The sequence below is a fragment of the Solanum dulcamara genome, chromosome 9 (genome assembly GCF_947179165.1).
Source record: "Solanum dulcamara chromosome 9, daSolDulc1.2, whole genome shotgun sequence".
NCBI classification, from domain to species: domain Eukaryota; kingdom Viridiplantae; phylum Streptophyta; class Magnoliopsida; order Solanales; family Solanaceae; genus Solanum; species Solanum dulcamara.
The window spans coordinates 68,523,233-68,595,321 of NC_077245.1; the positions used below are offsets into that span (position 1 = coordinate 68,523,233).

Genomic DNA, 72,089 nt, shown 5'->3' on the forward strand with positions numbered 1-72,089 from the left:
TTGTATTAGCTTTCAATTGATTTATGGTTGATATATAATATCTCGTATTAATATAAGTTGTAAATGTGTTAGAAGCAGTAAAGTTTGATACATGAGAATCTGATACATAAACTTTCATCTTATATTTAAGTTTGACACATTGATAACTGATACATGATCATTTGACAGAGTTAGGATTGATAAATAAGCATTGTTACAATGTACCACATATTAGAAAGGTTATGTATCATGAACAAAAATTGATATTCATTTACATTTAATATGTACAATACACCACAGTTTCAAATTTCTGCAGAGATATGTAACTGATACAAAGAATTATGTTACGAACAACAAAATTTATATTTAATAACATCTGCTAAATTATTGAATAGCCAAAAAAATATTTACTAATGGTGCAAAAATAAAATTGTACATTCTACTACTATAAAATTCAAAAAAAACTAACTCGGCGTCCATCGATTCTCCTTCACCAGGATGACGTACTTCAGTCCCTGCATTGACAGAAAAAATGATTAAATACAATTTGAACTTGATACATTGTACATCTGATATGATACATTAGAATAAATGATACAAAAGTGACCTTATGAATCAAATGCATGGCTAATCATTATACATATAGAACTTATGTATATTGATATGAGACACTTTGTTTTGCCTTCAGGTTTCAAAAACAATAGAAAAAGCAGAAATTAATGTATCGTAATCAATGCAAAAGTCGGAAACACCTTATGTATCTTGATTAGTACTTGATGTATCAGAAAAATATAAAAAAATATTAGACCTTATGTATCAGAAAAACAATAACAAAACCATATCAGAAATTTAAGTATCAAAATAGGAACATTAAGAAAGGTATATTGAAATGTATCAGAAAAATCTAGATTTTTTTAAAAAAAAAACACAGCTTGACATAATTATGTATCAAATATGTAACTATGAATATGATAAAAAGAGAGATTTTGTGAACTTCTGTATCAAACAGAAAAATAATTGACATGACACATAACAACAAGTTTATGTATCATGAAATGTGATAGATTAACCCCAATTCAAAACAAGACATTCACTCAACCATAAAAAATACAATAACATGATACATAGAAAATGGACTACTGTTTTGACTTTTTTCTTCTTTTTTGGAAGCTTTTGGAATCAGAGATTTTGAACTTGAGACTATTAGAACTAGAGATTTCAAACTTGAATAAGCATCCTTTCGCAATTTCTTCATAATTAAAGGCCTTATTGCGGTGTTTGAATCTATTTTCATCAAAACCACCACTATTAGAAGAATCAGAATCATGAGTGAGAAATTAGGAATATGCTCAGTAAAAGCTATGAAAATAGAGAGAGAATGAAGTTGAGAATCAAAAGGAAATGATAGATTATAACCTTTAACTCGTGTGAGTGATTTTAGGCAAGAAATTAGGGATATGCTCAGTAAATTTCTTAAATTTTTGGATCTTGAAAATGGAGAGAGAACGAGAGAAAAAGATTTAGAAGAGAGAGAATGTTTTTTGAGTGATGTATTCGGAAGATGAAGGGGAAAACTAAAAATAGGGGATTTTGGTAATTTTTTTAAAGGACTGAAACTTTTAGCAAATATAATAATAAAAGATGTGTAGTTTGGTAATTTTTCCTTATTTTTTAAGTAAGATTATTTTCATTAATGCTCTTCTACAAACTTAATATTTTACTTGGGCAAATTGTAAACACTTGTTCCTTTCTTTTCAACAACTTAAAATACATTTCTTTTAAACTGATAACTTTTTTTAAAAAAAAATCAATGTTATTTTGTTGGATTCATACTAATATTCTAGGGTTTATAGCATGCTTATCAAGAATTCCTCAGATATTATTATCACACATTTTGATTGATTCAATGTAAATGCAAAAAAACTTCTCATGTTTTGTTGAATTCGATAGTAACAATGTGATGAAGCCGCCAAAAAATTATTTGAAATCCTATTATCTTTACTCAATTTATCGTCAATTTTATATCAGAAAACATATTCTTTTGGTTAATAATATAGCAATTAAGCAATGAAATTTGTAGATTTGTAGCTAAGTCCGTTTTTTTTGTAGTATTTATTATAATTTAGGTACACACATATTAATTAAGCTCAATCGATTTTAAAAATACAGTTAGAAATAATTTTTTTTTAAATGATCAAATACTAATTACTTCTCAAAAGTGTGTGTTTAAAAAAGTGAGGCATTTCACTAAGTTTTTTTTTTTTTGGAGGGGGGGGGGGGGGGTAAGTGTTTTGGAGAGTTGCACAAGCTGGTTTTCAGAAGTTAAATAAGTAGATTTCTTCTAAATATTATTTTTTTTACATTTTTCAAAATAAATTAATTTTAGATGTTTGATCAAACAGTATGTTAGAAACACTTTTTAAAAAGTTTGATTAAACACTAATTGCTAGTATCATTTTAATAGACAGATATATTTATTTTAGGATCAATTACTATTATTTTTAATAATTATATATTTATTGTATATAGTTTTATTAATTGATGCGAGAAACACGCATACTAAACTAGTCGAATATAAAGCACTGAAAAATGAAGAAGTAAACAATAAATATGATGCTTCTTTGACGACTATTATAGTGGTCAAAAGGTGGTGAAAGGAGAAAGAAAAAGATGATCATCAAAGGATATGGTGTAGTGGATGATGCTACTTTTTCCTTAATCAGAGGTCTCGAGTTCGAGCCCCGAATATGAAAAAATCTTTGATAAAGAGTGATTCCTTCCGAATGCAGCCCTACACGGCGTGAATCCAAATATAATTAGATTTTAATATAGACACCGAACATTGAGTGGGAAAAAAAAGGAGAAGGAAAAAGATGAAAGAAAGATCTTTGAATGGATAATTCTTGTTTGTAACAATTCGCGGAAGAAGTAGAAGTCTTTCTTTTTTAACGATTTTTTTGCACTTGGTTATAACGATTTTGAATTAAGACTATTAAAATAGACTTGATCTTGGTAGATAAAAACCATTTCAACTCGACCCAATATATTACTTCTTATTTCTAGCTAAAATAAAAAGTTTCTCTTATATGTCATCTTCTTACTAATCCAAATAAAATCCTTCATATTTTTTGGACTTATTTCTACTTCTCCATGCGGTAGAGTTAAAATTTTGATTAAGAAGTTCAAAATTTATAGAAGTAAACACACGAAGTATTCGAAGGAGGTTTGACATCTATAATAGATATACATAAAAAATTATTTTAATTATATATAAATAATATAATTTTTTATCAAACGGGATTCGACTGACCACCAAACACAAGGTAGCTCCGCTCCTACGTCCGCATACTCTCTACAACATCGATTAATATGAGTTTTATAATAATAATTATTTTTTAATGAATGTGTAAAATTTAGGATGAACAAGTAAACATGAGGATGAAGTATTTTTGATTTTTTATTTAATAAAAATAAATATGAGATCCATTTTCCCGATATTTTTTCATTCTATTTCTTTTCTATAGTTGATTGAAACCACAAATTTCACATGACATACGTGGCAGCGCGCAAGTGGAAGTCGGGAAAAAAGAACATTCTAGAACCAATAACCCCAAGCCCATTTATACCCTCTCTTCGAACCCTTAAACCATTATTTACTTTATTCACTCTCCTCCTCCTCCTCCTCCTCCTCTTCTCCTCCTCTCTGCAGCCACCGCCGTCTACCATTTTTAAAATATTATTTTTACGTCGTCATGGCCGGAAAAGGTGAAGGTCCGGCGATTGGTATAGATCTCGGAACAACTTACTCTTGCGTCGGAGTTTGGCAGCATGATCGTGTTGAGATTATTGCTAATGATCAAGGGAACAGGACCACGCCTTCTTACGTTGGTTTCACTGATTCTGAACGTCTCATTGGTGATGCCGCTAAGAATCAAGTGGCAATGAATCCTATTAACACCGTATTTGGTAAGTTTTTACGTTTCAGATCTGTTATTTAGATCTTAATTTTAGGTATCGTATTTCTGTTGGAAGTAGTGTCAATGTATGCATATTATAGATCTCGTTTGATAGAATTGTTTTAGATCTGAGTTGTTTCAAATCAATTGTTGAATAACGATTTTGAGCTAGTGATTGATAATAGTCTTCAATGCTTCCGTTGTTCACTTTGTAATGTTGTGTTTAGTTCTTCCAGCATAAACACTTGCTAATTTTTTAATGGTAATTTTCATGTTCATGTTTGTTGGCCATAGCCATAGGTTGTTCCACCATAATATGTAGTCATTCTTATGGCTTCTTGAACTGCTACTTGTTTTATTGTATTCATGAATGTTTGTTATGTTCTTGACTTTTCCAGAATCTGATGGTCTTTTCCTGTTGCATTGTTGATTATGTTATGTTTTGCCTGCTATATAGTGCTGTATAGCTGTGTGTGTGAATGAACATTTGATTTGATAGTTCTTACTGGGTTTTTACATTGCAGATGCCAAGCGTCTTATTGGAAGGAGATTCAGTGATGCATCTGTACAGAGTGACATCAAATTGTGGCCTTTTAAGGTTGTTGCTGGACCTGGTGACAAGCCTATGATTGTTGTGAACTACAAGGGAGAAGAGAAACAGTTTTCTGCTGAAGAAATCTCTTCCATGGTCCTTATAAAGATGAAGGAAATTGCAGAAGCCTTCCTTGGATCAACAGTGAAAAATGCTGTGGTTACTGTACCTGCATACTTCAATGACTCGCAACGTCAGGCTACTAAGGATGCTGGTGTCATCTCTGGCTTGAATGTCATGCGTATTATTAATGAGCCCACAGCAGCTGCCATTGCTTATGGTCTTGACAAAAAGGCCACTAGTGTTGGTGAGAAGAATGTTCTTATCTTTGATCTTGGTGGTGGTACCTTCGATGTTTCCCTTCTCACTATTGAAGAGGGTATCTTTGAGGTGAAAGCCACAGCAGGAGACACTCACCTTGGTGGTGAAGATTTTGACAACAGAATGGTGAACCACTTTGTCCAGGAATTTAAAAGAAAGCACAAGAAGGACATCACCGGTAACCCAAGAGCCCTTAGAAGATTGAGGACAGCTTGTGAAAGGGCGAAGAGAACTCTTTCCTCCACTGCTCAGACAACAATTGAAATTGATTCCCTATATGAGGGAGTTGACTTCTATTCTACCATCACTCGTGCCAGATTTGAGGAGTTGAACATGGATCTTTTCAGGAAGTGTATGGAGCCTGTTGAGAAATGTTTGAGGGATGCCAAGATGGACAAGAGCACTGTACATGATGTTGTTCTTGTTGGTGGATCTACTAGAATTCCTAAGGTACAACAGTTGTTGCAAGACTTCTTTAATGGAAAGGAGCTTTGCAAGAGCATCAACCCAGATGAGGCTGTTGCCTACGGTGCTGCTGTTCAAGCTGCCATTCTCAGTGGAGAGGGTAATGAGAAGGTACAAGACTTGTTGCTTTTGGATGTCACACCTCTATCTCTCGGGTTGGAAACTGCTGGAGGAGTGATGACTGTCTTGATTCCCAGGAATACCACCATTCCTACCAAGAAAGAGCAGGTGTTCTCTACCTATTCTGACAACCAACCTGGAGTGTTGATTCAGGTTTATGAGGGTGAGAGAGCAAGGACTAGAGACAACAACTTGCTGGGTAAATTTGAGCTCTCTGGTATTCCTCCTGCTCCTAGGGGTGTGCCTCAGATCACAGTCTGCTTTGATATTGATGCCAATGGCATCTTGAACGTGTCAGCTGAAGACAAGACCACCGGACAGAAGAACAAGATCACAATTACCAATGACAAGGGTAGGTTATCAAAGGAAGAAATTGAGAAGATGGTCCAGGAAGCAGAGAGGTACAAGGCAGAGGATGAGGAACACAAGAAAAAGGTTGAGGCCAAGAATGCACTGGAGAACTATGCCTACAACATGAGGAACACTGTGAAGGATGAGAAGATTGGCTCTAAGCTAAGCTCAGAAGACAAGAAAAAGATTGAGGATGCTATTGATCAGGCAATTTCATGGCTCGATAGCAACCAGCTTGCTGAAGCTGATGAGTTTGAAGATAAGATGAAGGAGCTGGAGAGCTTATGCAATCCCATAATTGCAAAGATGTACCAGGGTGCTGGTGCTGAGGCAGGTGCACCTATGGATGATGATGATGCTCCTCCAGCTGGTTCTACAGGTGCAGGCCCCAAGATTGAGGAGGTCGATTAAGCATGTGAAGTGTGATCAGTGCTAGTTTTATTCTTAATATTATTATATTGGGTACTTTTATGTTATTGCGATGTTTAGTATATTGGTTTTCTCTCTTTATTAAGTTGAACGTTTGCATCCATTATCGCCCTTCAAGTAGTGCCATCGATTTTGCATTTTCAATGACTAGTTATTTACTAGCTTTATGCTGAAATTTTTGTCTTTACTGTTTTCTTATCCTGATGTGAGAAATGCTCCGCCTCTACAGTTTTGGATTTCTGTCTTGGATGTGGTAGGGAGAAAATAAGTTCCATTGAATGAATACAATAATTAATTAGTACTTGAATTTAAATGTGAAAAAAATACTCCTATAAGTTTATCTGGGAAGGTAATAATCTGTTACTGTTGGGAATAATATACAGTGGCTGACTGATGTCTTGTAATGTTTTTTTTAAATATAAACAAAACATTCTTGAGAACCTTTTTTAAAAGTTTTTACAGGCGCGATTTGACACGTTCAAATAGAATTTTGAGTCACAGCTGATAATTGTTTTTGTTCCTTGGAAGAAAAGAGTGTCCTGATACCAATCTTCTTTAAAATTTCTTTTTACGACACCAATCCAAATTTCTCACAAAAATCGACACTCAAATTCACTTCTTCAACAGCGATGAATTACATTTCTAATATGATTTTTCTCCTCCAGAAGGGCAAATGACCCATCTTGCAATTATATACGCAATATGAGCCATTTCCAATTTAAGGGCTAAAAAACGGAGACTCATTTTTTGGTAACATGGATCGGTGCCTAAAGGGGTACCAAACTTTGTATGTTAAAATTAAGTCAATATAATTTTCATTATAAGTCAAAGAAAGCAATTCCTTCTCATGCTCATTCCTGCTCACACAGGTCTTTGCAATTATAAGACGAAAAGAAATAATAGCTACCATTGGAAGGTTCCACAATGACAAAATAAGTAATGTTCCTCAACTGCCTTATGAGTCTGAATTCGTGCTATTAATCAAGTATTGCAGACCATCTCGGAAAAAGGTCGTTCATTGATAACTTGGAGAAACCATCTCTGCATCTAATTTCAAAACATGCCCATGTGCAACCACTTTCGATTCAAGTTACTTCCTTCCCCTGCTAAGCCTCTGTAAGTGATAATTGATGCTACCCCATGGCTTTCTGTTTTTGCCACTCTGCATACCAAAAGGTAAAGCAAATTAATCTTTAATGTGAAAAGAAGAGTTAATTCGATTTATGGTATACTAAATCAAGAAAACTCTCATCCTTTTTTCGTGTAAAACAATGTAGAAAACACAGGAGAAGCATTACTAATTAGCTTTTGCTAGGAACCATATTAAAGGAGATAAGGGAAATAGCAATATTCATTATTCAACTAAAGAAAGGCATCCAAATTACCTGAGCTTCCATGCAGGTACTCAAAAGTGACTTTTGCCTGCCACATTTCTCGTCCTTGTTGTGATTTAAAGTCAAACAATTAAGGAACGAGACCATTTCTTTGGCACAAGGTTTTTGGAGGCTTCCAAAGTTCCTTGGGTTAATATATAAGGTGCCAGCTTTGCGGCCCATACTTCCCCAGATCTAACTAGATATAAAGAGGATGGTTTTAGACATGGCATTAGAGGAAATCAAATCAGCAGTGACATCAGTAGCAGCAAAATCAACGGGCAGAAAACTCATAATAACATTACAATGTTCATGGTTCAAGACAAAAGCAGGATAAACAACATTCCTGATGGAACAAAGAAGAAGAAACACTTCAACACTGTTTTGCGATCTACATTATTCTCAACTATCAAAGCACTGCAAACCAGAGGGTCACAAGTTCTCAACTATCAAAGTACCCAAAGGGTGACGAGTAGATGAATAAAAGGAGGTACAGCGGTAGCAACTACGGAAATGCATACATATTAAACAGAACAAATAAAACTTACCACTAGAATATAAGGTAAAAAGTGAATATTCAAGTTGCACCACTAGATGCTCTTTAGAGTCAGACTAGCTTTTCACTCATGGTATATTCAAATAATGATTTTTTTATAGATAGCACATTCAAACTTCATAGTGGCAGTAATTTGGCTGTGAATGGTCAAATTATTACCTTGATTGTTTCTATAAAGGCTACCATGTTTTCCTACTCTGCAAAGTTGGAAGTAAAGCTTATTCAAGTATTTTCTGCAACAATTTTATCAAACAAAGAAATTTGGAAGAAAAGCAACAAATGCTTTCATTTGACAGAGGGTTTGGCAAGTTATGCTTTTTTTTTAAGGTAAGAATTTGGCAAGTTATGCTTTGAACTTTGGTAACCTGATAGCTTCTGCAAATAGCTACTTCTATAGAACTTTTAGACCACAACCAATGCAACTACTCTCCCTCTTTCCCATGGATGCTAGACTTTTTCTACCTACAACAACAAACCCAGTGTTATCCCACTTGTGGTTTGAGAGGGTGGTCTGTATGCAGTCTTACCTCTATCTTGTGGAGGTAGAGAGGCTCGACTTTTTTCTACCTATAGTTTCTATTTTTTAGTGCATTTCTGATGAGGGTAATTATGCTTTACTGGATCTATGCTTCATTGCAAGGTTTCCCACCAATGAATAGAAGGGTATCCAATATCTTCACATGTTGAGGGGAGAATGACTGTTACTTTCCAGGGAATAGAGATTTCCAAGTCAATTTAGTTTGACAAAAGTGATATAGACTGGTCAGTTGCTTCCCATGAACTGTTCACAGCAAAATTATACTTATTCTTGGAAGTAAATTTCATGCTCTGATTACAACAAAACTCTCAAGGCAATAATTGGGAGCCCATATTCTTTCTTCCGATTTAGTCATGAGAGATTTTAGTGCTTTCAGTTTCAAATCCAAAAATTGTTTCAGAAGTTCAAACTCATTGCCTTTTGATAAATAGAGATTTTGAACTCTCCAAGCATGGGAGATTTTTATACATTACTAACATTCAATGATAATTAGTTCTTTTTCTATCCATGACACCATGTACACTAAGAGTCAACAACTCACAAGTCTAACATTATGTTTAAGACAAAGAGTACGATCACAATGCAAGGTCTCTCATCTCCTCCATTTGCTTAGGGGTGAAACCAACTCTGTTTCCAGAACTTCTAACCAACTAACTAGATCCAATATAAGAAATAAAATCAATAATGTCAACCTATTAAAGTAGATTTTGGGAAATAATAGGTAATCTCTCTATCCCCATCAAGTAAGATAGAATAGATGACATTGACCAGAATAAGAAAATGAAGAACCTCCTCCTGCATTCACTAGTAAAACAAGGCAGACACAACAACAACAACAAATATGTCTCAATCTCAAACAAGTTCTGGTCCACTACATGAATCCAAATGTATCTATTTAAAATCCAATCATGTCATCATCATATCAATTAGAGATACAACAGAAAAAAAAACGATATATATAATAATATTAAAAGTACTCTAACAAGACTACATGATATTTCACACTAGTAAATATCACCTATATGAATTTTTTCCTTCTTTTATGCCCTACCTTTAACCAAGTCTGCATTGATCTCAAAAAAATTGTATGTCTTTCAAGACAACTTTCTCCCATGTGATTTTAAATCTACCTCGTTCCCTCTTAACACCTTTACTTACAATAGTATCACACATACAGACCAGCGCAGCAGTAGATCGATGCATGTAGGACATGACCAAACCATCTCAAGCAACTTTCTCTTATTGTATCCTCACTGCATGCTACTTTCACCTTCTAGCAAATAAGGTCATTTTTATCTTATCTAATTTTGTATGGCTGCATATCCATCTTAGCATCCACATCTCTACAACACTCATCTAGTGAATATGTTGGACATGATGCATGCATGCAGGACATGACCAAACCATCTCAAACGACTTTCTCTTATTGTATCCTCATTGCATGCTACTTTCACCTTCTACCAAATATGGTCATTTTTTTCTTATCTAATTTTGTATCGCCGCAAATCCATCGTAGCATCTGCATCTCTACAACACTCAACTAGTGAATATGTTGGATTTTAACATCCCAACAATCACTACCATATCACATTGCTAGTCTTATAATTGTTATGTAGAACTTCAATTTACTTCGGTAGGCATCCTTATATCGCATGACAACCCTCATTCGTCTATGGTGCGAGAACCCTTTCGTATTTTTATAAGTTAGGATACTAGGCAATCAACAATCAACCACCACAATAACTACCTAACTTGTGCTTCAACATTACATTTGTAAAAGAGTTGAATTGACAACTTAAAGGATTATTTCCTTCAAGGTTGGCAATGGTTACAACAACAACAACATACCCAGTGAAACCCCACCAAGTGGGGTCTGGGGAAGGTTGGCAGTGGTTCTATGGTGAAATTTTGGAAAGTCATGTACCCATCTCTTTTCCTATTAGCCACTAATCCCAACTCTACAGTGGAGCAAACCAGATCAAGCAACACATGGGATGTTCATTTTAGAAGGAATGTGCAAGATTGGGAGCAAAATGGTGTATTTGACCTGCTGAGAAGATCAAACAGTTGTTCAGTTGATAGCCAATGCTCTGACAAAAGGACATAGGGCAGTTCCAAGGAGGGTATATAGAGACCAGAGCCTAAAGGGCAACTTTTTTCTCCAAAAATTCAACAGGGGGAACTAAAAATGAAAACAGCTCAAAGGGGAAAAAGCGTGCACTGCCCCACGCCTTACAATAAAGGTTAACGGAGGCATTAACTTTTATTGATAAGGCGTGAAGGGCACCACACCTTGTAAGGTGAGCTGGGCCCCACGCCTTAGTTGCAATGATTTTTCCAATTTATAAGGCATGAATGCATACACACCTTATAAGTTGTTGGGTGACTGCACATATGTGATATAGTGACTATTGCGAAAATTTTGAATGCCACACTAGTTCTCCCTTCTCTTGATCATGAATCCTTTTGGACAGATCCCAGGTTACATTTGAGATTTGAGAATGACACTCCGGGTAACCTCTTTGTTTTAGTTCTAATCCGTTTTTGTTTCTTGCAGTGACTTTAAAGATATTTTTGACTGGAGAAGCTTCATTGACATGTTAAAAGATGACATTGAGATTGTTGAATCTTTGCCACCAAAATATGCAGCTGTGACCCCCATTCAGAAGGCACCTAGCTCTTGGTCAAAGGTCTGTAAATTGAACTACTAATAGCAAGCTATAAAATTTTGCATGCTGGAAATATAATTTGTTGCTTTTGTGCAGGCTAGTTACCATGCATACACGCCTTGTAATTTTTTTGGTTCTTATAAGCCGTGTATGCATTCACACCTTATAAATTGGAAAAATCATTGCAGCTAAGGCGTGAGGCCCAGCTCGCCGTACAAGGCGTGAAGACCTTCGTGCCTTATCAATAAAAGTTAACGCCTCCGTTAAAGTTTATTGTAAGATGTGGGGCAGTGCACACTTTTGCCCCTTTGGAGAACAAAATTACCCCAAAGGTAAGTTGTTTCATTTGGACAACACTGAAAGGGGCCATCCTGACTCAATAAAATCTATGTAGAAATTTTCAGCTTGTTGGATAAATGTTACATGTACCGGTCAAGCTTAGAATCTATCAACCATCTTATTTTGCATTCCCAAGTCGCTGGCACATGTTCCTATCAGTTTTTGGTTTCAGTTGGGCACGAAACCAGAGTATCAAGGAAGCAGTTGAAAGTCGGGAACTTTTGGAAAGTCAGCAAAGCCATCAAGAACATCTGGCAAATGATCCCAAGTTGTATTTTTTGGCGTGTGTGGACAGAAAGGAATAGAAGGTGTTTAGCTGGGGTTTCAACTCCTAACTCAGTATTTAAGGCTAGGTGTCTACTACAGCTTTTTAGTTAAGAGTAATTATGCTCCTGTAAATGATGTTGTTTCTTTTGTAAATCTCATTGGCTCTCTGAGCCTGGCTTAACAGCCTACTTTTGCTTTTGGTTAGCGCCTGATGCTTATAGAACTTTTTCTTTGAAGCTAAAATCACTTTTGTATTCTTTGCATCTTCTTGATGCCAGCAATACAACATTTTACTTCATTGAAAAAAATAGAGTTGGATTGAGCTGACAATTCAGAAAAGATTCAAATTAAATAAGAGAAAATTGAATTTTTTGACTCCATTCGACTTGTGCGGGTCTATAAAAATTAAGACATCAATAAAAGATGGATCATACAAACTAAATCTAAAGAATACAGAGTGCAACACCAAGGTTTTCTCATACTCATGTCTTCTTATGTTTAACTTATTGCCTATTTACAGAATTCACATCCCTCAAGGTTCCTCAAACAAGTTGGAGACCGCCCATCATAATCAAAGAACTACAGTTACCCATTTGAGGTACTAATTTAAAGCTATGCAGTGCAAACTTTTGTTAAGAACCTAAAACCATGTATCAGACATTATTTGACCTCTATGCTCTAACCCAATCAGCCCCATATTTGTCTTCCATCAATGAAATGACATTGACATTTATAGTTTTACCATTAGAATTGGCTTCAAGTATCAGGAGAAACCACCATTCTGAGAGAGCACTGTGTTGCAAGTTGTCACGTGGATAGACAAAAGAAGCAGGATATCAAATGTATAGTCGTAGCATGTTCGCCCCCAAGAATGTGACCTAACCGTCAAACAAAATAGGTAAAAACCACGGGATAGAGACCAAAAACTAGGTAGTTTTTCCTCATCCGCCTAAACATTTGCTGGCAGAGTTACACATTATTTGTGCAAGCAGGAGGTAGCAAATTTCTGCTCAAATAGTCAAAGTGCAGGCAAGTTGACCCAGACACCACCATTTTGAAAATGCTACTACTGAATAAGTAGTAGCATGTGCACTAGAACAACAAGCTAAAGCATTTCTGATAATTTACAGAACTGGCATATAAACTAATCCAAAAAAATCTTATAACCAGTTCACCACATTATCTCCTTACAGTTTTCATTTCAGAAACTAGTTGTATAATAAAACAAGATCAAATAACTCTTAGATGTAGTGTAACATTCAAGAACTAACAATTGCTACTTAAGAAACAATATCATAATCTTTCTAGTAAATAGTTTCTTTTATTAGAGAAATTAACTATAAAATTCTCAAACATAACAACCTTGAAAAAAATCCAAACAAAAACCTAGAATCTTAATAATACATAGATTGAGGAATATGAATTTCTCCTATGTTTCATTTGAAGAGCAGTTTTCACAAAAGTGATCTGAAAACACTCAAATCCAGATTACGTAACTTGAGAAGAAAATTAAAAATCATATTATTTTTTAAAAAAAAATTAAAATTGTGTATAAAACCGATGGGAGGGTTTCTGAATTTCTTACAAGTGAATTCGCCGGAGAAAGTGAGAGGAACGAGTTCGCCGCAAACGGAGATGAAGAGCCTAGAAAGTTCGCCGTGAGGGAGGGAAGAAATCGAGCTTAGATGAACAAGAAAATAACTAGTAACATATTGGGCCGGAAATCTATTCGACTTTGGGTTATCCATATATTTGTTAACAATTTTAGCCCATCACTTTGAAACCCAAACCCAATAACTTTAGAAATCTATGGTGTTGAAATTTTTTAGGAAGAATTATATAAATTTCATAGTGTTAAGAATTAATTAAATTTTATCCATAATTTTTTTCAAATTACAAAAATTTCTTAAATTTCGTGGAATCAGAATGCATCTCAAAATGTCCTAATACATCACATAAACGATACAACGCGTAAAGTGATGTATCTGATCGATGCATCGTGTAAAGTGATGTATCCGAGAATAGAAGAAAGTAGGATTTTTGTAATTTTTTCAAATGATAGAGAATTTTAGAAAATTTGGTAAAATAAGTTGTGTATTTAGGTAATTTTTTCATTTTTTTATCTCAATGTAACTGTAAATTTTCATAGTCGAAAGTCAAATTTGAAATATTATTATTAATAAATTAAGCCAGATCAAAAGTTTAAAATTACTTACCAAATGTATTATGGCCGAACTTTACATTCAATTTTTTTTAAAAAAAAATAATTCAAAATTTATAGGAAAATTACAAATTCGAATCATTTGGTTATTTAGTTGACCAATGGAATAACTAATTCATATATAACTTATATTTAGAATTGGACATAAATCATTGAAACTTGCATTGTTAAGTATTCAAACTAAAATTTTTGATAATTCAGTATTCAATAATAAATAGAATATTCAAGAGTAAAATTTTAAAATTATGGTACTTGAGTTCGGATTTAGTATTTCATATATATACCGAAAACCTAATTATTTAGTGAATAAAGTCCATCGGTGTATATATATCAAGCAACTTAGCTTTAATCTTCATGTGTGAAGCAACAATATAGTCAGACAAACCCTTGAGAATGAATATAACATGGTATTGCTACTTTGAAAGATTTAACTAAAGTTGAAACATATATGGATTGGTTACCCATTCCTAATCTTGTATGGGAGAATTCCATACTGACCTACAAAATTCTGTGATACATTTTCATTTATATGATTTTTTGATTGCTACAAATTTATTATTAATAGCTCCTCTCTTGAATGGTAAGTCCGGATATCATTTCAAGATTTACCGAATCCAAATTCGATTTATTGAACCGAATTGAATTTTGAAATTTTGATATTTGATATTTGTTTTCAATTATCGACTACTGAATTTGAATTCTGAAAATATTGAATTAAATGTCGAATGTTCACTCCTACTTATACAGGATAAAATAACAAAATGACAAAATTATCTTTATCTTTTTCCTAAAAATAAATGAAAGTCAAACATCCATGAGTATAATTATAAAACTCGATACTTTTTTTAGTTTAAAAACAAAATAATTTAAATGATATCTTATATATTCAATTTCAGGCAATAAATCAAATACTTAACAAGAAATTAATCTCTATATATTAGTATAACCAACTCCTATATACTAATTCATACATTATAATCTCTACATAACTTATATTTGAATCAATCGACCCTAAAGTGTGACATCATTCTCCCCTTTCTCCTTCAATTCTAAGGTTCCACATTGTAATAAATTTCTTTGTAAAATGTCTATTTTTCCACTTTGCACGAAGTGTACTCAACATGAACACTTTTGGCCAATTAAATGCTGTTAAAAGTTGATGTGTTACCTTTTTATCTTTAAATAACTATATATATTATAATAATAATTATCCACTATTGATTTGACATAGAAATTAAGTAACAATAAATGATAGGATTAATCTTACCAAATCACTCTTATTAAATACAAGTCATCTAAACATTGAAAAATGATTATATTTAATAGCAAGGGTAAAATAGACACATCATGGTAAATTATTCATTAATTTTATAAACTGGACAAGTATTGTTGGACATAAGGGCGGAACCACCTATTGCTCAGGGGTTCATCCGAACTACATTCGGCGAAAAATTATATTATTTATATAATGATAAAAATAATTTTTTATGTATATATAATAGATATTGAACCCCTTCGACAAATTCATATCTCTACTTCTTCAAATTTTAAACTTCTAAATTAAAATTCTGACTCCACCACTAATTAGACATTTAAAAATAATATAATGGATAAATAAAGAGGGACGGAAAATGTATATTCTAGTTAGAAAAGGGTGCGTGGGGGGAAGGATTCTTTGTCCCAAATATTCCACAACTATCAATTATGACATACCATTAATTACCAACAATCCCATTTGTTTACACTTGAATTGGATAAACCATAAATCATATGATGTAATCTTAGAGGAAATTAGGATAAATTCCCCTTATAGCACGCAAACATATATGATTTCACACTTCGAAGCCAAGTTTTGTCAAAAAGTCACAACAAACTTATCACGCCAACTCTTTCAATTCAATGCAAGCTGTAAAACCTATTTTTTCCACAAGTAAGAAGGCTAGATTTGTTCAAATTCTCTAACCCACTTCCAACTGTCAAGCATTCTCTTTTCCTATCAAAAGGGCTATTCTTTTTTGATTTTTGATAATCTACATTTAAAGGCGGATTTAGATTCTCGAGGGTTATCACCTGAATATCTTTCGGTAAAAAATTATACTGTATATATAAGATAAATTATTAAATTTTTATATATAGATATAGATTTTGAATAGTCTAAACACAAAAGAAGAGATTGACTTAGTAGTTTAGGGGGTTCAAAATTTATCTTGAAATTCAAAATTCAAATATAGGCAGTAGGCACTACACTTTTATTTTTCAAACCTTCTAAGTGAAAATATTGAATCTGACAATGTCATCTACATTAGAACACTCGAATGATGCTTTTCATATTCAAGATTCGAACTCAAAAAAATGAAGGGATTCTACTCATCCTGGACGATTCTTATTACGACCCTTATTGATTAAATCAAGGATTTTTCACACTATTGTTGTACGAGTGTAAAAGCTCCTTAATTTATTTGCCGTGATGAAGGACACTGGCGGATGTTCTCTTTTCGCTTCAATCTTGAAAATTATACTTTGATCTTCCTCTTTTTCATATTATATGAAGGTGTTCAGAGTGCGAAGGTCAAATTATTTTTCATTTGGACATAAAATATTTGACGTTTTCTGAAATGAACTTTACTCCATCTCATTTTGCTTATCATTTTAGCTTAAAAAATTGTTCTAAAGTAATTGTTATTTTAGGAATTCAAGATTAAAATTGATAGTTATTTTCAATTATATTCTTAACATTAAAAAATTAGTTCTTTTTTATACTGCTTTCGTCTTATTTTCACTATCGCTTTAGCTCTGTTTACACCCATTTAAAAAAAGTAAAATAAATGATAATTTATTAAGTTATCCCTATTTAATAAGATGAAATGTTAAGGGCAGAAGAAGATTGCAGATGATAAATACTCTCCGACTCAAACGAGATTGTGGATTTGAGTCAACAAGTAAGTAAAAAGGTGATGGACCTCCAAGGAGGGGTAAAAAGAAGTTATTTTAGTCTTGAATTTTTAAAATGGTATTTATTTTAATATAATATTTTAAAACTAAAACGACAATTAAAATAAGATGAAGGAAATATGATTAAAATTTAAAATCAGCTGTGGTAAAAAGAGAGAAAAAAAGAGGTTACTTCCTGATTGATTCCCTCTGTTCTCAAGCTCTTTTGGATTTATAATATATTCAGATTATTGGACAATTTATCTTCTATCTTTATTCATATCCAATACATCTGGTTTTGACTTAACACGAATTTTAAGAAAGTATAAAAAAATTTGAATCTTGTGATCTTAAAAATAAAAATACGTAAAATATATCAAAATGTCATTTTAATCTCGTGGTTAAACATGTTATGTAAAAATTGAAATTAAAAAGTTATAAAAAAGATATTTTTTAAAATAAATTAAAAAAAAGTAAGATAAATAAATTAAAATGGAGCAGTTTCTTTAATCAATCCAAGATTTCTAGTATTCCATTTTACTTGGCCCTAAATTGTTGCATGAATTGGCACAACTTGGCTTTCATCTTTATTCATGTTCAAGTGTTGGCTTTGTGGGCTCCTTGGAATCTGTACCCTATCCTCAATTTCATGTCTTTATAATTGTGTAGAAAACAATGTGCACGACCAATAAGCCAACAGAATCCCAAACCCACTATGCTTTCATATGAGTACTTATATTCAATAGATTTGATTAGGAGTAGCTTTATCGAGAGATCGGAAGTAGATTGTGCAAAGCCTCTGCTTGTGCTACGGTTACATTAATAATAGGTCTGATTCAAGAATTGAATAAGTTAATGAATAAGAAGATTTGTTCATCCATAGTGAAAATTACGTTAATAGAAATATAAGCTAAAATGTGAGTTTCAACTATTGGTAAAACAGTTAAAACTAGTCAATTTGAATCCTCACAATACAAGGTAATTTAGGCATTATAATGGTATCTCTATTGTTTATTGGTATCTGTCCTTAGAATTCTGGCAGACATTCAAGAATCCTGCCCATTGATTTTAGTGACAGAAATTGAATAGGCAAAAGTGTTTGTCATAATCCCAACAGATAAACCCATGTCAGAGTCTGGCCTTTTGACACTACAACATCACTAGTAATTTAAATTTGAATGAAGCAAAATAGCAGGCATGTGAAAGGCTAAAAAGGGTTTTTGTTTGTGGTCCTTTTTTTTTTTTTGTTAATTGCTCCTCGAATAAGGTAAAAGAGTAATAATTATCCACGAAATGGACCACATTTGTTAAGTCAAGTCCTGTAGTCTCAAAATTAAGCTGCCGTTAGAACCATAAATTTTGAAAATAATTTTTTTAAAATAGTTTTTAAAGTTTTGTTTGACAATGAAATTTAATCTTGTTATCAACTTTCCACCGTTCATTCAAGAAATAGGATCACAACTGAGCCTTATTTCTTGCTCTTTTTTCCATTTTGACATTGAACTTTTGTTTAAAAATATGTGAGCGACCACTTTTTTGGCCAAATTGCGTGATGACAATGACATTTCTTGTTTTATTGGCAAAAGTTTCAAAAGGGGAAAAAATAACAAGTCACAGACCACATAACTTGTTTTCAACTTCAGGACTTTGTCTTTTTCCTGTGGTCTGAACATTACTGCTTTCATAGGGCAATGCCAGTGTAAAATTTAATCTTTACATACGTAGTACATTAAACTTTTCGGGATATTACATTTAGAAATTTTAACTAAATATTTAGTTACTTTTAGTTTATATTTTGATTATTTTTTTGTGTGCGCTCATTTGCTTTTTAGGTAATTAAATCAACCATATAAATATATGATTTCCTTTAATAATATGTATGTGCTGTAAAATCACAAATATCTTTCACTTAAAGTTAATGCATATAATTAAAGAAAATAACATATTTATATGGTTTTTTTAAAACTATATTTAATAGTCAAATAAAAAACGCACGAAGGTATTTTCAAAATTTGAATCAAAAGTGTTTATTGGAACACTTTATTAGGTATTAAGGTGTTTAATTGGACCAGAGCTTAGTTCAAATATTTAAATAGAATATCTCGACGAGTTTAAGAGTATGACTTGACTATGTATTAAGCCAAAAATTTACTTATATCCTATGATAATGCTCCCCCTGTGCTTTCCTTTGCCTAATGGTACACTTTGAATTAACAAGAGAAACTTCCTTTCACATATGGTTATGTGTTTCTTGGAAGATAGAAAGGGCATGTTTCTTTAAGGAATCAATTGAAAATGAAATGAAAGCTATTTGTCCTAATCTTAACCATGTTACCTGTCTTTGGATAAATAGTTTCTAACAAGAATGATTAAGCAGTATTTAGAAGGAAAAAAAAACTACAAGGTGTGAAACAGTCAAAACATGTAAATATGGTGGTGTTTTTTGAGCAACATAATCACATAATATGATAGAATAGCTAAAGAAAACATTTTTGAAATCATACTATCAAGAGAACTTATACTTTTTGCTAAAATTACCTTGCCCCATTATAACAAGGGGATATATTTTTTTTTTTGATTTTTCATCCGGTATCCGGTACCCACATTGGAGCCCGAATAAATTCAAATTCGCACCGAGAAATTCCACATTGATGGGTAAAACGTTTCCTAACAAAGACGACTTCATACTCAAAGGAATTCAAACCCAAGATCTTTTGATTAAGGATGAATGATTACTTACTACTCTACCACAACCACAAAGGGGTATAATTAGGACATCATAATGTGGCATGATGGGAGTTTGTACAGGGAGATTTAATTTTGTAGCTCTTTAATAAACTTATTTTTAATTTTATGTTCTTTTTATGAGAAGTCTGAAAATATCATTTTTTTTCTATTTAATTTGTAAGTAGCCATAAGAAATCATTTCTTCCTTCATATACAACAACATGAGATAAATTTTTTTAACCTTTTTGATTTGCTGGAATACTTTTTCCTTGGCCATAGAACATAATCATTCAAAAATAAGAATAATAGAGTTGAAGTTATATATATATATATATATATATATATTACGTTTAGACATTTATGCACTATGTAGAGTTACCTATAAACAATCATTTATAGATTCCTAATGACAGCTATATGATCTCTTTCGCTGTATGCATTTGGTATGGTTACTCGCTTTGCTAATTAAAAGAATAATGAATAGAAAAGACTAATGGTTTGGGTTGTGTATTTACGTTCAATGTACGATACAAGACAAGGTTAACAATTATTTAACAATCTTAGGCTAAGCAAAACCATTACCACTAACTGCTAAAGAAAGGAAACAGATTAAGAATCCAAAGAAGTTACAATAAAAATCTCTATTTTCTATCTGAAAAACTAAAGTTAATACAAGAAAGAAGAGGTAATTGCTGTACTTTTTTGGTTAATAGATAAAAGAGGTTAAAAATATAAATAACAAAAGAAATTTAAACCTCTCCATCTAAAGCATAACAGATTCATAATCAATTGGCTTGTAAATTTGAAGGTGAAGAAGCCAATGGAAGTACCTTTACACAAGTAGAGTTGTGATGTACTTGTATTTGCTGAAGAGGCTCTCTTATTTTGCTCTTTCCAAGAAAAGATATGAATGACCCTTTCTCCTCTGTTGAATGTTTCATTGAAGAATCTTGAAAAGAAGAAACTTCATTCTTGATAACCCTTTTTTCTGCTTCTAATTCTATTAATCTTCTTATAAGTTTCTCCTCAGCATCCCTAAGGAACTTGAACTTTGGAGGGGGTGAAGATCTTAGTCTGGTTAACTCATTTTCTGTTGAGGATTCAAAGAGTGGATTGAACCCTTGGCAACTGTAAGAATCAAGATTCTGAGTCTTAATTGGTGGTGAAGACAAGGGGGTAAGGATAAGGTCACTAAAGCTTTTGTTTCTTGAACATGTTCTACTTCTATCACCACATCTAGATTTACCATCTTCAGATTCCAAATCTTCTTTTGTTTCTTCCTTAATTGTGAAGAGAAATCTTGGAGGTCCACAAAGATTGTGTAGTCTCATTAACTCTGATTCTACACTATCTTCACCATAGCCTTTTAGCAACAAATCTTTGCTATTCCCTAACTCTAAATCTTGATCTTGACCATGACCATGACCATGACCATTCATTTCTTGATTTCTCACTGTGTTGTTTAGTTGTTGGCTACTAACATTGTTTACAGAATTAGGCTTCTTCCAACAAAAAAGATGAGAAAGTTCAGTGGCATAAGGGGTGTTGTTGTACTGATCTTCTGTTGCATTCTTTGGGATTCTTTTCCTTACCCATAACAAGTAATACAACTCTGCTACAAGTCCCATGAGGATGCATCCAAAAACAAAACTCAAACCAATACCTAAACCACTAAAAGATGACATTTTTATAAGAGGAAGAAAAACTAAAAAACTCACAAGTCACATCCAAATTAACAAACTACAATCTTGCACACAACCATTTTGTGGATTTTCCCCAATGAGCAATAAAGAAACTCAAAACCAACTGAAATTGAAAAATGACACAACTTGAGAGGAAAAAACTCAATCTTGTACACAACCCTTTTGAGGATTTCCCCCCAATGAGCAAAAAAGAAACTCAAAACCAACTGAAATTGAAAAATAACAGAACTTGAGAGGGAAAAAAACCTCACAATCTTGCACAAAACCTGTTTGTGGAATTTCCCAAATGAACAAAAAAGAAACAAAAAAGCAGTTGTTTTCCCAATCTATATACTAAGCAACTGACAAAAACTTCAAACTGAAAAACCAATTCAAGAAAACCATTTAAAGGCTCCCCATTTTTTCCTCTGAAGTTCAGATCCTGAAACAACCATTAATTGATTCCTTAAAGTAAAAAAAAAGACCCCTTTTTGGTAACATTATATAATATATATATTTGCCTGAAACACACGCTAAGAAAAAAGCTGCGACTGTGTGGATACTTACTGCGTGTATAAGGGAGGAAAAAGGGAAAACTGAAGGAAAGAGAGAGAAATTGAATCCACTAGTAAGTTGTACAAGGAAAGTGGCAGAAAGTATATATTTTCTATGATATATTAAAAATATGGAGACTTGAAAGGTGTATGGACTGGCAAAGATGGTGTTTATGTACTTTAGTGCAAAAAATGGTTGGTTATATGGGCCAAGTGTCTTTATAAGGATAGCTCATCACATGGGCTGGCAAAAGCATGAGTTATATAATATTTGTGTGAACTGATTTTTTTGAAAACTATTTGGTAAATTTTTTAGAAATAGGTAAAAGAAAAATAAATTAGAAATAATAATTATTCAAAAAGGTTTATCATCTTAGCATGGTGATTTTGATAGAGTAGTATCTATTCTTAAGGAATTTAGATCTTCCTACTAGTTTGCATGGATGAAAGAATTTACAAAGCTTATGAAGTTCGAGTTTCAGTAGTTAATATGAACTTGCCACGAGAAAAAAAAATTGTGTTTTGTTATGAGTATTTTGAGAAGAAAAAAAGAAAAATAGTTATTTTGTATTGTATTTTCGTTTTAGAGGAGCTTTACAGTAATTAACAAGAAGAAATATGCACTTGAGGAATATACTGCTCAATCTTTATGCACAGAATTCGACCACCCTATTTATCTTATTAATGTCATTCATTCCTAGTACTTATCCTTTCTAGTTAATCCACTGTCAACTTTAATACAGATCAAGGCCTAGTCCTTCTATCACACATGAAGGAGTTTCCCACTACACATCACTCCAAATCCGTCTAGCCCGCTTACTATACTTATACAAGTGCCCACTAAAACAATCCGTCCCTTAACCGCATAATATATCATAACAAGGCTTACTAACCATCCCGGACTGAACTCTCTCCATGAGGTACAACCTAATCACTTCGTTCTCGAGTCAACCACCTGGTTCTTGTTTGCACACTCTCACATTCTTGAGATACTGGAACCATCTAACCACCACAATATGATAACACAAGCATATACAAGAACATATTGTTAATTACCATTTTAGGAGCAGTTGTCACGATCCAACCCCGTGGACTATGACTAGTGCCCGAACTGGACACTCATATACATATCTATTAGATATAGTCAAACTGGATCTATGAACAATATGGAAACTTGCAAAAGAACTCCAAAGGTTCATAACGTCATTATACATGTATATCCAGATAAACTGTCTCCTGAGGAGTCACAACTAATCAAATCATATGCAAGCCGACAAGGCTTCCATTACATATCAAAACATCCATAGCCCATCGTATAGGCATAGCTGAACAAAACTTATACACAACCCACACATATGTCTACAGACCTCTAAGAGTATCAACAATATCATATGGCGAGACAGGGTCCCATCGTACCCCTGAATAAACATATATATACATCAAAATGGGGTTTATACCAAAAGTCTAGGCTCCGAGACAAAAGAGCACCCCAAGATAGCTGAATAGAAATCCTAGGCTGGCGGATCACCGAAGCTAGTACCTGTACCTGCGAGCATAAAACGCAACCCCCCGAGGAAGGGGGTCAGTACAAGATATGTACTGAGTATGTAAAGCATGAAATACAATAGGAAAGATCATAACTGAAGTAGAGAGTCCAGGAGACAAGTATGGTAATAAATAAATCACTGTACCTGTGTCTTATGAAATGAAATCATGCATATCATCATCATATACCATACTCGGCCTATTATGAAACACGGTGTCACAATTATATCATCATATCATCATATATATATATAGATATACCATACCCGACCCTCTAGTAAGGAACTCAGTGAATAAAGTCGTGTACACGTATACCATATCCGACCTGTTATAGAACTCAGTTCCATAATCATATCATCATAACAATGTATCATCATATACTGTACCTGGCCCTCTAGTAAGAGACTCGGTGAATAATGTAGTGAAATCCATACATGATAACATACTCGGTTTGTCGTAGGACTCGGTGTATAATACAATAACAATATGCATGAATAGGGTATCATTATCAACCATGTACAATTAGATCATCATCTGAGACTCAATAGAATAAGTAGAATAACTAACACTCGAATGCCTAAAGTATGAAATTTATTGGCCAAGATAGTGTAGTCCGCATCAAGTCCGCATCGCGGACCTGGCCATAAAGAATAAACCAAGCAAAATCAAGAATTCAAGCGCGAGGCAGTATGGTCCGCGACAAGTCCGCATCACGGACCTTTGACATAAAGTGACCAAAATTGAAGCTTGAATTTAATCTGCGAGGCAGTGTGGTCCGCAACAAGTCCGCATCGCGGACCTGAATGTGGGTAAGGGAACAAGATAATACGAACATCTATTGTAAGTTAAGAACACTAATCATGATAAAGCCTGTAAAAATAGAGACTTTTATACACCAGCAACTATCCAATGTATAGAGGACTCGAGGAGCAATAGCTCAATCACATCAGGAAATAATTAAGGATCGTGAATTACACTCGTAATCTATGAATAGAATTATCCCAAGCTCGTATCATTCATTACTTAAATCTAAGACATGCCAAAAGAAAGAAGGGACAACTTTACATACCTTGAACTCTATCTAAATGTCCAACGTCTACTTCTCAAGCTCGTGGGTCTAAAATTAAGATAATATAGGCCACAGTTAGATATCCACATCACTTACTAACTAATTCAAGTACGAATGAAACTTAACAAAATTTGAGCAACATTTCCCCTACAAACTTAATAATCCTCGAAATTTCAATTTAGCCAAACACCAATTAAAATATCAACAACAACAATACTAACAATTTCATATCAATCTAGAATTAAATCCATCCTTAAGTTACTTCCAAAACAGTCCAATATATATTCAGATGTCAATGCTTGTATTCACTTCGTTATTACCGTATATCCATAGTCTAACAACAACAACAGCTACAGCCAATACCCCAATATTCCATCCCACAAAAATATTCATAACAACCATGAAATAGTCCTCAAAATACCATTGCAAAACAATCCGGTATACGCTTTATATATAATATCTTCATACACTTTATTCTTTCAAATTCAAGAACAACAACTCATCAATATCAAAAACAATATCAACAATTATTATACATCCTAACTCAGCTCTACTTCCATCCATTTAATCCACCTAAAACAGCCCCTTAATCTAAAAATCTCAACAAAACAACAAACGAGTTTATAATGCTATTTTCTCCATTCTAATCCGTTAAAACTCTAAATAAACTTATTAACAATGAAAAATGGACTTTAATATTACTTAAATATGCAACAACCACATTAGCACTCTCCTTCTTGGCTGATTTTTAGCTCAAATTGAAGGCAACTCGATGTACAACACTTTTCTCTTCATGAGCTTTAGGATTCGAGGCTCAGATTTTGGTCAAAATTGATGTTTTTCTCTAAGATTCTCCTCTCTCTCTATTTGGAAATTTCTGGATGTTTTGGTCTGAAAAATGAAGGAGAAAGTTAAAAATTTTCCTTAAATGCCGTGGGTATTGGGCCTGACCCGAGTTGGAATTAGGTTGGGCCGAATCCACTGTTCAGCTCAACCTTTATGCCTTAAAATGTCCATATCTTCTTATATCAATGTCACATTCTAACCCAAGACCTATGGTTGGAACGCTATTTTAATTATCTACAACTCTCATTTTGAGAGTTTTCCCAAATTTCCAAATGCTAAAGGGATTATGCCTCCCGAAGTCAGATCGCCCAAAAATGTGATTTAAAAAAAATATTTTTGATGGCTTCTTAGAGAAAAATATCCCGAAGTCACCACCAATCATGCCATTTTAAAATTTAAAATTAAAATCCTTGAATTTATATTCATTAGCTCACGAATAGTCCAATGTGCAAAAATAGGAATATAACACCAATGTACAGTTTCACAGTGTCAATTTTTGTTATACCCCAAAAATTACGAAAATATCTCTAGAGGATAGCGTGCTCGAATAATGTACCATCCCTAACATTTTTGGCCAATTCGAGGTTAGAATATCGATCAGGGAAAAAATCATGTGGAAAAGTAGTCTCGATTGAATTTTAGGCCAATCGAATTAAAAGATAATTTTTCGGGGTAAAATTACATTTCTAGAAGAGTGTGCGACAGGTCCGCATCGCGGACCTGCCCCAACATAGTTCATTTTATCTTTTCTTCATAAAAAGCATTCAGTGAATGCGATTTACCTTTTTCTTCATAAAACACATTTGTGGAATACAATTTATGTGTATTTTTTACATATGTTTTTCAGTTTTAGTGAGGGGCATTCCAGTCTTTTTCCTACCCCTCCTATACTTAACACATGACTGATATATGTCATTTTTGACCTTATAAGGGGTTTTAAACCCATTCCTTAAACTTTTACACATTCAAGCAAAAGAAACTATGGTTAAGGAGAGGAGAAAGGGCTAGGGTTCAAGGATTTTTAAGCCAGAATCTTGCCAGTTTGATTATTTGTCTTCACCCCAGGTATGTAAGACTATTCAAACCATTGGATTGAGTTCGTCCACATGCCCTACATCTAAATTCTATCGATTGTTGAGAATGAGTTAAGTCTAACCCAGTTTCTTGAATTCCAAATGAGTTAATTCTTCTTCTATTGAGTTCTGTAAAATTATGCATTGAGATTATCATTATTTTATATCTCTTAATTGATTGGAATTGTTGTTCATGACTACTTTTCCATGAACCCTAGTTGATTTGATGATCATGACTTTTACATGCATATTTTGAGTAAAGATGATGACTTTTATGCACTGACGAAGAGAGTGATTTGAACTAATATTATATATATATATATATATATATTATTGAGTATAAATGAGTATAAGAGTGTAGCATGATTGATTGAAATTTAGAAAGAGTTTTGATGAGATGTGAATGATCTATAAAACATATTTTACTGAAAGAACTTGACGAATTAAGCATGAGCATTGATTTTAAATGAGTTTTGAGTTTTTATATGAATTGAATTCGTGAGTCATTCATGATTTTATTGAGTTTTGAAGCATGATTTATGAACGTCTTTAATAATCATGAGTCGAGCATGAGTTGAGTATGAGAAGTCTTTAAATGTTGTCATAAATGCATATCTAAACTACTCTTGAAAGATGTGATTGAGATCGATTGGATAATATGATTTGTAATAGAATTGATGAATTGATTAGAGTCCGATGTGACTAGATGGAATGACTTGTATAAACTGATTGATTTGAGTCTTATGAGCTTATTGAGTCTTGGTTTGGGTATAACAGAATTCCTATCCGTAGTATTCATGTATAATTCAATTTTGGTCCCTCAATTTGGGTAAAACTTTCAATTTTCATGGCGCATTTAACTTATATCTACTTTTTTCTGAAATTATTAAATTTATTTTCAATATTAAGACATTTATAAGTAATATGCATAAGTGAATGCATGTATGAAAAGCATCATATGAAACCTTAAAACAATTATTTTGTGGGAAGATGATTGTAAACGACATTTAAGACCATGCGAGCTATTACATGGAATCCAACATAAACCCTATCTAATTACAAGTCAAATCTCATGAACTACGTAGCCAGCATAGGATGGATGGTTAAACCTTTTAAGTCTCAAAATGATGGATTTTGATTGATTGTGGTTTCAATGATAGTGATTCGTCCGTTACCCAGACAAAGTATTGGATGGGTGTGGAAACAACACCGCTTCATTGTACATCACCAGCTCATAGGTGATGGTTGTTGGTTAGAGAAACTCTCAATTAGGATATGATCTTGTATGATAGGATTGTTTGATTGAGAATGTAGATTATTGAGTCAATTTCGAAAAGTATTGCTAAATTCTAAGTTTTCATATCTTTTGAGTTGAGTCCTTTTAGTTGATTGTTGAGATTAAGGTAAGTGTTGTTAACTGTTCTCCTTCCTTTCATTTTACATACTCGTACATTTCATATACTGACGCCTTTTGGCCTGCATCATTTCATGATGTAGACACATATATTAGAGATCCTCGACAAGAGTACCATTGAAGATCAATTCCCTCCCTTCCTGATAGTGGTGAGACCTTCTTGCTTTCGGAGGAATCAAAATTATTTCATTTGTTGCTTATGAATAGTTTCTTTCGAGGTAGCCGTGGGCTTGTCTTGACACCTTATAAAATAGTTGATAGATGCTTCATAGACATAGACTGACTAGATGAGTTCATGTCCTTTTTGAGTCTGTTTTGCTCAAACTTTTATTTATGACATTGGGTTGATTTTCAAAGATTGTCTATTTAAAACTATAATTTAGTTGAGTTGTTGAGTTGGTAGCCCACTTGAGTATTTTGTTGATTTATCTGAGTTTTCCGCTATTTAATTGAATGAGTGATCGGACCAAGTGGTTCGCTTGGGGACCAACAATAGTTTCCAAGTGCCGGCCACGCCTAGGATACCCTTTCGGGGTATGACAATTCTACTGCAATGTAATAACACAGATGACATTCGAACTTCTACTCTTTTCACATTAATTATTACATAGGGTGGGTATGGTCAATTATAATTATGCCAATTTAGAATAAAATATTCCTCACACATGAATTCATATTTATTCAGTCAATAATGGTTCTCTCATGGAACCCGTACCAAAACTGTTAGTTTGTGTCAGCGTGACACTCGATTAAATATGTATTAGAATGTAACACCCAATCCAATATATGTCGGAATGTGACACTAATCCAATATCACAATCACAGTCTACAACGAATAGTTTATATACTTGCACAATCAAGTAACAGGTTCATTGCATGCAATTGTTCACGAATAGTCATTTTATCATTAGTTGAAACACATTTTGGACGGTTACTTGAAATTGAGATGCCACGATTAGGAAGGAGAAAGAGATCATTCTAAATTCAAAATTAATAAGGTTGAGAGACGTTATGTCACAACCCCAACCCTTCATGATTGACATCCATAATAATCCTCCGGTGGGAGAACCACTATTTCAGCTCCAAACTAACAATACTCACAAGAGATAGACAAATTAAAGATGCGAAAAGAGGTTTAATAATGAAATAAGGCCGAGTTTCTATAGACTCAAAATAATCTAGTCAAACAACCCAAACATGCAGAATTTAACACCTAGAAACTGAAGTTCGATGTACCAAAACTCTAACGAACAACAAGTCTAAGATAGGGGATGCAACCCCAAAAAGTCATAAACTAATAAGTCTGAAAGTTTAAGACCTGAGAGAAGGACTAAGATAAAGAAGAACCCATGGTAGCCTAAAAGAACTATCTCACCCTTGAACTCTTGGCACTAGTGATCTTCTATTCGAGGTCTCTTAGAAGCCACCTGAATATGCCCCGTACTCAACAAAGACAGAGCAAGTGCAGTATCAGTACACAAAAATAATAGTGTATTGGTAGGATCACGCAGCTAGGCAGTAAGTGAGACATGAACAAGTAATAATAGCACAGTAACCATATATATACAGAATAGACTATCCATTATCATCCCATAAGTAGTACTTAACATGATCACAGTTCAACAATTCCAATTATCATGTAATTTAAATTAAGGGTCCTCTCATGGGACCTATAAATTCAAACCATATATATGTTAGAACGTGATATCCGATCCTAGGTTGTATTGGAATGTGAAACCTGATCTAAACGTGTGTCGAAACATGACACCCGATTCAAGCATACACAACTAACCACAATCATAGTGAATAGTCCAACAATCATATCTACCAAGAACAGGTTCATTGCAAGCCATAGACACTAAGTAGTCTTTCATATGATTCATTTCGTTCTCCCTTATTCATATACATATATGCATACAATGGAGCAATTAGAAACTACATACATCACATATGGGAAGACAAAACCAACACCTACCTTGAAATCAAGCTTTGACAACTTTAAAGTGCTCAAACGTTTCCTTTGTAGGTTCGTTCAACTTGTTTTTGGTCTAAAAATAGTCACATACATACAAAAGATCAGTATAATGAGCTAATTCACATGAATTATAACATACTTCCCCTCTTAGGATAAACCGATGATCCTAAGCTTTCTCTAGGGCTATTTTCCACCATTAGTTTCAGGCCAAAACCCTCCCTAATGATCACAACCATAATTTCTAGGTTCTAAAAATCGAAATACGAATTAAGGAAGTGATTACTTACCTTTAGCACAAAATATGGTAAAAATATGCAAGAAATCGCCCTAGGTCACTTCTGGTCTCTTAAGAACGAAGAGGGATGACTAAAAATGATTTTTGAGACTTTTTCCCGTCTTTATTCGCGACTGTCCAGCCACAAGATCTAGCGACTCCCGGCCTGATGGGATTCATCCCGCTCTTTTGGGATATATGGAGACAAAGAGATCGTAAAGAGTCTCCAAGTCTCCCGTATCACAACATACCCTCATTCCATGACGTCTTAACATATACCCTTTATCAAAGTTCAATTTTGGGAGTTTTACTAGCCCAAATATGATTTCGTAAAGCCATACAGGCTCCGTATCATCTTGGCTATCAACTATCATCTTGGCTATCAACTAAATTTATCAAACTATAGGTTCAATCCCCCATTTATTTTCAGATCTCCCTAGACCTCACCTGACTTAGAATTCATCCAAGTTTGACGTAGTCTCAAAATTTTCCAAGTCATTACTCGAAGTTTTCTGGTCCGAATTTCTTTCCATTGGCTTATCCATAATGATAGGGATGGGTCGTTACAATAAATAACAATTTACTCATTATTCATCCCAAGTGATCAACTAGTAAAAATGGGGCTAAGACAGAGATAAAGTAGTACCAAATTTGACGAATATCTCGGGATACTTATCTCTCATGTACTTTTCAGTTTTCCAAGTAGCTTCCTCTACTCGATGATGCTTCCATTGAAATTTTGTGGATTTAGTTTCTTTAGTCCTCACCTTTCGAACATCATGATCTAGGATTGTCATTGGCTCTTCCTCGTACTGAAGATCCTTGTCTAACAAAACTAAGTCCCAGTTAATGATATAATCTCCATCTCCATGATATTTATTTAATATGGACACATCAAACACTGGATGTACCCCAGACAAGATAGATGGTAAGGCTAACTTGTTAGCCATTGGCCCCACACAGTCAAGAATCTCAAAGAGCCAATATAGCGAGGACTGAGCTTTCCCTTCTTACCAAATATCATTACCCCCTTAATGGGTGACACCCTTAGAAGCACTTGCTCACTATCCTGGAATGTCATCTCCCTTATCTTATGATCAACATACTCTTTTTGACAACTCAGCATTGCTAGAAACTTAGCTTGGATGCTTCTTACCTTATCCTGAGCATCTCTTACCAAGTCAACTCCCAAAGGCTCCACATCCCCAGGCATAAACCACCCTATAGGAGACCTGCATCCCCTCTCATATAGGGTTTCAAATGGTGTCATATTAATGATTGAGTGGTAGCTATTTTTATAGGAGAACTCATACAAGGGAAAAAACTCATCCCAATGTCCCCTCAAAGTAGATCACACAAGCTCTCAACATATCTTCCAACACCTGGGTGGTCGTCCTCTTTGACTGTCCATCGGTCTATGGATGAAAGTCTGTGCTGAAAGTGAGTTTAGTTCCTAAATCCTCATATATCTTACCCTAAAATTTAGAGGTGAACTGTGTACTATGGTTTGAGATGATAGAAAGGGGCACCCAATGCAACCTTGCTATCTCCTTCACATAAATCTTTGACAATTGTTGTGCATTGCAGTCCACCCTAATCGGAATAAAGTGGGATGACTTCATCAATCTTTCAACCACCACCTAAATGGAATCATACTTCTCCAAGGTCTTGGGAAGACCCACCACAAAGTACATGAATATTCTTTCCCACTTCCATTCAGGAATTGACATTCTTTAAAGTAAACCTGCAGGTATTTGGTGCTCATATTTTACCTGCTGACAATTCTGGCACTTAGCCACATACTCTACTATGTATTTCTTCATGCCCAACCACTAATATGGTCGCTTTAAGTCTTGATACATCTTGTTCACTCCGGGATGAATAGAGTACAATGTACTATGGGATTCAGACAACATTTTCTGAATTATACCATCTTTCTAGGGAATAAAAATCCTTCCCCTAAAGTTAAGCACCCCACCTGCATCAAGCACTACATCCCGAGCCTTGCCCAACAAAATATTTTCTTTAATCTCATTCAAGTTCAGATGATCAAACTGATTGGCTTTAATCTCTTCAATAAATGTGGGCCTTAGATTAACACTGGACATCACCCCACCCTTTTCTAAGATGTATAGACTTATGAATTTGGTCTCGAAGGCCTGAATCTCTCTAGCTAGGGGCCACTTGCAGACTCCCAACAAGCTAGACTACCCATGCTAACTGGTTTTCGACTTAATGTGCCTGCCACTACATTAACCTTACTTGGATGATACTGGATGGTTATATCATAATCCATGAGCAACTTCATTTATCTTTGCTGCCTCAGGTTCAAATCTTTTTGAGTGAACACATGTTGCAGACTGCGGTGTTTAATAAACCTCGCACTTGATACGATAGAGATAATGCCTCTAAAATTTTAGAGCAAACACTATTGCTGTCAACTCCAAGTCATGAGTCGGATAGTTTCTCTCATGGACCTTCAACTTCCGCGAGGTATAGTCTATAATATTCTTATCCTGCATCAACACAACACTCAAACCTAAAAGTGAAACATCACAATAAACAATGAAATCTTTACCTTCAACTGGTAGTGTCAAAATAGGTGTCTTGGTTAGAAGAGTCTTGAGATTTTGAAAGTTCTCTTCACATTTATCAGTACACTCAAATGGTGCCTCTTTCTGAGTAAGCCTTGTTAAATGGGTAGCAATGAAGCAAAGTTCTCACAAATCGGTGATAATAACGGGCAAGTCCCATAAAACTCCCAACTTCGGTCACAGAGCTAGGTTGACCCTAGTTCTTGACCGCTTCAATCTTTTGTGGATCTAGCACTACCCCTTCTTTCAAAACAACATGCCCTAAGAAGGAAAATAAAGACAACCTAAGAAAATTTCGCTAACTGTAGCTGTGGATCATAATTATTTGAAACTATATCCCTTTTAAACAATATACTAGTAATGTTTACCAACTCGCGTAGTTTTTCCTTTAAAATTTATGCATATAGTAGGAGTCTTGTGATTTAAACCTACTACTTGTATAAACTCCCAAAAAATTGTCAAAATTAATGGTTAGATTAAATTCTATTAAATCATAATTTCTTGATGGCAAGAGGGAATATATTTTTACACATAGATGTATCAGCTAGACAGTTCCTTCACCGTGAGATTTAGAATTAGATTATTTCCTTGTGTTTCATTATCTCTAAAATCGAATTTAATTTTAGTTGTTAATTTTTCAATAATTTTGAAGTGACCTTATTCAACTAAAATCTAATCTCCCAACATTTCTCAAGTAATGAAAAATGTATCGACATTCGTTAAACGATGGGCCTTCAGTTACAACAACAACAACCTAGTGAAATCCCAAAATGTAGGGTCTGAAGAGGGTAAAGAGTACGCAGACCTTACTCCTACCAAGGTAGGATGAGTGTTTTCGAGAGACCCTCGGCTCAAAAGAAGCATAAAAAGAGGCCAGATAAGGCTAAGAAGTTCAAAGCGTTATGAAAAAGTAAATAACGGATAAATGATAGGCCTTTAGTTAACAATAATAAATATGTAGTTAGACAAATAAAGAATAAGAAGAAGAACAACTTCATTATAATTAAACATAACCATGAAATTATCCAACAAATGATTCCCTCAAAATTCTTTAGAAGAAACCTAGCTAGTCATAATATTATTTAAGAACATAACATAGAATTTCATAACAAACAAGTAGAAAAATAAAAAAAATTAAAACTTAGAGCTGAATTCTATTATTATTCACTCTTTGTGAAACGATCCATTTAAGTCATTATGGATAAGTCAATGGGGAAGAAATTTGGGATAGAAAACTTTTGAGTAGTAACTTAGAAATTTTGAAACTAGGCCTGACTTGGACGGAATCTAAGTTAAGTGGAGTCTAGGGAAATTCGATAATGGATTGGAATTGATTTCTGAGTTTTGATTATTTGAGCTAGTGTCTAAGACGTTAAGGAATTCATAGAGCCTTACATAAGTGAATTCTCGTAAGTAGAACTCCCGAAATCGAATTTGGCGTGAAAAGGCTATCTTAGAATGTCAAAGTTTGAGGTTGTGTTGAAAAATGGAGGTTTGGGAAACAAATTCTGAGCTTTTGTCTCAGTACAAGCTATTGTTGTGGGATTTATCCTATTATAGTAGGACAGTCACAGGTTTTATCAGGGAAAAGTCCAAAAATGTTATTATTTGCTGCAACTTCATTTTTGAAGAAAAAGAAGCGACTTAGGGTTGTTTCTTTTTAGTCTTTCACCAAATCCTTCGATAAATGTAAGTTAATCATTCCTCTAACTATTTATTTGATTCTTAGACCTTAGAATTTATGGAAATTCACTTAAGAGAAGGTTTTGGCCTGAAATTAATGTCGGTAGAGATGATTATGAAATTGACCAATGATTAGAATTTTGATATAATCCGGGTAAATTAGGCAATTTTACATTGATTACTTGTATTCTTTATTTATTTTAGACTAAGAATGAGCCAAAAAGGGAAAACTTTAGTTCTTTAGAGTTTTCAAGGCTTGTTTCGAGATAGGTGATGGTTGTATTTTCCCATTTATGTTATATATGCATGTTAACTACTTCACTAATATTGCATGCATGATATTTGATTAGGAAAAAAGGAAGAACATGATGTGAAATGATATCTTGTGATCAAATTTGATAAGAATTGGGTTACTTGAATAAACAAGAAAATAATGTGGAAGCGAAATTATATGGATTAAAGAGAGAAATTAAAAGGTATGTGAAATTTGAGAATAACATCCCCAATTTCAAGAAAAGTGCTAAGAACCCTAATTGATCTTAGTATTCAAAATTAGTTGATTAAAACTAATTATGATACTAATAGAGTCAATTCAAGAACTTAGATCAAAAGTGATCTAGACCCCTATTTTGAAAAAATTAGAGACAACAATTAGTATAAGACTAATCACCTTCTTTAATTCACGAATAAGAACTAAAGATATCAAGTAAATAATGAATCTTACCTCTTAAAGAATTGTTCTTATAAGATGTAAGATAAATCCATAGTCACCAGACACAAAGGTGTAAAGAAGAGAAACCTCTCAAATAATATTAATCATCATATTTTTGTATTTTTAAATAATAAAACCTACCCCTATATATAAGGAAAACCTATCCCAAATAGAATGGGATTTAATTCCTACTTTATGGAAATAATAACTAGAAAACTTTAAACTAGAAAACTTTTAAACTAGGAAAGTTTAAACTAGGAAACTTTTAAACTTGGAAACTTTAAACTAGGAAACTTTTAAACTAAGAAAGTTTAAACTAGGAAACTTTTAAACTTGGAAACTTTAAACTAGGAAACTTTTAAACTAAGAAACTTTAAACTATGAAATCTTTTAAAATAGGAAACTCCTAAACTAGGAACTTTTTAAACTAGGAAACTTTAAACCTAAAAAACTTTTATGCTTCTATTGGGCTCCATGTGGGCCCTTCTTTTGGCCTTCATATGGCCCAATCTTTCGGCTCTTGGACTCAAACTCGGACCATGAAAGATATGTAGCTCTTAATCCACTGCTTGTTATAATTCTTGGGTCAATCCTGGGCTTTTTTCCCACGATAAATATCTTCTTGAGTTCTCATTGAAGCCCAACAATCTTGGCTTGTAACTCCTTATCTTGAGACCTTGATGATTGTCTTCTTATGTATTCTATAGCATCATCCTTGTCCATGGAGCTATCATTCCCTCTTCTTGAAAAAAATTCGTCCTCAAATTTGAATCTCGCAAAATCAAGAAGACATGCACTGGTAAACAACATCCACTAATTGAAAGCATCAATGGTAAGAACAAAATAAGATAGTGAGCATGTGTCCATTTAATCCAATTAATCATATTATGTATAAATACATCCCTTATAAACCATGTAGAGATCATCATCCCAATTGAAAATTCTCCTACTTGTATAAGAACACCAAAGTTTTTGTCTAGATGTCATCACGAATGATACATGCAACTTCAATTTAGTTCTATTAATGAAGTACTTCAATGGGTGTGACAAAGACAATACAAAATTTTCATCAAATTGGACACTTTTATGATATAGCCAAGCATCCTTGATTTTACCTCCCAAAGATTCTTTCACATAAAAACTATTCACATAAACACATGAGTTTCCAAGAAGTTAGAAAAACTTTTATTTTTCTAGTTAGAATCTCCATTAAATTCTAAGTACTTGCTCGAATTCTTAAATAAGAAATCATGAATAGGTTCATCAAAGAGTATTTGATTACTCGCATCAGAATAGTCATGTATTTCCTTATAACTAGTATAAAATACCTTTTTAAGATCACAATCATCAAATTTAATACAGATCAAATTCCTCTTATTGAACTCTGAAGTTAGTGACTTATTATATAGCAAAATATCATCATCCTCAAAAATTAATGAAGTCACCAAAATAAGAATTGAGAGTGTGATTCATTACCTCCAAAATATCTTAAGTGTTTTAGCAATACCAAGAATGTGATCAAACCAACTATACTTATCGTACTTGGTCTTATTTAGCAAAGGAATAACATCACCTCGTTTTTCCTTGCTCATTGGTGTTAGATCCACAATTACATTGTTGAAGTTTTTTTCATGAATCTTATCTTGGGTATGCCCAAAATAATTCTCTTTATCTTTATCATTCTCATCAACATGCACTTTCTCTATGAGAGTAGTATCAACAACCTTAGGATTAAGTTCATCCAATGATTGTTTTTCAATTCAAAATTTTCCATGAGTATCTACAAGAGAGTCGAAATAACTAGAAGAAGAAGTAAGAATATTAGAGTTAGAATAAGAAATAACCTTACTCAAACTCTTTTATTTTTCTCTCTCTACCTCACGATCATCCCTCTCCTTTATGATCTCACTATCATCTCTCTTTTCTTTTCTCCCGATCTTGCCTTTTACCTCACTTGACATTCCATTCTCTTCACACAACACATCTTCTCCTTTTTCCTTTCTTGGGATGTCAACATGCACTTCCTTACTTCTCTCATTCTTTTCTCTCTCAAAATTTTTCATTGCTTCTCTCACACGTTTCTGATCTTCATAAACTTGGGATGGAGTTAAAGGTGCAAGTATATATTTTCTATTGTTTAGCTCAAGAGAAACTTTATTCTTTCTCCTATCATGAATTATATTCCTACTAAACTGCCAAGGACGTCCAAGCATGATACGACAGTTTTGCATTGAAATTACATTACAAAGAACATCATCGGAATGCATCCTAATGGAGAAAGAAGTCATTCATTGTTTAGTCAACTTAAGCTCATTGGAATATAAGTTTCAACTTCTCTACCACGTATGAACTCACCACATTAGCACCACTTTCTCTATCAATAATCATAGAGAAAATACTACCATTTATTCCACACCTTGTATAAAAAATATTTTTCCTCCTCAATTCATCAAAGGTGACATTCATACTCTCCAATTGTGTGATCAATACTTCAACAAAATTGGTATCGTTTAGCGCTCCAGCTTCAATTTCTTTACCTGTTTGAGACATCTCAAAAAAAATATATTTAAAAAATAAATATCTTTCAATTTTGCTGTTTCTGTACTATATTGATCTCACTCTCTTTTGCCTTTTTCCACTCAAATTACTATCTTTGAATGGAGCTTTCAGTATTTATATATAAATCCTATTATTAACAATCTTTTAGAATGAAGATGTAGAAAGAAAAAGAATTGTTCAATACCCAGGTGAATTGGGATTGATGAGACAAGAAAAATACCACTTTGTGTAACAAGATTAAACTTCACATTTTCCCTCTTTGAGATAAAAAATCAAGAGTCAAAATAAATTCCGATTTGTTTAAAATACCTTAATTCTCAAGCAGTTGATAATTTTTTTGGGGGTAATTTTCATTTTTTTTCTTGGCTTCTTTTTTTAAAAAAACTTTTTTTGTTATGTAGCTTAACTTTTAAGCTGCTACAACAAAGATAAGTTTTTTTTGAAACTCCCAAGATTATCAAGAACGAAACATTGATAGAACTGATCTGATACCACCTAATAAGAATCGAGTTATCCGAATAAATAAGAAAATAATGCAGAAGCAAAATTGTATGGATTAAAGACAGAAATTGTAAGATATGTGAAATTCGAGAATAAAATCCCCAATTTCAAAAAAGTGCTAAGAATCCTAATTGATCTTAGTATTCAAAATTAGTTGATTAAAAATAATTATGGTACTAATAGAGTCAATTCATGAACTTAGATCAAAAGTGATCTAGACCCCTATTTCGAAGAAATTAGAGACAACAATTAGTGTAAGACTAATCACCTTCCTTAATTTACGAATAAGAACCAAAGATATCAAGTTAAAGAGTTTATCTTACCTCTTAAAGAATTATTCTTATAAGGTTGTAAAATAAATCCGTAGCCACCACACACAAATGTGTAAAGAAGAGAAACCTCTCAAATAATATATCAATCATTATGTTTTTGTCTTTTTAAAATAATAAAACATACCCCTATATATAGAGGAAACCTATCCCAAATAGAATGGAATTCAATTCCTACTTTTATGGAAATAATAACTAGGAAACTTTAAACTAGAAAAACCCTACCCCTATATATAGAGAAAACCTATCCCAAATAGAATGGGATTCAATTCCTACTTTTATGGAAATAATAACTAGGAAACTTTAAACTAGCAAACTTTTAAACTAGGAAACTTTAAACTAGGAAACTTTTAAACTAGGAAACTTTAAACTCGGAAAGTTTTAAACTAGGAAATCTTTTAAAATAGGAAACTCCTAAACTAGGAAACTTTAAACCTAGAAAATTTTTGTGCTCCTATTGGGATCCATGTAGGCCCTCCTCTTGGCCTTCATGTGGCCTAATCTTTCGGCTCTTGGACTCGAACTTGGACCATGAAAGATATGTAGCTCTTAGTCCACTTCTTGTTATAATTCTTGGGTCAATCTTGGGATTTTCTTCCGTGATAAACATCTTCTTGAGTTCCCATTGAAGCCCAACAATCTTGGCTTGCAACTCCTTATCTTGAGACCTTGATGATTGTCTTCTTAGGGCTTCTATAGTATTATCCTTGTCTATGGAGCTATCAAAATTGCAAGCAATGAATGTATTACTTGGTTGTACAAGTATCTGTGCCTATTCATTATGGTTATGATTATAATGTGTGACTTCATGTTGGATCGGATACCACACTGGTATATTTGAATGGGATACCACGATGGTGCAATTTAATCGGGTACCACGTTGATATATTTGGATACCACATTGTTACATTAACAGTTTGGGCATGCGTTTCATTAGAGGACCATTGTTCCGTTGAATTATGATTGAACATATTTTCCTATATAATGATTTAAGAGTTGGCAGAACTGTGATGTGATTGTATATTGTTGTCTTACTATGTTATAGTTTCTAGTTCATATTTCATTTACTTAAAATGGCCACGTGATTCTATCAGTACACTATGGTTGTCTACTGATACTACACTTGCTCTTTCACTATTAAGTATAGGACATATTTAAGCGCCTGTTGAGAGACCTCAGTTAGGAGATCATTGATCATCCAAATTCAAGGGTGAGCCAGTTTTTTCAGGCTGCCGTAGATTCATCTTAACTCTTAGTCCTTTCCTTTCGGACTTAGACCCCTTTAAACTATTGTTTTATATTTATTATTTCGAGTTTGCATCCCCTTAATTCTAGACCCTTAGATAGAGTTTTGGTACAATGACTTTCAAGTTCTAGGATGTAATTTCTGCATGATTTGGTAAATTTCCTGAGTTTATGGGAACTCAATTTTAAGCTATATATATATATATATTTAATATCTTTCCACTATTAGTTGCATGTTTTGGGTTAAAATTTATGCTCTAGGTTGGTGTAGTATTGGTTCTCCCACTACAGAGTTAGTGTGGGTGTCACTCACGACTGGTCAGGATCGTGACAAAGTTTGTATTAGAGCCTTAGATTTGTTGATCTTATTGTACTAAAATGAGTCTACTAGAGTCTTGCAAAATGCTACAGAGATGTCAATACTTTTCTTCGAGAGGCTACAGGACTTTAGGAAATCTCTCAATCTTCTTTCTCCCTTCTTGCTATAACTTTATTTCAATTGGTATCTGGTAATCCAAATTGATATCTAATCTCTTTCACTTTTCTGTCTGCAGATGATTAATACACGTTGCAATGGTGCAAGGACAGTAGCTTAGGAAAATGAGCCAGTATCAAAGCCAACAGAGAGAGGACGCGACAGAGGCATAGGCAGAGGAAGGGGCAAAGGTAGAGGAAGGGTGACACCCGCCAGGGGTGAAGTTCAGGATGAGGATGTACCAAAAGAAACGAACTCTCCCCCACCTCAGAATTACGTGGAAGAGAATGTGGAGATAGAGATTAAGGAGGATGATGAACCACAGACGGGAGCATATACTAGATTAAGGACTTCTTCCTTTAGATGCATGGATGGTTTAGCAAAATCAATCTTTTTTGAGTGTGTTGGCCGGTTCTTAGCCACTCCCACAGTGCAAGTTGCTCAAGATCCAGGATGAGAATGATCATCTTTCATAAATTGTAACTCATAAGAATAGTCTTTTAATTTTATAAAATATTATATTCTTTAAGTTAACTTGACATAACCATCGTTGGAGCACATAAAACTTGATCTCAGCCTGATCAACTAAGCCATCACATGTTTTGTTTGGGTATAAGACATACATATCTTGCGGATCCATAATAAATCCTTATTAGAGACATATAGAGGAGTCATCTGAACGAATAGTACAATCCTTAACCTATATTGTCATACATAGTTTCAAGCATTCAATATCTAAACTTATGCCTTCTCGGTGTTAATCATCACTCAAAAACTATCATAACATAGTTTTAAGCTCATCTATCATAGTTTGCATAAAACCAAGCATATTTGGCTTGGAAGTCATACGTCATAACATGCGTCATATACATATCTTGTAAAGATCATGAGAGATACATATTTGTCTTGAAAACACATAACTCATAAAAGAATCATATACATATCTTGTAGAGATTATGAAAAAAACTTATTTGATAGTTCATCAGATAATATCATTGAAAACTCTTGAAATTCATAAATCATGATCCATAATTTGAAATCATGTCCTAAATCATAAAGTTTATATTTTTGAATAGGAATTCATGCTTTGAAGAAAATTAGTATCATCGCAATTCATGTTTTTAAAATCTCATGGTGAAAAGGGACAATCTCTTGTAATGAGATTTTCTTAGAGAATGAAAGATATCATAGGAATTTATGAGTTCATAAGATTCGTTATGAGAAACATAACTTTTAGTACATATAAAACTTGATAATTCATGTAGGCAATTACGTAGATATGGAAGAATCAAAATATCTTTCATAGAAGATTTAATAAGGATTCATCAAGAATCATAGAAACATCAAGAATATCAAGAATCGAAAACACTAACAAGAATCTTAATGTTTCTATGGAGGTGTTAGGAATTTAAAACATGGATACTGTGGGGAAGAACTATTTCCAAACTCAAGATTAGCCTTACATACCTTGAATCACTCTAATTGAAACTCTAACATTGAAAACGAATTTCAAAAGTCTGTTCTTGAACCATGAGTTGAATTCTTATTTTTATTAGATATGGGTGGAAAATTTGATGTTAGAATCTTGTTATGAATTTGTGACAATAGATTAAAAATACTTACAAACAGTTGAGATACATGGGAGGAATATAACTTGGAGTTGGAGGTAGAAGATATGAGAAAATTTGAGAGAAAATAAGTCCCAAGTCGTTCAAGTAAACCCCTAACTTAACTTAATAAATATAGTAACTTAACATCGTGGACACTGGAAAAATAGAATGGCATAATGCACCTACATTATGAGCCTCACGTCGCCATTCTAACAGTCCTTCAGTCAAATGCACTCAACCTTTTACTCAGAAGTTAGATTGATGAGCGGTTGGATGCGTTGGAAACTAGTCTTAAAGATGTCATGACCCCGACCCGCTTGATGGGTACCCACTCTAACTCTCCAATGGGAGAACCATTCTAAACAACCCAATAATAATAATCACAGGTATATACAACTTAAAGATGCAGAAGCAGGTTTAAGCCAAAGATAAATGCTGAGTCACCATACACTAAGAAACTAACTAGTTATAAACTCAAAGTATGCGGAAGTGAATACACCCTAGGAACTTAAAGTCATCGTACCAAAATTCTAAAAACTAACAAGTCTAGAATAGGAGTACAACTCCAAATAGAAACTAGTAACAAATAACCACTATCTGAACATCTAAGTTCTAAAAATAACGATAAAGTCCACAGCAGCCTGAAGGAACAGCTTACCCTTGAACTCAAAAATACAATCACTTCTCTAGACAAGATTTCTCCACAACCGGCTGAATTTACCCTGTACTTAATAAAAATGGCAGAGCAAGAGTAGTATTAGTATACAAAAACAACGGTGTACTGGTAGGATCACGCAGTTAGCCAGTAAGCGAATTATAGATAAGTAAATTCAACATAATAGACATATACATATACATAATAAGTCAACTAATCTCAAGTTCAACCATATTTTGCACTATCACAACTCAATATCTTTCATATGCTATAACTTCACGCAAGAGTCCTCTCAAGGGACCTATAAATAATTAAATTTTTATCAGAACGTGACACCTAGTCCTAATATATGTTGGAACGTGCCAACCGATCTAATTATGTTTTAGAATGTGACACCCAATCTAATTATATATCGAAACGTGATACCTAATCCAAGCATAACACAATCACAAATACATTCAATATTTTACAGTTTTATATCACCAAAAACATGTTCATCACAAATATAGGCCAGGAAGTGATTATTTCATACATAACCTAATATGTTTCAATATTCATATACATACATGCATGTCATGATACAATTTAACAAGTATATGAAACACATACGGGAAACTAGACCATCACCTACCTTAAATTCAAGCTTCAACAACCTGATAATGCAAGAGCCTTCCCTTTTTGGGTTCGTTCTTCTCATTCTTGATCTAGAAAACAATAAATACATATAAAGGATCAACACAATGGCCTAACTATCAAGAAATATAACACAATTTCATACCCTAGGACAACCCATGATCCTAATTCCACCCTATGGCTATTTTCCACCATAGTTTTTCAGTTCAAACCCCCCCAATGATTACTAAACATACTTTATAGGTTCTAGGAATTAAAGAATGAATTTAGGGAGTAAAATCTTTACTTTAAATGTGAAAATCCATTGAAAATCAATGAAAATCTCCCTAGGTCTCCTCTTGAAAACTTAGGAACTGTTTCTGCAGAAAAGAACCGTTCTAAGGTTTTTCACGACTTAAGTCTCACGACTGTCCCACTCTTGCGGACGAAATCCCACTCTGGCGGGATAGGCGGAGAAAGCGAGCTCTTAAAGAGTATCCAAGTCTCTCCTTTTACAACATACCATCTTTCCAAGACGTATTAAAATATACCCTTCACGCCAACTTTAATTCTAGGGACTTTTACTCGCCCAAATGCGATTTGACAAAACCGTAAATTCTCCGTATCATCCTGGCTATTAGCCTATCCAATTAAATTGGAGGTTTGACTTACTATCATTCACATGATCACCCTAGATTTCACCTGACTCAGAATTCATCGAAGTCAGTTCTAGGCTAAGTTTTTCTAAATTTACTACTCGAAGTTTTTTGGCCCGAAATCTTTCCCCCTTGGCCAATTCCTATCGACGGAAACAAGTCGTTACAATAGATAGAAATTTACCCGTCACTTGTTCCCTAGTGACTAACTAAGAAAAATAGGCTAAAGTAATGATATAGTAGTACCTGTCTCGCTGAACAATTGGGGATACTTGTCTCGCATGTCTTTCACAGTCTCCCAAGTAGCTTTCTCTACTGAATGATTTTTCCATTACACTTTAACCATACTGATCTCTTTAGTCCTCAACTTCCAAAAATCACAAACAAGAATTACAATTGGCACTTCTTCTTACTGAAACTCCTTGTCTAATAACACTGAATCCCATTTAATGATGTAATCCCTATCTCCATGGTACTTTTTCAGCATAGACACATGAAATACTGGGTATGCCCCTGACAAACTAGGTAGTAAGGCAAATTTTTATGGCACTGGCCCTACACAATCAAGAATTTCAAAAGGGCCAATATAACAAGGATTGAGTTTGCCCTTCTGGCTAAATCTCATCACCCCTTTAATAGGTGACACTTTTAAAAGCACTTTCTCACCACCCTCGAATGTCATATCCCTCACTTTTTGGTTAACATACTCCTTCTGATAACTTTTAGCCATTAGAAGCTTAGCTTGGATTCTCCTTACCTTATACTGGGCATCCCTCACTAAGTCAACCCCCAATGGCTCACTTCCCCAATTTCAAACCACCCATGGGAGAACTGCATCCCCTCCCATACAGGGCTTCGAATAGTGCCATATCAATACTGGAGTGGTAGGTATTATTGTAGGATAACTGAAATAAGGGAAAAAACTTATCCCAATATTCCCCAAAGTCTATCACACATGCCCTCAACATATCTTTCACTACTTGGATAATCCTTTCTAACTGCCCGTATGTCTGTGGATGGAAAGTTGTGCTGAAAGTGAGTTGAGTACCCGACTCTTCATGCAACTTACCCCAAAATTTAGAAGTGAACTGTGTACCACGGTCTAAAATGATAGAGAAGGGCACCCCGTGCAACCTTACTATCTCCTTCACATAGATCCTAGCCATCTGTTGTGCATTTTAGTCCACTCTAACCAGAATAAAATATGCTGACTTTGTTAACCTGTCAACCACTACCCAAATAAAATCATGCTTTCCCAAAGTCTGGGGAAGTCCCACCACAAAATCCATGGCTATTCTCTCCTATTTCCATTCAGGATTGGGCATTCTTTGAAGCAAACCTGCAGGTCTTTAGTGCTCATACTTCACCTATTGGCAGTTTTGACTTTTGGCTATATATTCAGCTATGTCTTTCTTCATACCAATCCACCAATATAACCTCTTCAAGTATTGATACATCTTAGTCACTCCCAGGTGAATAGAGTATTGTGAACCATGAGATTCAGACAGGATCTTCTGAATTAGCCTATTTACCCAGGGAACAAAAATCCTTCCTTTGTAGTAAAGCAACCCATCCGCATCAAGTGTTGATTCTTGAGCCTTGTCCATCAACACTTTTCCTCTGATTTCTTTTAAGTTCATATCCTGATATATAAGTTCATATCGCGATGTGCCACTATAGCACCAACAAGATTTTTGCCTAATTTTCCAAATTTTGAAGAGGGGCAACTTGGACATTTTCCCTAAACATATATACACTAACATAGGACATTTTAGGATCATTTTTTTCAAACTTCTCACCTCCCCAAAACCTTAATCTTCATCCCCTCTTCTCTTCCAAACATCTCCAACAAGAAATCCTCTCACAAGCTCAAGGATTCAATATCTTCAAGTCAAGTCTTGGTTTTCGGTGAGATAATCTTCAAACAAGATATGTAAGGCTAACCTAAAATATGGATTGAGTGCTTTCATATGCCCATAGATGTGTTAGGTAGAAGTTGTGAAAGATTTGAACCTTTTATGAAGATTTTCTTGAAATTTTCCTAAACTCTAGAATATTTTTGTGTACTAGAAATTAATTGGCGATTTTCATGACTTAAATTCTTAAATAGTTATATTTCATATTATTGACTATAAATTAATCTTTGTCTATGAATTTATATGTATTGATGGTGTTCTTGAGTTGACTTTGTTGAGAGTATGGATTCATGTATTCATTCACATGAACCCAAGATGATATTTCTTTTTGATTATAATTTATCTTGAGGATGAGATTGATGGTTTTTATGTATAATAAAAACAATATTATTTTCATAGTGAAATGAGGTATTCTTTTACATGAGTTTGATGAAATTGATTTTAAGTTATATGAGAATTGAGATAGTTATGAATGTGAATGACATAAAAAGAAATAAAATATTGGTAGAGCTAGAATGTCACTTTTGTTTCTATAAATGGAATATAGAATTAAATAAGGATTTTGGAGCAAGATGTTTGATAATGATGTGAATGATGATGTTTTGACAATGATGTGAATAATGATGTTTGATGATGATGTGAATGGTGATGTTTGATGATGATGTAAATGGTGATGTTTGATGATGATGTGAGTGATGGTTATCTTTAAACATATGTAGAATGATTGATGAAGAGGTATGTTGATGATGATGCTTGAGGTGAAGTGGATTGAAGTCGAATGTGATTATGTGACATGTGATTTACATAATTTGATTTGATTGGAGTCTTATGAACATTTTGAAAATAAATAATCTTTTGAGAAGGAGTTTTAAATAAATGATTTGTGAACATTTTTGCATAAACTATTTATACACTATTTTGAATTTAAAGAGTGATTATTTTCATCTTTGATTTAGAAAGAGTTTTAAGCATAAATTGAGTTTGAAAAAGTCTCTTAAATTCTCATTTTTGAACATGAGTATTTTGAGTATAAATGAGTTGAGCATTTTTACTTAAAAATGTCGATTTTTGAGATTGAGTTGGGATTGTACCAATTTTAAAGAGAAGAGTTTGATGATTTGAGATGATTCGATTTGAAAAAAGGTCCAATGAGGCCAGATTTGATTTGAGTTTTGAAAAGAGTCTAATGAGACTAAATGAGTATTTTGAGTATTTTACTCACTTAATAAATATGAGCATATTGAGTCTTGGGAGGAGTATCGAGCACCGAGTTGGGTAAGAGTATAGTCCATACTCGAACCAATAAACTACGTTGCCAAACGTAGAAGAGGATTGAACTGTTAAAGTCGGATGCTTCCTAAATTATTGTCCTGACATGATAGGACTTGATTGGTTATGGATCAATGATTGTTGATTCGTTCTTACCCTGGCAAGGTATGAACGGACGTGGCAACAACATCGGCTTGTTGTACTATCACTCGCTCATATGGTGATAGTTGTCGGTTAGAGAAACTCCCAATTGAATGGATTATGCTTGATATGATTGGTTTGATTGTGATTATGGATCATTGAGTTGAATTGTAAAACCTTGCATAATTTAATTTGCATAGCTATTGAATTGAGTTCTTTGACTTTATGGTGGAGTTGATTGCATATGATTGGATTGGATTGAATTGGAATATACATGATTGAATTGGATTGGATGATATGTGGTTGGATTGTGTATGATTAGATCGGATTAGTTGATATGTGATGGATTGAATTAGATAATATATGATTGGATTGAATAGAATGGTATGTGATTGGATTGGATCGGATTGTGTATGATTGGATTAGATTGAATTATAGATGATTTGATTGAACTATATTGTACATGATTAGATTGGATTGTATGGTATATGATTGGTCTTTGTCTAAAAGTGTATTCTTACTTTAGACTTATGACCCTTTGATTGAGTCTCTCTTATCCTTCTGATTTGAGATATTTGAACCAACATTATTCTTCCTTGAGGTATGTTTCATTCTGCCATATTATATACTCGTATATTCCATGTACTGACATCTATTTGGACCTGCATCATTTCATGATACAGAGACAAGTTTAAGAGATCGTCAATAGGAGCACCATTGAGAATCTATACACACTCAGCGTATTAGTGAGTCCTCCCCTATATTCGGAGGACACCGTTTATGTTATTCTTGAGTCGAGTTAGCCCTTTTCATTTTGATTTAAGGTAGCCATAAACATGTCATTGGCACCAATTGGATAGTAGTGATAGAGGCTTCATAGATTAGATAGTGATGGGTCGATTGGGTATTTACTTTCCTTGAATTATTCTTGTCAAATTATTTTAAATGACAAAGATTGGAGTTTGATTTGTTGTCCCATGGGCTTTCTTTCTTGAGTTAGAATCGATGATTTGGATTGCCTACTAAATTATTTCTCTATTTTAAACTTTCGCTGATTGATTGATATGAACGAATGTGTGATTGGACCAAGGAGTTCGCTTGGAGACCAGCAATGGTCTTCGAGTGTCGGTCACGTCTAGGGTACCCTCTTGGGGCGTGATACGACCGACAGGGTTAGAATTAGTATTGTGGTCAGAAGACTCTTAAGCTTTTGAAAACTCTCTTTAGACTTGTCAGTCCACTCGAATGTCACTTCAACCTGGTTAAGTGAGTAGTAATAGAAGCAAATTTTTTCACGAACTGACGATAGTAACTAGCCAACCACACAAAATTTCTTACCTCAGTTACAGAACTGGGCCTACCCTAATTCTTAATTGCCTCAATATTTTATGGGTCTACCATTACCCCTTTTTTAAAAAGCAACATGGCCTAAAAAGGCAACTGAAGATAGCCAAAATTCACACTTAGACAATTTTGAATACAATCTTTGTCTTTTCAAAACACCCAACATGATTCAAAGATGATTTGTATGTTCCTGTTCAATCTTTGAATATACTAATATATCATCTATAAATACTTTACGAATGAATCCATGAACGGTTTGAACAACTCATTCATCAAATGAATGAAGGCTTCAGATGCATTGGTTAACTCAAAGGACATTACTAAAAATTCATAGTATCTATACCTAGTCCTAAAAGCTATTTTGGACACATTTTCAGGCCTAATTTTCAGCTGATATACCCAGACTTGAGATCAATCTTTGAGAAAACTGAAGCACCTTGTAACTGGTCAAAAAGGTCATTAATACGATGCAAAGGGTATTTATTTCTGATGGTGACCTTATTCAATTGTTGGTAGTCAATACACATTCTCATACTACCATCCTTTTTCTTGACAAACAACACCGGAGCACCCCAAGGAGAAGCACTAGGATGAATGAACTCCTTGTCAAGAAGCTCCTGAATTTGAACCTTAAGTTCTCTCATTTTTGCCAGAGATATATGGTAGAGAGGGATGGAAATCGGATGAGTACTCGGCTCTAAGTCAATACATAAATCAATATGTCGGTTAGGAGGCATACCAGGCAAGTCTGATGGAAATATTTTCTGAAATTCTCATATCACTAGAATAGACTCAATAGTAGGAGATTCTATATCAACATCTTGGATATGGGCCAAATATTCCAAACAACCCTGTCTACAATTTTTCTAGCCTGAAGAAAGGATATGACCTTAACTGGCTTAGGTTTGTATACCCCTTCCCTCCTAACCTTTCCCTCCTCGGGATCTCTAGAGACACAGTTTTTACATTGCAATTAAGTACAGCAAAGTGGGGAAAAAACCAAGTTATGCCTAAGATCATATCAAAATTTGTCATGTCTAAAATCACTAGGTCAATCCAAGTCTGGTATCCCATAAATATAACAGAACAAGCACGATACAAAGGGGTGACATTTGCTGATTTTTCAATAGGGGTAGAAACATGAACAAAGGCATCAAATATATCACACAGTGCATCAAAACCCAGGGAATATCTCACAGAGACATACGAATAAGTGGAACCCGTATCAAATAATATAGTAGTCATCAAGTTACATATAAGAATAGAAGTTATGATAACTGCGTTAGACGCCTCTACCTCGGTCTTACCCGTAATTGCATAAAACTGAGCCCGATCATCCTGATGGGCTACCTCCATGCCTAGATAAATTACTCCTCGATCGGCACTGTCATTACCTCGCCCCCCACAGCCTCTCGAATTGCCTCTTTGCCTAACCTGTGGACGTCCTCTACCATTGCTCCATTTAACTGCCGGGACCGCTGCTCTTGTCTATTGGGGTGCTAAAACTGTCCTGTGGGGGTGAAGGAACTCCTTTTGAATATGGCCTAGATCTTCATAATTAAAATAACTACAATCAAAGAATGGACGGCTACCTGTGAATGCTGCTTCCTGATCCTCGTGGGCCGGATGCTGTTGTGGAGTACCTGAAAGACTGCCAGTAGAAGCGGGCACCGCTGATTGAATTGGTCAGGTTGCAATCACCGGTCTGCCTAACCCTTTAGAATATGATCGTTGGAAATTATCTATACTCTTAGGCTTCTTAGCAAAAGATTTGGCTTGCCCATCTTTCCTTACACCTTCAACCTTCTTAAAAAGTCTGTGAATTCATTGAAACTCCTGTCATACGAAGTCATATGGATGGAAAGTATCTACAACTCGGGGTTTAACCCCTTTATGAACAACTTGATCCTCTCCTCCTCAGTAGTGAGCAGCTGAATGATATACCTGGACAGTGCATGAAACTTGGCCTCATAAGCAACCACTGATAACCCTCCCTGCTTAAGTGCCATAAACTCATCCTTCTTTATGTTCCTCAAAGTACAAGGCACATACTTCTCTAGAAAAAGAGCATGGAATTGAACCCAAGTGAGTGGGGGAAACAAGGATGAATGACACTTCACATAAGCCCTCCACCACTGCTTAGTCTCACCCTATAGTTGAAAAGTCATAAATTTCACTCCATGTTGATGCACTTTACCCAGCTTGTGCAACCTCTCATAGCAATCAAGAATAAATTCATAGGTATTTTTATTTTCATTACCATGAAAGGTTGGAGGTTTGAGCTTAAGTAACTTGGTGAGCATGTCATGCTCCATTCCAGTCATCACATGACCCATTAGTGGCCTGAAAATTATATTTGTGCCTACCACCTCATATGTTGGCTGAGCAATAATAGGAAATAAACCAGTAACAGGAGCAAATGTTGCAGGAATGGTGGCGATGGCTCCAGTGCCAGCCAGCCCACTCAGGAAGGCCATGATCTGCTGAGCTAATATTGGATCTAGAGGGAGAATACCAGCAGCCCCAGTTTGAGTGTCCTCTTCCTGTCCAGCCTGCTCAATGGGAACTTCCACTCTGGTAGGTGTTGCGCTACCTCTACCCCTTCCTCGCCTTCTTCTCCTGCCTCTTCCTCAGCCACCCCCCTAACGGTTGGCTCTTCTTCTAGCTCCACTGGAGCTATGGGACTGACACCATTGTAGCGAGTGTGTACCATCTGCGGACAAGAGAGTAAAAAAGGTTAGATACCAATTTGGATCGCCAAATACCAATTGGAATCAAGTCATAGCACGAAGGAAAGAAACAATGAAACTTTTCCTAAAATCCTATAGCCTTTCAAAGAAAAGTATAGACGTCTCCGTACAATTCCGCAAGACTCTACTAGACTCATTTTGGTATGACGAGATCAACGAACCTAGGCTCTGATACCGACTTTGTTACGACCCCGACTTGCCGTGACTGACACCCACTCTAACTCTTTAATGGGAGAATCATTCTAAATAATCCAACAACAACAATTGTAGGTATACGCAACTTAAAGATGCAGAAGCAGGTGTAAGCCAAAGATAAATGCTGAGTTCCCATAAACTCAAAATGTGCGGAAGTGAACACACCCTAGGAACTGAAAGTCATCGTACCAAAACTCTTAAAACTAACAAGTCTAGAATAGGAATACAACTCCAAATTGAAACCAGTAAAAAATAACCACTGTCTGAACATCTAAGTCTTGGAAAAGAAAAGGACTAGAAATAACGATAGAGTCCACGGCAGCCTGAAGGAACAGCTCACCCTTGAACTCGAAAACACAATCACTCCTCTAGATAAGGTCTCTCTACAGCCGGCTGAATATGCCCTATACTCAATAAAAAGACAGAGCAAGGAAAGTATCAGTACACAAAAACAATGGTGTACTGGTAGGATCACGCGGTTAGCCAGTAAGCGGATCATAGATAAGTAAATTCAACATAATAGGCATATACATATACAGAATAAGTCAACTAATCTCAACTTTAACCATATTCAGTAACATCACAACTCAATGTCTTCCACATGCTATAACTTCACTCAAGGGTCCTCTCAAGGGACCTACAAATAATTAACTTTATGTCGAAATGTGACACCCGATCCCAATATGTATCAGAATATGACATCCAATCCAATTATGTGTCAGATCGTGACACCATATCCAAGCATATCACAATCACAAATACATTCAATATTTATAGTTTTTAAATCACCAAGAACAGGATCATCACAAAAATAGGTCAGCAAGTGATCATTTCACACATAACCTAACATGTTTCCCTATTCATATACATACATGCATGTCATGAAGCAATTTATCAAGTATATAAAACACACACGGGAAACTAGACCATCACCTACCTTAAATTCAAGCTTTAACAATCTTACAATGCAAGAGCCTTCCCTTTACGGGTTTGCTCTTCTCATTCTTGGTCTAGAAAATAGTAAATACATATAAAGGATCAACACAATGGCCTAACTATCAGGAAATATAACACAATTTCACACCCTAGGCTAACCTATGATTCTACCCTCACCGTAGGGCTATTTTTCACCATAGATTTTCAGTTCAAACCCATCTCCAATGATTACTAACCATACTTTATAGGTTCTAAGAATTAAAGTATGAGTTTAGAAAGTAAAACCCTTACTTTAAGAGTGGAAATCCATGGAAAATAAATGAAAATCGCCCTAGGTCGCCTCTTAAAGACTTAGGGACTGTTTTTGCAGAAAAGAACCGTTCTAAGGTTTTTCATGACTTAAGTCCCACGGCTGTCCTGCTCTTGCGGCCGAAATCCCGCTCTGGCGGGATAGGTCAAGATAGAGAGCTCGTAAAGAGTCTTCAAGTCTCCCCTTTTACAATATACCTTCTTTTCAAGATGTATTAAAATATACCCTTCACGCCAATTTCGATTTTGGGAGTTTTACTCGCCCGAATGCAATTTCGTGAAATCATAAATGCTCCGTATCGTCCTGGCTATCAACCTATCTAATAAAATTGGAGATTTGACCTCCCATCATTTAGATGATTACCCTTCACCTGACTCAGAATTTTTCCAAGTCTGGCCTAGGCTAAGTTTTTCCGAAGTTACTATCCGAAGTTTTCTGGCCTATTCCTAAGGACAGGAACAAGTCATTACAAAAGAACTTTAACTTGATAGGGTAATGTCACACACATTATATTCTAGTAGATATGATTGCTTAATGTTGACCCTTGAAGAACTTATACGAAAACTTAATTGTCAGGGAATCTCTCAACTCGACTTTGTGTTAAATATTTCTTTTGATCTTAACTCATATCCAATAAACTTCTCACACTTAAGAATTTACCTTTACTCCTAGGAAAAATAAAAGTTTCACCCATTTTTGTCTAACTACATTCGTAGAATGGCTCAAGTATTAGCCAACAGTTCGAGGTGTTACAGAATCAAATAGAACCTTTTTTAGAATTAACTCAGAAAGATTGTACTACAAATGTTACATTTTTCTTTATCTTTGATTTTCTCAAGCATAAAAAGAGTTGGGAGTTTCTTTCGTTTCTGTCCTTTTCACCTAGAGAAAAACTTAGTAATCAAAACTCAAATCTGTACTTAGCACTATTAATATAGGAACATTTATCATAAAGTATGTATAATCTAATGATCATATATATGTCTAAATGTTATGCTCCATGGTGTTTGTCGGGTCAGCTATAAACTAAAACATGCCAAATAGGACCTCTCAACCTTTGTTGTGATTGTTAAATGACAACAAAACACACACACATATATACTTACAGCTGTCTTCTTTCTCTGTTTTTGATGAAATAAAATACAAAAAAAAAGAAATCAAATATATGTGGATTTCTAGCCAATAAAATTGAAGATATGAGAACCCTGACCAACTGAAAGATTGAGGCATCACAACATGCCAATAGGCAATAACAGATTTTGAAAGAAAAAGAAGTTTTCATTGATAAGAGACATAATGGTTCGATTCATTCGATTATTTTTTTAAAAATAATATCATATTTATTTTTTCCTTATTTTGTTGTATAAAACTTTCTGAAACAATCCAAATGATCTCGGTTAAATTAGGTTTGTTTCGATCAATTTGATCGGATTTCAATCAACAATTGATGTCACATAGCTTATTCTGTAATATGCTTACATAATCATAATACTTTAAGATATAATTATCGATATGTTTTATGTCAAGCATTAATTAATAACACATGAAAACTTACCTAGTATTAATAGGTTAAATTATTGATATCACGCTTTGGGTAGAAATCGATCCAAATCGAAAAACTAAATCGAATCAATGAAGATTTTTATTTGGTTTGGCTTAATATTTTAAAAAATCGATAATACTTGGTTTGAATTTAATTTTATTCAAAAATATCGAAGAAATAGGCATGAACTCGATCTTCGGCCCTTATCATGATTCTTTAAAAAAAAGAAAGGAGATGAATCCGCCTAAGTAAGGAAGCGAGGCTTAGTGTGAGTCACTTCACTCGGGAAAAAACAAAGAAAGGGCAATCAATTGTTTAAGCTGTCAATAATTTCTTTAAATTAGTAATTTGACAGCAGAAAGACCTACTACGCTCGAGGTTATCTTCTTCCTGATTTAGAGCCCGTTTGGATGGGCTTTAAGTTGGTCAAAACCAACTTAAAACCCATTTTTTAGCTTTTGGATGTGTTTGCCTAATGCTAACTTTAAGCCATAAAGTTCTTAAAGTCAGTCAAAAATGAAAAGTTAGGATTTCTAACTTTTTTTTCTAAGTGCTTAAAGTCATTTTTTTAACCATGAAAATTACTTTTATATCCCTTATATTTTAACTAAATTTTCAAACTACCCTTTTCATTCTTTTAACCCTAAAATTCACATCATTTTCCTCATTTAAGCACTTTTATCCAAACACTCAACTGCTTATTTATAAAAATAACTTTTAGCACTTCAAAGTTCTAAAAGCACTTCATACATAAAAGTTACTTTTTTAAGCCCATCCAAACGGGCTCTTAATCAATAACAACTCCTTCTTTTCTTGCTAACATGGCAAGGGCATTCGATGCATCTGATTTAATTTCTAGTCTACCCTTTCTTTCACAGCCTAGGAATACATATCGATGAGTTTAAGTAAGCCTTTATGAATAATACACTTTTTTGATGCAATGAAATCTTTCTATTCCATGATCAAAACACCAGAGATGCATAACACGTGGGCCTTGTCTAACAACTGACAACTTTTGATTCTTAATTGACATAGGTTTCTCTTTTTGTGTAATTGAATTAGTTAGGCTTACATCCCTTAGGCATGCCTCTGTTACTGCAAGAGGCTTAAACATGATGTGCCATAATCTTTTCGATCCCTTCATTTATGTGTCAGAAGAGAGAGAGATTTGGTAGAAGAGTGGAAGAGACCTTTTTGTATATGATAATCAAAGGGAGTGGAAAAGCTGCAGTAATTCTTTGGAAAAACCCAACTTTGACTTTGACTTGAAAGAGTAAGTTTTTGCGTCTGTTGTTGAAAAGTCAGGATCCATTGGGGAATCTATTCTAGACCCGCCTGCCTAAATCTATCTTACTCTTCCTTGGTAGAATAAATAAGCAAAGGGAGGGGATTCTTCCTTCAACAGAGGTAATGCTTATTCTTCTCCTTCCTGGTACTCTTTAATAAGGCAAGGCTTTTTCCAAACCGACAAATTATATACATATTTTTTATAATTGTATATACATAATATATTATTTTTTATGAAACATATTTTTATGCAAAAATACAGCACACTAATTTAAAAAAGTAAGGAATGCTGTGTCTTTTATTTGTGCAACAATATCATTAGCTTATGCATTATTCAATAAATTTATGTTATTTAATACATTGGATTAGCTAATAATATAAGTAGGACGTTAAACATAATTGAAGTTTTGGTTTAAAAATTATAAGATTCAAAATGACACAAAGACAATTTATTTCTTTTTGAATGATGAGTTGTTGTCTTTTTTTTCTTTTGAATGAATCGTTTCTTTTATTTTTGTGTATGGTTAATAACCGAACTAAATCAAATCGAAACCGATACAAACCAAATCGATAGATGTATGTTTTATTTAGTTTGATTTGGTTTCAATAATTTAAAAACTAATTAAATTGGTTTGGTTTAGTTTTGATTTTGACCAATAACCGACCCAACCTGACCCGTAAACACACCTAATCAAACGAAAAGAGAGAGCTTTATATTCTAGACCTCTAGGGGTCGTTTTGTCTGGTGCATTAGAAAAGATGTATGCATTAGTTTTGTGTAAATATAATTACTAGTGCCTAGTTTGGTATACTCTTCAACCTATATATAACTAATATTTGTTTAGTTATACATTCTATTTGATATTATGGTATGCATAACTAATACATGAAAAATCATGATATTAGCAATGCAAAGGATTTTAACGGATGCATTAACATGATTAAAAACACAATTTTCCCTCAAAAAAATTTCCCACATCCTTTCCACCATATTATGGAGGATATTTTTATAAACAAATATTATTATTTTTAGAAATATACAATGCATTAATTAACATGATTTATGTCAAGCATTAATTAATAACATGATGAAAACCTACCTATTAGGGTTTTTATTTTTTTAAATAATTAAACTTACCTATTGTAATAGATTAAATTAATGATCAAGCAAACAAAGAAATCTTATACTCTATGGGTGCCACCACCTAACCCATCTAGCCGTGCGGGCACCCACTATACACCCTAAGTAGGAGAACCCTTAACCATTCTAAGAAACATTGCGGAAATTAAATAAATTTGAATAATTAAACCAAGGTTCTAAATAAAACTATATCAACTTAGAACATCTCAATTATACAAAAAAAACCCACAGATACTAATCTAAATAGGTACAAGAACTTCTACGAGTAGTAATAAAATAAAAGACTAATGACTCAGCTTCCACCATAAGGAAGAAAATTAAAAGTTGCTGGAGGATCGCCTTCGTCTTCACCTAAGAGACATAACTGATCCTGCAACCAAACTATGCCAAGTGGCATAACAAGAGTAGTATCAGTACAAACAACACGTACTGATAGGCATCATTGTTCAATCTGATACCCACCGCATAATATATGGAAAGAAAAATAAGATATATCATAATAATTAAACTTTATCAATTTATCCATCCCAACCAAATAAGTACACTCCTACTCTGTAACACCCCGGATTTTTTTCCGCAAAGACTCGAACATTTTTCCACGTGTGTGTAGACTTGAATCAAAGGACTTGTAATTATATATATGAGTTAGGATTAATTCATAAGTATTTGAAATGTGTTAGATGTGTTTAGGGGTCATAAGGGATCTCTAACACCAAACCGAGTCCAAAGAATTCCAATCGATTAAGTTTTCGGATGAGTTAGTATAAGGGTCAACTTCAAACGACCATATCTCCTAGAATATAATGATTTGGGTGGACCACGACCTACCAAATTAAAGGACTTTGAGTCTTCTTTCCAACTCCACTAAAATTTAAATTTTTGGAGTTCGGAGTCAAACATTATGACCATTTTACTACAGACTAATACTGTAGGAATTTCAGGCCTAGGCGACCACTGCAGGAAATTTAGGCTTGGCGCTCCAGTGGCATCCGACGCCACTATAGCGCCAGAAAACAGTCTCAGTAGTTTTGTCCTTGGCGTGATGCACCACTATTAGATGTGCAGGGTTTTAAGCCTATTTTGGCTTGGCGCTACAGTGGGGCGACGCGCCACTATAGCGCCGGCAAGATGTTTGCCCAGTTTTCCAGATTTTGAAGAGGGGCAACTTGGACATTTTCCCTAAACATATATACACTAACATAGGATGTTTTAGGCTATTTTTTTCAGCCTCCTCACCTCCAAAGAAACCCTAACCTTCACCCTCTTCTCTCAAATCATCTCCAACAAGATTTGCCCTAAAAAATTCAAGGATTCAAGCTTTCCATTGAAGACCCAACAACAAAGTTTCTTCAAAATCTACTCTAAGGTATGTAAGGCTAACCTAAAATATGGATTGAGTTCTTCCATATGCCCATAGATGTGTTAGATAAAAGTTGTGAAAGATTTGAACCTTCTATGAAAGTTTTTCTTGAAATTTCCTAAATTATAGAATATTACTAAAATGTGTTAATGATGTTCTTGAGTTGACTTTGTTGAGAGTATGGATTCATGTATTCATTCACATAAACCTAAGATGAGATGTTTTTTGGTCATAATTTATCTTGAGGATGAGATTGATGATTTTTATGTATAATAAAAATAATATTATTTTTATAGTGAAATGAGGTATTCTTTTACTTGAGTTGGATGAAATTGATTTTGAGTTATATAAAAATTGGGATAGTTATGAATGTGAATGGCATAAAAAGAAATGAAACATTGGTAGAGCTAGAATGTCACTTTTGTTTCTATAAATAGAATATAGAATTAAATAAAGATTTTGGAGCAAGATGTTTGATGATGGTGTGAATGATGATGTTGATAATGATGTGAATGATGATGTTTGATAATGATGTGAATGGTGATGTTTTGATGATGGTGTGAGTGATGATGTGAATGGTGGTTATTTAACATATGTAGAATGATTGATGAAGAGGTTATGTTGATGAGGATATTGTGTGATGAAGTGGATTGGAGTATAATGTGATCATGTGATATGTGATTTGCGTAATTTGATTTGATTGGAGTCTTATGAACATTTTGAAATTAAATGATCTTTTGAGAAGGATTTTTAAATAAATGATTTGTGAATATTTTTGCATAAACTATTTATACACTATTTTTGAGTTTAAAGAATGATTATTTTCATCTATTATTTAAAAAGAGTTTAAGCATGAATTGAGTTCGAAAAGTCTTTTAATTATTTTTGAACATGAGTATTTTGAGTATAAATAAGTTGAGCATTTTTACTTTAAAATGTCGATTTTTGAGATTGAGTTGAGATTGTATAAATTTTAAAGAGAAGAGTTTGATGATTTGAGATGAGTCGATTTGAAAGAAGGTCCAATAAGGCCAGATTTGATTTGAGTTTTGAAAACAGTCCAATGAGACTAAATGAGTTGATTTGAAAGAGTCCAATGAGACCAAATGAGTATTTTACTCACTTGATAGATATGAGCATATTGAGTCTTAAGAGGAGTATCGAGCACCGAATTGGGTAAGAGTATAGTCCATACTTGAACTAATAAACTACGTCGCCAAACGTAGGAGGGGATTGAACCGTTAAAATCGCTGCTTCCCATGGGATCGAACCGTTAAAGTCAGATGTTTCCTATTTTATTATCCTGACATGATAGGACTTGATTGGTTATGGATCCATGATTGTTGATTCGTTCTTACCTTGGCAAGGTATGAACGGCCAAGGTAAGAATGGACGTGGCAACAATGTCGGCTTGTTGTACTATCACTTGCTCATATGGTGATAGTTTTCGGTTAGAGAAACTCCCAATTGAATGGATTGTGCTTGATATGATTGGTTTGATTGTGATTGTAGATGATTGAGTTGAATTGTAAAACATTGCATAACTTAATTTGCATATCTATTGAATTGAGTCCTTTAAATTTATGGTGGAGTTGATTGCATATGCTTGGATTGGATTGAATTGGAATATACATGGTTGGATTGGATTAAATGATATGTGATCGGATAGTGTACGATTGGATTGGATTGGATCGGATTGTATATGATTTAATTAAACTGTATTATACATGATTGGATTGGATTGTATGGTATATGATTGGTCTTTGTCTAAAAATGTATCCTTACTTTAGACTTATGACACTTTGATTGAGTCTCTCTTATCTTTCTGAGTTGAGATATTTGAACCAACGTTACTCTTCCTTGAGGTATGTTTCATTCTGCCATATTACATACTCGTACATTCCATGTACTAACGTCCATTTGGACCTGCATTATTTCATGATGCAGAGACAGGTTTAAGAGATCGTCAATAGAAGCACCATTGAGGATCTATACACACTCAGCGTATTGGTGAGTCCTCCCCTACATTCGGAGGACACCGCTTATGTTATTCTTGCATCGAGTTAGCCCTTTTCATTTTGATTTGAGGTAGCCATGAACATGTCATTGGCACCAATTAGATAGTAGTGATAGAGGCTTCATAGACTAGACAATGATGGGTCGATTGAGTATTTTCTTTCCTTGAATTATTCTTGTCAAACTAATTTAAATGACAAAGATTGGAGTTGATTTTTTGGCTCATGGCCTTTCTTTCTTGAGTTAGAATCGTTGATTTGGATTGCCCACTAAATTATTTCTCTATTTTAAACTTTCTGCTGATTGATTGATATGAACGGATGTGTGATTGGATCAAGTGGTTCACTTGGGGACCAGCAATGATCTTCAAGTGTCGGTCACGTCTAGAGTACCCTCTCGGGGCGTGACATACTCCCACCTTAAGGTGATCACCACTCTAAACTTCAAAGTTCCACTACCAACCATCACTAGTCCTAGTCCAACTGTCTTACAACACCAGACATATCCATCTCACAACCACACTTTCTAACTCACCCCGAGTTCTAGGTAGCCACTACCCCTACCACAATTACTTGTGGAAATCACAATGGTAAAACTCTCTGGCATCTAGCAACCTCAACTTCTAAATCTATAAATATAGAATACGAATATACTATATAGATACATCTAGGCCTAACAAGGCCCCTTCTCTTATCCACCAATAATTTTATTCAAGATCATAATTCCTTATAACTAACACACCTCAACTCAAGAGTTCACTTATAGGTCCTTAGCCCGTGGCTCATCTACGACTAATCTTATTATTACATAGAAATACAGATATCATCAAGTCCTCTCAGGGGACCATTCACACATATATACTTGGCCCTCTCAAGGGATCCAATCCAGTCATATTTGTGTCGGAGCGTGACACCCGATCTAAGAATGTATCAGAATGTGACACCCGATCCATATATGAGTCGGAACGTGACACCTAATCCAGTTATACAAACCAATCATAAAATACCATCAATAGATCACATTATATCAACGGAATAGGTTCATCACAAACAAGTCAACAAGTAATCATTTATATAAAAACTAACTTGTTTTCCTTATCGGTACATATTTAGGCATATCATAAGTAACACAATTACACCCTTAAGACAATTTCGAGAACCCAACCAACACCCACACTACCCAACTTTTAAGGTTAATCATCAATCTCTACTTAGTTTTATATTACTGTATGCAATAATGCGCCCATTATAAAATAACCATCTGAATGCAATAATATCACCACCAAAAATATTTTTCCAAATCATTATAACACCTTTTATCAGGTCATATTCGAATCAGACACTAACACAATTGAATTTCTATCCGTAACCCGTGACCCATAGCTTAGTTATATGATTTCTCATTAAATTCCCTTCTATACTACATGGTAGGTATAGATTTACTATTCAGAAAAGAGAAGTCTAGCCTACTTGGGCGCCAAGCAATCGTGGAGAGATAGTATTGTTGAAACCATTGATTCCCAACGTTCTACGGGTAAGACCGTATTGAATTCCACTGGTTTAAGCCTTATGAATGCAGAGATTCCCTCCACATATCAAGAACAACCTTTTTGGAGGATTTTGCAAAATTCCTCGCCTTTAACTTCCACTTTGGAAAAGTGAGGAAAATCATAAATTCACGACTTAAGTTCTATCTCACGACCTCCCGCTCTGACGGCCATATTCCCGCTCTGGCGGGGTGATGGGACCCAATCAAGCCAAATTCTTGCGATTTCTTTTTAGTCGTAACTAACGACGATTTGGGTTGTTACAATGGATCGTTCGGTAGAGTGCGTTAGAAAAAAATTATGATACAAAGAGTTTTAAGGTATAAATTAATATGGTTAAATATATAATTGACCATGAAGAGTCAAGACCATTTCCACATCCTTTCTGCCATATTTGTGGTCTTTATGTAAACAAATATTTTCTTTTAGAAAATATACAATGCATGTTATTTTAATACAGCAAATCAAACACTGCATAAAAAATAATGGCGAAACCCATCGCTGGCCCCCTAAAGTTGACACCAATTTTCACTTAGACACTTAATGGCGAAGCCTAATTAAAAAATAAATGGGCTATTCTCCAATTTCTTAAAAAATATATTTTTTTGTTCTTCTTCTTCTACATTTTTTAGCTGCCATTTTTCATTAATGGTGAAATAGATTTCAACTTTTGCAACTTATCATGAACTGAGTCTTCCAAATAAAGTATGTCATCCGCCAAAGTGAGTCGCCGTAGAGCTACCAAAAATTGTGTCGGTAAGGAAAAAGAAAGTTAAAATGGAAAACAACATGAGCCAAATGAATGTAATGAAGAAGAACAACAACAAAAAAAATATTTTTAAAGAAAAAAACGTTCTTCATGCGTTTAAAATGGGTGCAGTACACGCAATGTGCCAAGTCAACACAAAGTGTCAAAATAACACATCGGAGGCTTACTTGAGGTGTCTAAAATGAACAAAGCATAATTGAGGTGTCTAAGTGAAAGTTGGTGCCAACTTTAGGGGGCCACCGATGAGTTTCGCCTAAAATAATCTCAACATAACTAATACAAAATATTATTATATCAGCATTACTAATATTCTATAATTAGCATTATTCTTATACACCATACCAAATGATTAACTAAAATTTTATACATCCAATTATAATATTATTTTAATAAGAAAAAAGGAGGAGGAGAGTTTGCATCATGCCATGTCAAACATTCACGAAATGTCGTGAACTGATTATTAAACGACACGATTTTTACGCAAAAATCTAGCTGGACCACTTTATGTTTTATTTTTATTCTTTTTTTTGTTTGAAATCTTGTGCATCATTATATTTTTTTGGGCCTAGATCATTTGTCATTAGATTGCTTCTATTTGTTGTGTTATTAGTTTATTAGACTACTATTATATGCCCTACCTTAATTGAAGTGCTCTTATTTCATACCTCCTTATTCTTTGGGTTCATGAATATAATGGTGAATGAGAGAGTGTTTCTCATTGGAATTTTGAAATTAACAACCAATTTTATTATTCTCTTCGACTAATTTATTTGTATGATTTTAATTTGATACAAAGTATAAAAAAGTAAATTAAAATTTTAAATCTTATGATCTTAAATTAAAAATATGTAAAATATATCAAAATATAATTATTTAATTTTGTGATCTTAAATATATTACGTGAAAAAACTAAACTAATTAAAGAATTGTTAAAAAAAATACATTATTTTTAAAATATTAAAATAAAAATAAGATAATACGATTAATCTTTCAAAGTCTTACCTGTAAGCCACGAGGACAACTGATTTTCCATAACATTGATGTAACAACGCAATTTTCTTCTTTTCTTAATTCATATGATACGTTTTTTATTTTTTTTTAAGTTAATTATAAAAAAGTTAAATTATATGATATCACCTTTATATAATTAAAAATAATTTAACTTTAAATTCTCATTTTTATAAATAATTTATAGTCACACAAAAGGTCAAATAGTGTTTTAGGCTATGAATTTTGAACGTCTTATTCTTTTTTCTAACCTTCATGTCAAGTTAAATAGTGTCATATAAATTGACACGGAGCAAGTATAAGTCAATAACATTATCTGATACTTGTTGGCATAATTTGGATTGAGAAAATTAAAATGTATGTTTTACATCTGTTCTTACTCTCAGTTTAATTCCATGTATGCTTTGTGATTGCATTATAAAGATTAAGGTCTCAATCGAACACATCAAACAAGCTCGAATTGACTTAATTTGAAATCTTAATCATGTCTTTATACTTCATCAGCAACGTAATACATGTAACTGTTGTATTTGTTTGAATAAAGAAGAAAAATGTCAAAAATTGTAGGCATTTAGTTGGTGGAAGTCAAGAAAGAAAACTAGTGATTTTCACACATTTTGTCAAATATGGTGTCATAAATGTGTTCATAAGCACTAACTATGGCTCTAAATTGCCTATAAATAGTCATCTCCACCATGAACACAATATCACAATTTTTTTTTTAATTATTTGTATACTAGAGGAGAGGTTTAGAGATAATTCTCTAAAAGATCTCTTTGGTAATAGTATTTTAGGAATTGGGGTGAATAGGAGAAATATTGTATATTATATAGTTGTAATAATTTTCCATATAGTGAATATTTTTCAGGGTGGTCTGTGGCTTTTTTCGCATTGGGTTTCCACGTTAAATCTTGTGTTGTTGTTATTCTCTTTAAATTTTTCTGTTATTATTTTCTGCTTCAAGACGGTCCGGAAGGGACGAAAATTAGTTATCGGTATTTTTTTCCAACAAGTGGTATCAAAGCCTTAAGTGTGGAATATTTTTTTTGAAATTTTAGTATGCTCTGTGGATGCATCTTTGTCTGATCTTCCATATAAGAAAAAAATTCTGAATTAGAATTATTATTTTCAAGCAGAAGGTTCGTTCTGGTGGAGCAACAAGTGGAGTTTGATTCCGGTGGAGTTTGCTATTCTGGTGGAGCTGCTTTGGGTTACTTGTATATTTGGTGATAGAGAAAATAAATACAATCGAAAGAGGTTCTGGCTAAGAAAAGACTTGGTACTTAAGTGTATCCGTTGTAATCGACCACTCTTTCCTAGGAATTAATTTAGTGGGTACTTTTCATTGCTATTGTCCATTTATTAGTACTGATAAGCAAGATGAGGACAAAGTTTGAGATTGAGAAATTTGATACGATAATTAATTTTGGCTTGTGGCAACTGCAAGTCAAGGATATGTTAATCCAATCTAAATTACACAAGGCGTTGAAAGGGAGGCCAACAAGCGAAAAAGATGACAAGGGTTCAAAAAAAATCTGAGAGCAGTGGAGACTCAGAAAAATCCAAAATTAGTAATGAAGAATGGGAAGAGCTAGACATGAAATGTCACACCCCGGGAGGGTACCCTAGTCATGGCCGGTACTCAGAGACTATTGCTAGTCCCCAAGCGAACCACTTGACCTGTTCACATAATCATTCAATCAACTCTCTATCAGTGGAAGACTTAACTCATCAAGATGATCAAATAGATACTTATAGAATAAGGCTAAAGGCCAACAATCTGTCTAATCCAATCAACAAGACTAGTACGAATAAAACTAGCCAAAAGACAATCTCAAATCAACAAGTCAACAATCTAGTCTATGAAGCCTCTATCAACTGTCCGAGTGGTTCCAATGACAGGTTCATGACTACCTCAAATTAAATAAAAGTAAAATTCTAAACTCTAAAGCTAGATGATAAAAGAGTGACATCCTCTGAAAGCAAGGAAGACTCACCAATCAGCTGTAGTATGAACATATCCTCAATGGTGCACCTGTTGATGATCTCTAGAACCTGTCTCTGCATCATGAAATAATGCAGGTCTAAATATACATCAGTACATGAAATGTACGAGTATGTAATATGGCAGAATGAAATAACAATACATCAAAGGTACTCAAGATAGAATGAAATTCGCCCAACTCGATATGATATGCAAGTATAAAATATAACAATGCTTTAAGAAGGATTCAGTAACATGCAACTTGTTCAAAACATGTCATATACTTTCATGCACAATCTGGGAGTCGCTCTTAAACAAAAAAAATCCCACCACCTATAAGTAGGTGATGTACAACGAAATGACATAGTTGCCACGTCCGTTCAATACTTGCCAAGGTAAAGGACGAATCTACTAATCTGGATCCACCAATCAATCAAGTCCTATCTTTTCAGGACTATAAAAAGGGAAACATTCGACTTTAATGGTGCAATCCTCTCCTACGTTGGCTACGTAGTTATTGAGTTTTAATCTCACTCAATTCGGTGCTCGATACTACTTCCAAAACTCAATATGCTCATGCAACTTAAACCAATCAGTTCAATCAAAACTTTCAACTAGTCTCCTTGGACTCTCTCAAAACTCATTCAAAACTCTTGTAAAATCAATAATCAAAATAAAATACAATACTCAATTAGGGTTCATGTGAATGAAGACATGAACATGCATCCAAATCAAATACTCAATCCATGAACACCATCAATACATATTTAAATAAGTGCAAGGAACTCAAAAAGACAAGAGATAACTCAAGAATTCAATTCAGAGAACTTGAAAACTCCAACTCAACTCAACTCGAATCAATAAAGATGAAGGAACACGTGGACAAACTCAGTCCAACGTTGTGTTAGCCTTACATACCTTAAAATATCCATAAATCTTGATTAAAAATCTTAACTTGAAGAAGAATAATCAAGATAACCTTTTTTGAAATTCTTGGATTTATTTTCTTAGAAACCCTATGGTTAGGATTTAAGACTTCTCTTAGAGATTCATGTATATATGAAGAAATTTGTGTTGGAAAGCTTGAAATCTATAAAGAAGAACTTACCTTGATGAAGAACCTTGAAAGAGAACCCTGACTTGATGTTTTCTTAAAAATTCTTGAGCGTGAAAGTTTAGGAGTGAATGAGAGGGTTTCTAATGAGAAAAAACTGATTTCTACACGTTTAAGGACACTAAAATAGCTCCCCAAAGTGTTATAGGGACAAAAATACCCTCAAAAAAATAAAAGGGGCGCCGTTTGGCTTAGGCAGTGGAGTCTGCGTCCTCTCCGCATCGCGGAGCCATCACAAACTTCTGCCAGGATGGAGAGTCTCTAGTATAATGGTCATAACTTTTTACTCCGAACTCCAAATGAGGCAAACTTGATAGCATTGGAAAGAGGACACAAAAATCTTTAATTTGATAGAATAGGCTACCTAAATCTTAATATTATGATAGATATGGTCGTTTAAAGTTGACCTTTATAAGATCTTATATGAAAACTTAATTGGTAAAGGATCTTACAACTCGACTTAGTACTAGAGGTTCCTTATGACCATAATTCACCTTTAGTACACTTCAAATACTTAGGAATTGATCCTAACTCATATATACTATTAAAATTCATCGATTTTGAGTCTGTGCGCATATAAAGAATGGTTCGAGTCTTGGCAAAAAATTTGGGGTGTTACATGAAAGCGGCAAGTCAGATTCGCTTGTGTTTAGCTAAAAATGTTCTTGCTAATGTGATTGGATTGTCTACAACAAAGGAGTTGTGAGAGTAACTTGAAAAATTGTACCAAACTAAATGTATTTCAAATAGGCTATATTTAAAGGAGCAATTTCATAAATTCCAAATGGATAAAGGTACAACTATTTCTGATCATCTGAGTGTCTTGAATGTGATTGTTTCTGAATTGGAATCTATTGGAGTGAAAATTGATGATGAAGACAAGACACTTCGACTCATCTGATCTCTTTCATCTTTTTATAATTATAAGTACATGCAACCCAGTTTAATATATGGAAAGGAAATTGTGATTTTCTCGGAAGTGACGAGCACATTGATTTCTGAGGAAAAAACATTAAAGAATGGAGATGAAAAATATCAAGAAAATTCAGCTCTTATTGTTAAAGGAAAATGAAAGCAAAATAAAAGCTTTAAGAAGAAGGTTGTTTGCTGGGATTGTGATCAACCGGGACATGTTAAGAGTAAATGTCCAAATAATAGGGCTAGTTCGGCCGAAAGTTCCAAAGAAAATGCTATCAATGTTGTCTTCCTAGAAGAAAGGATATTCTTTTGTAGGAAAGATGAAAATCCTCATGGCATGAATGTTGCCCTAAGAATTACCATGGAAAAGGATGTTTAATTGGTAGTTGGTCCACAAGTTTGCACATGGGCATTGATTGATAGGTGATGCAAGGTGTGTGGTGGAAAGGATGTCGATGGCTAATGAACTCTCAAGAAATCAACAAGAGGGTTGCACCATAAGTTATTAGCAAGTTTTTCAAAATGAGTCGAAATTGAAATTCTTCAAATTTTGAAGTGATTTCTAGTGAAAATTCTTGGATTTGTTTATCAATTTGAGTGGATGTACTCTTTATGCTGGGAGTATGATAATTCTTGATATTAGAATTATAATTATTGGTAGCAAACAATGTGAAGGTTGCAGCTGCGCATGGTTGGCCGAGTTTAGAATCAGGTGGAGAACTGATTCTGTTATGTGTAGCTGGACAACTGTAAAAGCCAACGAATTATATTTTTCTTCTTTTCAAAGGTGGAGATTTATTGTAGTTGTTTGAATAAAGAAGAAAAATATTAAAAATTGTGGATATTTGGTTGGTGGAAGTCAAGAAAGAAGACTATTGGTTTTCACACATTTTGTCAAATATGGTGGCATAAATGTGTTCATAAGCATCAACCATGACTCTAAATTGCCTATAAATAGGCATATCCACCATGAACATAATATTACCAAAAAAAAATGTAATTCTTTGTATACTAGAGGAGAGGTTTAGAGATAATTATCTTGAAGATCTCCTTGACAATAATATTTTAGGAATTGGGATGTGTGAGAGAAATATTGTTTATTACATAGTTGTAACAATTTTCCATATATTGAATATTTTTCTGGGTGGTCCGTGGTTTTTCCCGCATTGAGTTTCCACGTTAAATCTTGTGTTATTGTTATTCTCTTTAATTTTTTTTTGTTATTATTTTTTGCTTGAAGACGGTTTGAAAGAAACAGAAATTAGTTGTCGATGCTTTTTCCTAACAGTAGATTCCAGGTACTAGAAAAAAGATCCCATTTAACGTATACATGTATAGATCATTACGAGGGACGTGAATCGTTCAAAGCGGTTACACCCCTTTTAATTTCCTCATCACTTGTATCCCATCTGATTTTCATCACCATCACTACATTAAACTCAAGAATATAATATTTGGTCATTATGTCTTCCGTTGCGTGCCTTTGAACTTCAAATATAAATTTAATTGTTAGTCGAATTAAGTACTTATAATCCATATACAACAACATAATAATATAGTTAGTGTAATCTCACAAGTCATAAAATTTGAAAAGGATAGGGTGTACGTAGACCTTAACCACAACCTATATATTTAACAAAAATAATTAAAAACGCGTATAGGAGAATATAAACCATATCCTCCATACAAAAATGAAAAGTTTTACTAACCACCGTTAGAAGATCTTTTGAACAAGGATAGTTCTTGGAATGGGAACTCACAATTTGGGGGTATTTATTTATACAAAAGGATATCATACAAGTAGGTAACCACCACTATGTATACGTTTGTAACTATCCAGTGTAGCATCATTAGTAACAAAATGATTCTTTCTTGGTTAAATTCTGCAGTTTGAGATGCCATCTCGATCAAATTTTACAATGGATTTCACCATTGAGCTAACTTCATCAAATATGAAGGGACTCTTTACCTTTGCAACACTCAACAATGTTGAGTTTAACCCAACATGATTTCAGGTTTCCTTCAAATAACTACGTACCTGCCTAGTAAGAGACTGTTTCACATATTAACTGTTAAGAGTATAAAGTACATATATATAGCGAAAACATATTAACACGATAATATATATCAAAATTGTGAAATTCAGAAAATTAAGCTCTTGAATCTTTCACAAAACTCGTTCAAAGTGAAACGATCCAGGACTGCAGCATTCTACTGTTTCCTGATTAACTTCTCAACTAATTTCTTTGAGTGAGCAAGAATTTTCTACTAAAAAGGATGATCTTTCTCTTAAGAAACAACCCATATTTGGACCCAAATTCAACATAAGAGGAGAAGGGGAAGAAGGAAAAAAACGTTGGTGTTATCAATGGCCAATTAAGGAATAATAAAACCCATTAAAAGCCATTAATAAGCCAAAAACGTTTTCATATCCTTTTTAAGAGAAAATAGAAATTCATTTTTAAATCAACATTTAACCATTAAAAATGAATTGATTTTATTTCTTACAGAAGACCAGTAATATTACTTCTTCTGGAATAATTCTTTACTTTTCCAAAATTAATTAATTAATCAGGCAAAGTAGGGACCGCCTACTTATTAATTGAGGCTTCCCGTTATGATATTAATTCATAAATGAATAAATTATCAAATCATAATAAATTATAAATTATTCCACTAAAAAATCTGTAATTGCACTTGATTTAAGTTTGAAATCTATCATTACTTCTTATTTAACTCGCCATGTTAGAATTACCAACACCAATCAATTAAAACAATTTTTGAAAATTTAATTTATTGACTAACTTAATCTTTTATTATTATACTTAACTTAGTTCACATGTCAGATAAAAATCAACTTGCAGGGTTTCACGTAAAAACTTATAAACAATCAGAAAGGAGTGTCCAACCATAAAGGAGTGTCTTCTTTTTCAAGACTGAGACACGGTTCTATCAACTAATTATTATTTCACTAACTTGATTTGTCATTATCTAATCTATTATTAGGAATTTATTGACTCGTTAAAGGAGGCTCACCTTTTAATAAATTAAAATAATAAATCAATCGCATAGATCGGTAATGATTATATCATGATTAAGAGTATAAGTGCATGTAATGGTCTAGAAAATTTGTTTATTAATTTCTGAACATAAACGAACATCTCCACTTGATCCGTTCAATACATACATAATGTACTAGCACAAGAAGTTGAAATATTACCACTCTCATAATTAATTTTAAATTATTTAATCTTGTGCTTCAATTATCAAGATGTTTGTCCAACTTCATCTTTGATTATGAATATTTAATTTATAACTTATAAAAACCAATAATTTTAATCTTCCATGTATTAATTAAATAACTCCACACACGAAAATCGTCTACTATATAAGTATTGTACATACATATTAACACAATGATTTATTCAATTAAAGACTTTATTATATTCAATAAAATATTATAACTCAACTATATGGTTAATAGTACATCCCAACATTAATAACATGACACAAATCATTCCACTCCATAGATAGTTTGTAAGCCAGGAAATTGGTTATTAGAAATTGCAATTAGCAGAAAGTGTGTCCCTAGATTTATGTGAGCTCAGACATCTTTCTAAATCAAGTTGCTGATTTGGTTCTTGAGGAAAAAGTGCATATGAGTTTGTCATCATCGAAAAAAGAAATTTTTTTTAGGCATCAGATCCTTTATAGGAATCAAGTTGAATTCAAGTTTTAATGATTAACAAATATTTCACAAAGAATCAGATCCTTTATAGGCATCTTAGAAGAACTGGTTATGGTGACAACTAGCTAGATTGTAGAAATATCAAGCAGATATTGAAGAATCAAGCCTTTAGCAGACGACTGAAAATGATGATTGATTAGAAGTTACAAAGCAGATTCCAAATGTAAGAAGAATTCATTGACGAATTAAGTTTATTGGAATAAAGGCGTTGATTAAGGAGAGGTGTTTTAACATGGAAATATTGCTTCATTTTCGTATATGCAAAAAAATATAACTTTGAAAATAGGAAAAAACATGTGGAGGTAGAAACAAATAAAGAAATCAATTTCAAATAGAATCGAATTTCTTAATTAAATTCATTCTGGATTTGAAGCTCAAAGCCAAGGGAAATATGGCCATTCCTACCCCTATTTAAAGTGTCATATTGATGATATTACCTCTCATGCTATTCGCACAAATTGATAGTAATTCTGGATATATGGTAGTCATTTTGAGGGGAGTTTTGTGAAAGTCAAACTTATAACAAAAAAACTTGTTTCAGAGAAAATTGGTGGTTAGTTCGTGATGTTGGGAATAAATCTGCCAAAAATATAATATTTTGCCGTAATAAAAGTAATAAAAGCAGAACACAATAATACAATTAATTAACAAGAATAAAAAAAAGAGCAATAATAACACCAATATTTTTACATGAAAATCCTTCTAAATAAGGAAAAACTACGCACCGAGAGGAGCAAATTGGTATCACTATAGGAAGGAATTTTACACTTGTAGGTTTGAGTAAATAACTCCAAAGACCACTACATACTCAAAAGAAATAACTCTCTTTTGATTTTCTTATCTTACTACAATATCACTCACACTCTCTATATTTCCTCACATACTATTTTCCTCTGT

General features: G+C 33.8%; 3 protein-coding genes across 4 annotated transcripts; 1 reads left to right on the forward strand and 2 right to left on the reverse strand.

Moving 5' to 3' along the window:
* Positions 1–3,623: 3,623 nt before the first annotated feature.
* LOC129902044 (heat shock cognate 70 kDa protein 2-like) lies at positions 3,624–6,316 on the forward strand. The gene is made up of 2 exons (XM_055977060.1): positions 3,624–3,945; positions 4,460–6,316. The coding sequence occupies exons 1-2, from the start codon at positions 3,732–3,734 to the stop codon at positions 6,193–6,195; spliced, it is 1,950 nt and encodes a 649-aa protein (XP_055833035.1). The 5' UTR covers positions 3,624–3,731; the 3' UTR covers positions 6,196–6,316.
* Positions 6,317–7,011: 695 nt separating this feature from the next.
* LOC129904430 (uncharacterized) lies at positions 7,012–13,675 on the reverse strand. 2 transcript variants are annotated; one of them, XM_055979998.1, is made up of 3 exons: positions 13,541–13,675; positions 7,599–7,781; positions 7,012–7,375 (listed from the first exon to the last, which is right to left on the reverse strand). In XM_055979998.1, the coding sequence occupies exons 2-3, from the start codon at positions 7,767–7,769 to the stop codon at positions 7,304–7,306; spliced, it is 243 nt and encodes an 80-aa protein (XP_055835973.1). In that variant the 5' UTR covers positions 7,770–7,781; positions 13,541–13,675; the 3' UTR covers positions 7,012–7,303. The 2 variants fall into 2 exon arrangements, with proteins under 2 accessions (XP_055835973.1, XP_055835972.1); XM_055979997.1 differs by having other exon boundaries at positions 7,599–7,785.
* A 6,636-nt stretch (positions 13,676–20,311) lies between these two features.
* LOC129904374 (uncharacterized) lies at positions 20,312–22,257 on the reverse strand. Its single transcript, XM_055979940.1, has one exon. The coding sequence runs from the start codon at positions 21,517–21,519 to the stop codon at positions 20,620–20,622; it is 900 nt and encodes a 299-aa protein (XP_055835915.1). The 5' UTR covers positions 21,520–22,257; the 3' UTR covers positions 20,312–20,619.
* Between the last annotated feature and the right edge of the window lie 49,832 nt (positions 22,258–72,089).

What these genes read in the sequence shown, in the direction of transcription:
- LOC129902044 (XM_055977060.1), top strand. Translation starts at nt 3,732, where the DNA reads ATGGCCGGAAAAGGTGAAGGTCCGGCGATTGGTATAGATCTCGGAACA. An exon ending in TCCTATTAACACCGTATTTG is followed by an intron (nt 3,946 to 4,459) that starts GTAAGTTTTTAC and finishes TTTACATTGCAG; the next exon opens with ATGCCAAGCGTCTTATTGGA.
- LOC129904430 (XM_055979998.1), bottom strand. Translation starts at nt 7,769, where the DNA reads ATGGGCCGCAAAGCTGGCACCTTATATATTAACCCAAGGAACTTTGGA. An exon ending in GTACCTGCATGGAAGCTCAG is followed by an intron (nt 7,376 to 7,598) that starts GTAATTTGGATG and finishes TTTGGTATGCAG; the next exon opens with AGTGGCAAAAACAGAAAGCC.
- LOC129904374 (XM_055979940.1), bottom strand. Translation starts at nt 21,519, where the DNA reads ATGTCATCTTTTAGTGGTTTAGGTATTGGTTTGAGTTTTGTTTTTGGA.